The sequence below is a fragment of the Protopterus annectens genome, chromosome 9.part0, assembly GCF_019279795.1.
Source record: "Protopterus annectens isolate FY-2018-M chromosome 9.part0, PAN1.0, whole genome shotgun sequence".
Taxonomy (NCBI): domain Eukaryota; kingdom Metazoa; phylum Chordata; order Ceratodontiformes; family Protopteridae; genus Protopterus; species Protopterus annectens.
The window spans coordinates 88524414-88596502 of record NC_056743.1 but is presented as its reverse complement, the minus strand read 5'-3'; positions in this window follow the sequence as shown (position 1 = coordinate 88596502).

Genomic DNA, 72089 nt, shown 5'->3' with positions numbered 1-72089 from the left:
TCATGCTGAAGACTTGTGGCCCTAGTTTCCACTCGTGGGGATCCATGAGGTTTCTGCTTAGTTCGTCTGCCAGAGTATTTGTTTTTCCTGACAGGAACTGTGCTTGCAGGTGAACTTGGTGAATTAATGCTGTGCCCCACAGGGTCATTGCTTGTCTGCAGAGGGGGTAGGAATATGTACCTCCCTGCTGGTTTATGTACCACATGACCGTAGTATTGTCCGTCTTTATCAGTAACCGTCTTGGATGAAGTAGGTCCTTGAAAGCTGTCAGGGTATTCTGAACAGCTAGCATCTCTTTTTGATTGATATGAAGATGCATCTGGCTTGCAGGCCATGTGCCCTGAATAAATTTTCCTGCATAAGGGCCCCCCAGGCATAATCTGATGCATCTGTTGTCAGGGTCTGTCTGGCTGTGGGGAAAGTGAATGGCAGACCATTGTTGTGGTGACAGGTCTGTGCCCACTATCGAAACTCCTGTTGCAGGCAGTGAATAAGGGTAATTACTGTGTCCAGGCTGTGGCAATGCTGAGTCCAAACACTTTTTAGAATACCATTGTAGTTTCCTCATATGCAGTCTGGCATATGGAATTAGTAGAATGCAGGATGCCATGAAGACCAAGGTCTGCAGGATTTTCCTTGCAGATAACTGGGTCTTTGTTGCCAACTTTTCGAAGTAAGAAGTCAGTTGCCTTTGTTTGTGTGGCGTGAGATAAGCCATCTGGGCAGTTGCATTTAAGCTTGCACCCAGGAATATTATCTCTTGAGATACTACTAGTTTTGATTTATTTTCTTTTACTGTGTACCCTAGGCAAATTAGTAATCTTTTTACAAACGCCAGATGCTTTAGAAGAATGTCTTTGTTCTCTGCTTGAATTAGGCAGTTGTCAAAGTAGGGATATATTTGAAATCCTCTTTGTCTGCAAAACGCATTTTGTGAAGACCCTGGGCGCATTAGATACGCCAAAGGGCAGTGCAGAGAATTGGTAGTGCATTGAGCCAGCTATGAATCTGAGGCATCTTCTGCAAGATTGTCTGATTGGGACATGCAGGTATGCCTCTTTTAGGTCCTAAGTTACGAGCCAAGCCTTCTTGCCCAGCACGGGCAGTAGCTGCTGTAGGGTCAACATCTTGAATTTTGGAACCTCCAGAAACATGTTTAGTATAGACAGGTCCAGTATTGGTCTCCAGGTTTTGTCCTTTCTGGGCACCAAGAAAAGTCTCTAGTAAAATCCTTGCCCCTGCTCTTGTTGTGGTACTTGTTTTCGTGTCTCTGCCCACTGATTGTGTGGCAGGTCGGGCATACCTTTTGCCCTTGGTAGGGTGTGAAAAAGGAAACTGTAGCCCTGGGACACTATGTTCAAGACCCATTTGTCTTGGGTAATCTTTTGGCAATATTGTGAAAAAAGTGCTAGTTTTCCCCCTAAGGGGGCTGCCAAAATAAAAGAGCTTGGATCTGGCAGAGGAAAGTCATTGGGACTGTTTCCTGTAAGGTTGTGATATATTTTCTCCACTTTTGGAGGTAGGAGCACCCCATTGTTTAGGACTGTATGAGCCTTGGGGCTGAGATCTGCCTCTGGGACGTCTGTATCTGCCTCTTTGTGGCCTGTCTGACACTGGAAAGGACCAATTTTTGGAAGGCCAGTTCTTGCTAAATCTGGGTGGCTGTACCTGTAGAAAATCCTTAACTGTCTGCATGGATTTCACTTTATCCTCCAATTTCTTCAACACATCTTCTGCTATAGCATCAAACAAAGTATCATGTTGTAATGGGGCATCTAATAATTTTGCTTTAACACGATCAGGTAGATTCTGTTCCTTTAACCAAGCATGCCTTCTAACAACAGAACCTGTAACAGCGGCCCTGCAAGAGGCCTCCAGTGAATCATAACCACATTGCAAAGTATGCTTTCCCACTTGTTTAGTTGCATGCAATAAATCCTGCATTTCCTTGTTCTCTGAACATTCAGAATTTGTCAACATTTTCTGTTTAAGCAGTGACATTAAAGTATTGCTGATATTTAAGCATATGAAACTGACAATTTAAAGCCCTTACAGCCAAGGTAGCAGAAGTGTAAACCTTTTTCCCCCCATCTGTCCAGTGCCCTAGAATCCCTATCAGAGGGGACAGGGTTTTTTGCAGTGGAAGCTTTGACCCCTTTGGGGCCCTGAGATATAGTTTCTGGGTCAGCAGCAGGGTTTTTATATAGGCATTTATGAGAATCTGGGACCCTGTAGTATCTGTCAGGCTTAGCAGGTGCAGGAGGTAAAGAGTCTGGGGACAGGCCGGACTCTGAAAATACATCATCTACAATGTCTAGAACCGGTGGAATAGCAAAGGGTCTGTGCTGAGGTAATAGCAGAAAGTCTGAGTCTTTTCTTGGATTCTGAGTAGTCTTGGCTTTCCCAGTGGAAATGCTCCCTCATGGTATGCAGTGTTTCCCCAAAAGAATAATCCCCAGGAGGAGAGGCTGAAGGAATGGATTCTTCAGCATCAGAATCCTCATAAGGAGGGATGGAATAATCCTGTTCAGCAGAGGAATTACAGGAAATAGAAACCTGATCAGAAGAATCATATTCTGTCTCTTGCCTAGGCCTCTTATCAGGAGTGGGGTGGGAACCCCCAATCAAAGTAATTAGGTCTTCGGCCATTTTAAGCATCTGTTTTTTAGGCATTGTAGTCCGAGTAGGAGAATGCTGTACTTGGTTTCTTTGTCTTTAGAGCTGCTTTAGTCTTTGAAGCTGAAGATGGTTTAATATATAACTGCGTAGGTCTGAAGACACCCTCAGAAGCTGATGCCTGCTCAGCGGCTCCAGACCCATCTGAGGGAATTATTTCAGTGTCTCCAATACCTTGAGTATCCAGAGACCCAGTCGGCTCCTCATGGGAGTCGGAAGCGGACTGTGGCTCTGAGGTAGTGGGTGCCAGGGGCTGCGAAAGCACCTCACTGAGAGGCAGTGAACTGGCGACTGGCCTAGCGGAGGCCTCATCGTCTGTTTTGGACCTCGGATGCCTATCCTTTTCCTTGCGTTTTTTGTAAACTCCGGTCATCGGCTGTTCCAACGGCATTATATAATTAAACCTTCGGCCAAAATAATGAAATGCAAAATCAAACAGATGCTTAATAGTGCGTTGGTTAAATCTAGCACAAAACCAACAGCTAGCAACCTTGTGGTTGGGGCCTAGGCAAGGAATACAGTAAGTGAAAATCCTGATGAGGTATTTGCTTCCCACAAGAAATACAACTGTTAACTTTTTCTGACATCGGTCTGGAGCAAGAAAAAAGTTTCCCCAATGGGGCACTTAGCTTTAATGAAGACTTCGGTTCTGAAATTCGGATTTGAAAATCTCAGGAGTCGGCCAACAGGCACTTGCGAACTGCTTTTGCTTCGGGGACCACGCGGCAAAAAAAGACTGAAGAAAATGGCGTCGGCTGCATCTTTTATACATCTGGCGCACTGACATCAGGGAAGAGGCGACAGCAACCGACGCCGGACCAGGACTTTGGAATTCAGGCCGACTGCAGGTAGCCAGCCAGCAGGATAACCCAAGAGTAATGACTGCAACAGTGAAACACGATGAACATTAGGTGGAATAGCAAGAGGTCTTTGCTGAGGTAGCAGCAGAAAGTCTCTGAGCCTTTTCTTAGATTCTGAGTAATCTTGGCTCTCCCAGTGGAAATGCTCCCTCATGGTATGCAGGGTTTCCCCAAAAGAATAATCCTCAGGATGGGAGGCGGAAGGAATGGATTCTTCAGCATCAGAATCCTCATAGGGAGGAAAAAAATATCCCTGTTCAGAAGAGGAATCAGAAGGAATTGAAACCTGATCAGAAGAATCATATTCTGTCTCTTGCCTAGGCCTCTTATCAGGAGGGGGATGGGAACCCCTGATCAAAGTAATTAGGTCTTCCATGCCTAAAAAACAGATGCTTAAAATGGCTGAAGTCTGAGCAGGAGAATGCTGTACTTGTTTTTGTCTTTAGAGCTACTTTGGCCTTTGTCTTTGAAGCTGAAGATGCTTTAATATATAACTGTGTAGGTCTGAAGACACCCTCAGAAGCAGATGCCTGCTCAGCGGCTCCAGACCCATCTGAGGGAATGATTTCAGAGTGTCCAATACCTTCAGTATCCAGAGGCCCAGTCGGCTCCACGTGGGAGTCAGAAGCGGCCTGTGGCTCTGAGGTAGCGGGCACCAGGGGCTGCAAAAGCGCCTCAGTGAGAACCGGCGAACCGGTGACTGGCCTAGCGGAGGCCTTGTCGTCGGTTTTGGACCTCGGATGCCTATCCTTTTCCTTGTCCTTGCGTTTTTTGTAAACTCTGGTCGTCGGCTGTTCCGATGGCATTATATAGTTAAATCTTCAGCCAAAGTAATGAAATGCAAAATCGAACAGACGCTTAATAGTGGGTTGGTTAAATCTAGCACAAAACCGACAGCTAGCAATGTCGTGGTCAGATCCTAGGCAAGGAATACTGTAAGAATGAAAATCCTTATGAGGTATTTGCTTCCCACAAGAAATACAGTTGTTAACTTTTTCTGACGTCAGTCTGGAACAAGAAAAAAAGTTTCCCCAACGGGGTACTTGGCTTTAATAAAGACTTCGGTTCTGAAATTCGGATTTGAAAATCTCAGGAGCCGGCCAATCGGCACTTGCAAACTGCTTTTGCTTCAGGCACCGTGCGGCAAGAAAGACTGGAGAAAATGGTGTCGGCTGCATCTTTTATACCCTGGTGCACTGACGTCAGGGAAGAGGGAACAGCAACCGACACCGGACCAGGACTTTGGAATTCAGGCCGACTGTGGGTAGTCTGCCAGCAGGATAACCCAAGAGTAATGACTGCAACAGTGAAACACGATGAATATCTTGCTGAGTTGATGGTTGGCGTGGGAGGCAAAGAGGTCAACCTTCAGGGTGCCCCACTTCTTAGTTATTAGGGTGAAGGTTCTTTTGTCTAGCTTCCACTCGTGTGGGTCCAAAGGATTTCTGCTCAAGTGATCTGCCACAGAGTTTAGAGAAAGTACAGTTTTGTACCTACCATAAATGTAGATGTTCGATAGGTATGCATCTGCAGTCATCACATATGGGTTGTCCTGCCTCAGGCAGCCCTTCGGTCGGCCGGATTCCAAAGTCTGGGTCCGGTGTCGGCTGATGTCGCACTTTCCCCGACGTCAGAGCGCCTGGGGTATAAAAGCATCAGCCGACGCCATCTTCCTCAGTTTTTCTTGCCCCAGATGCCAGGTGCCCTCTAAGAAAGGCTAAAATTTGGAGAGATGCATTTAAAAATCCAAACATGCACAGTAATATAAAAACAAATACACCATAATAGATCCCCCCAGCTAGCTATAAGAGGGGTAAGTACCCAAGAAATACCACAGAGGGGAAGGAGGGAGGGTAAACCTGACTGCAGATGCATACCTATTGGACATCTACATTTATGGTAGGTACAAAACTGTACTATTTCCTTCAAGGATGCATCTGCAGTCATCACATATGGGTAGAATACCATTGCCAATCTGGGGGTGGAGGAACTATGTAAAGGATGGTGTAGCTAAAATGCCCTGCAGGACTGCCGTAGCAAAGCCTGCACTGGATCTGGAATATAAAGGTAAATTGTAATGCTTGGTAAATGTATGCACGGAGCTCCATGTAGCAGCTTCTAAAATGTCCTTGGCAGCCACCCCTCTTAAGAAGGCTGTGGAGGTGGCTGTGGCTCTCGTGGAATGAGGTCTGATGTTAGCTGGCACAGTTTTTCCATGAAAGGAGTAACAAAAACGAATGCAATTCCCTATCCATTTTGAAATTGTCTGTTTGGAAATTGCTTTTCCTTGTGCACCAGCAGCATATGCTACCAACAGCTGGTCAGTTTTTCTGTAACTTTTAGTTCTGTCCAAGTAGTAGTGCAACTGTCTGTGTATGTCCAGGGTGTGCAGAAGTTTCTCCCCTTTGTTTTGTGGATTTGGAAAGAAGGTAGGCAAGTGAATAGCTTGGTTTAATGAAACCCTGGATACCACCTTTGGCATAAATGTAGGATTGGTTCTCGATGAAACTCTGTCCTGATGAAAAATAAGAAATGGCTGTACTGCCATAAGGGCCTGTAACTCGGATACTCTTCTTGCTGAGGTTATGGCCAGAAGGAAGGCAGTCTTCCAAGACAGGAACTGTGGTTCTGCAGATGCTGCTGGTTCAAAGGGAGGCAGTGTTAGTTTTTCCAACACGAAGTTGAGGTCCCAAATAGGTAGGGGTGGTTTCCTTGGAGGATTGATGTTTTTGATTCCTCTTAGAAACTGTCTTAGGAGAGGATGAAAGAAGACAGGTGGGTCAGTATTGTACTCTGCTGAAATTGCTGAAGCATGAATTTTAATGGAAGAGTAAGACAGACCATTATGGAACATTTCTGCCTAGTATTCCAAGATATGTGCCATGTTCATCACTGTCGCATCTAGGCCCTTTGTGGTGTTCCAAATGTGAAATCTTTTCCATTTTGCTGAATATGCCTTTCTTGTGGAAGGTCAGCGAGCCCATAATAATATCTTTCACTCTCTGGGATAGCTTATCCTGAGGAGGAGTCAAGGTATTTTCCAGGCTGTTAGTTGCAAGGTTTTCAGGTTGGAATGCAGAGTTTTGTAATTGTGCTGTGTCAGTAGAAGTGGCCATAGAGGAAGAGGCCATGGTTTTGTGCGTGACATGCTCTTTAACAGTGGGTACCAGTGCTGTCTTGGCCAGTCCGGAGCTATCAGAATCACTTTTGGCTGCTCTGTCCTGATCTTCAGTAAAACCTTGGTCATTAATGGGAGAGGTGGAAATGCATACACTGTTAGAGTTCTCCAGCTGAAAGAGAGGGTGTCCACTTTCCATGCTTGTGGGTGGTATGTCCTTGAGCAGAATTTCTTCAGTTGATGATTGTGGGGTGAGGCAAAAAGATCTATGTCCGGCCTCCCCCATGACTGTGTTATCTGTAGAAATATGTCTGGGTGCAGCATCCATTCGTGTGCATCCATGATATTTCTGCTTAAGCTGTCCGCCAGTAAATTGTCTTTCCCTGGCACAAACTGGGATTGTAGCTGTATATTGAGTTTCAAGGAAAGTTCCCATAGATTCATTGCCAGCCTACAAAGAGGATAGGAATGGGTGCCTCCTTGCTTGTATATGTACCACATAACCGTGGTGTTGTCTGTCCTTATTAGCAGATGGCCTTGATGCAGAAAGGGTTTGAAGGCTTCGACTGCATGTATCACTGCCAGCATTTCCTTTTGGTTTATGTGCATGCGTAGCTCTTTTTGTGACGATAGACCTTGAATGCATCTGCCCTCCATGTGCGCTCCCCATCCGTGGTCTGAAGCGTCTGTTGTAATGGTTTGGCTGGCTATTGGTTTGCTGAAAGGCAGACCCCTGTTTGACTGGCTTGCTTGAGCCCACCACAGAAATTCCTTTTGAAGGCATGGAATGAGTGGTATCAAAGTTTCCAGGCTGTGACTGTGCTGAGTCCATAAACTCCTTAGGTACCATTGTAGTTTCCTCATATGTAGTCTTGCTTGCGGAATCAGAAGGATGCAAGAAGCCATGAAACCCAGGGCCTGCAGGAATTTCCTTGCAGTCAGCTGGGTTTGTCTTGACAGATTTTTGAAGTAATCTGGTAGTTGACTTTGTTTTTCTTCTGTGAGGAAGGCCATTTGGGTGGTTGTATCTAGATTTGCACCCAGAAAAGTTATTCTTTGGGATGGAACAATTCTTGATTTGTGAAAGTTGACTGTATATCCCAAGGCCTGAAGTAGATGGATGGCATAATTCAAGTGTTTTACCAAAGTTTGTTGGTTGTCCGCTTGTATAAGGCAGTCGTCCAGATATGGGTATATTTGAATCCCCTGAAGTCTGCAGTGTGCAATTACTGATGTCAAGCATTGTGTGCATACTCTGGGCGCAGTAGATAAGCCAAAGGGCAATGCTGAAAATTGATAATGCTCTGACCCTGCAAGAAATCTGAGGTGTCTTCTGCAACTTTGTCTGATAGGGACATGCAGGTATGCCTCCTTGAGGTCTAGAGTTACCAGCCAAGGCCCCTTGCCCAGCATGGGAAGGAGCTGCTGTAGAGTCAGCATTTTGAACTTTGGCACAATGAGATAAGTATTCAGTGCGGACAAGTCGAGAATAGGCCTCCATTGATTTTCTTTTCTTGGAACAAGGAATAGTCTGGAATAAAATCCTTGGGCTTGTTCTGAGAGAGGAACCTTTTCTATAGCTTTCATTTGCATTAAGCTGGAAATTTGTTTCAAAGCCTCTACCTTTTGATTTGGTGGCAGGTATGGCATGCCTTTTCTTTTTGGTAATGTGTGGAAATGGAACCTGTATCCTTTGTCTATTATTTGTAGTGTCCATTTGTCCCTTGTAATACTGTGCCAATTTTCTGAGAATAAAGAAAGCTTTCCGCCCAAAGGTGCTTCCAATTGAGCCCTGGTTGGCGGTGTCAAAGTAAAGTCATTGAGCCTGTCCTTGTGCAGCAGTTGAAGGTCCTGCATTACCTCTCTGGTTGGGAGGTTGCCATTGACGTCCTCTGTAGAAGCCTCTAGCTTGCCCTCTGCCTCTGGCACACCTGTTCTTGCCTCTCTGAAACCTCTCTGTGTCTGGAAAGGACCAATTCTTGGAAGGCCAATTCCTGCTGAATCTTGGTGGTTGTACTTGGAGAAAATCTTTGACTGTTTGTACAGATTTTGCCTTTTCTTCAAATTTCTTTAGGACCTCCTGAGCCGTGGAGCCAAATAACTTTTGCTTTTCCAGTGGAGCATCCAGAAGCTTTGCTTTAACATGGTCTGGCAGAGATTGTTCCTTCAGCCAAGCATGCCTCATTGACTAAGCCAGTCATAGCTGACCTACATGAAGCTTCCAATGCATCATAACCACATTGCAAGAAATGGTTGCTAACCTGTTGTGAGTTATGTACCAGATCCTGAAGTGATTTGCGGTCTAGGGGTTCAGGTGAAGACAGTTTTTTTATGCAATTCATCTAACAAATACTCTTGGTACTGTATCATATGAAATTGACAATTTAATGCCCTCATAGAAAGAGTAGCAGAAGTATACACTTTTTTACCCCATCTCTCTAAAGCTCTGGACTCCCTTTCAGAGGGGAGAGGATTTTTAGCAGTGGCAGCTGCAACCCCCTTAGGGCCCTGGGAAATAGTTTCTGGATCAGCAGAGTGGGCCTTGTAAAGGTAAAGATGCGAGTCCGGGACCCTGTAGTACCTATCGGGTTTGGCAGGAGCCGGAGGAAGGGAATCAGGGGTTGTGCTAGAGTCAGAGTACACATCCTCAATGACATTCAAAACAGGAGGAATAGCTAAAGGTCTATGCTGAGGCAAATGTAAAAAAGTCCTTAATCTTTTCCTGGAATCAGAAAATTCCTGGCCCTGCCATTGGAAATGCTCTCTCATAGTGTGTAGTGTCTCCCCAAAGGAAAACTCTTCAGGAGGGGAGGCCGAGGGAATAGATTCTTCTGCATCAGAATCCTCGTAGGCCGAAAAAGCCTCCTCCTGGAGGTCCAAGAGAGTAGAGCCATCAGAGGCCTCATCTGAGGAATGGGGATCAGAGGGCTCAACCCTGGGCCTTTTGTCAGCAGGAGGTTGAGAGCCCCTGTCCGGATGAGGTTGAGAGCCCCTAATTAAGGAGATAAGATCCTCTGCTAAGCTTAGAATCTGTGAACCAGTAGAGGGTCCCTGAGGGATAACCTTGGGAGGCAAAGCTTTTGAGAGTTTAGCAGCTTTAGCCCTGAAGAATGCCTTAATGGACATGGATGCAGGAGGCCTGGCTGCACCACGTGCTGGTGTAGATTTGTCTAAAGGAATGGTGTCGGAAGGTTCCAGGACACCAGTTTCTGTTGGAAATTCAATAACAGACTCAGCCGGGGCCTCCGGGGCTGAGGTAGTCGGTTGAGCGGTTTCGGTAATTGGAAGTACCAAGGACTCTGTTTCAGCCAAGACCGAGACACTCGCGGTAGGCCTGGCCGTGGTTTCAGCTGAAACCGCGGCCCGCGTGTGTCGGTCCTTGTCCTTCCATTTCTTAGTTAAATGTGAAGTCGGAGTTTCCGACGGCATCTTATACGAAAAACTAGCCCCAAAAAATTCCTCTGCAAACTCCGCCCGACGTCTAAGAGTGCGTCGGTTGAAGGAAGCACAGGCTGAACAGGCCGAGCCGTGGTCTGGGCCTAGGCAGGGGAGGCAGAAAGAGTGGAAATCCTTATGAGGTATTTGTTTCCCACAAGTTAAACAATTATTAACTTTATCTGACATCGGCTGAGGCAAGAAAGAGTCCCCAACGGGGTACTTAGCTTTTTGAAGTCTTCGGTAGCTGAATTACAGGAGCTGGCCGACCGGCACTTGCGAACTGCTTCTGCTTCGGGCACCACGCGGCAAGAAAGACTGGGGAAGATGGCGTCGGCTGATGCTTTTATACCCCAGGCGCTCTGACGTCGGGGAAAGTGCGACATCTGCCGACGCCGGACCCAGACTTTGTTATTCGGCCGACCGAAGGGCTGCCTGAGGCAGGACAACTCATATGTGATGACTGTAGATGCATCCTTGAAGGACATCCTGGCAGGAATTGTGCTAACAGGTGTAGTTGCATGGCAGAGGCTGTGTGTCAAAGGGTCATGGCCAGCCTGCATAGAGGGTAGGAGTGACCCCCCCCCCCCTGCTTGTTGGTATACCACATCACAGTGGCGTTGTCTGTTTTGATCAGGAGAGACCCTGGGGAGAGAAGGGACTTGAAAGCTGTCAATGCATGCTGGACAGCAAACATCTCTTTTTGGTTGATATGCAGATGGATTTGCTGTGGGCTCCACTGGCCCTGTATGCACCTGCCGTCCAGGTGTGCACCCCAGGCAGGGTTCCTATTACATTACTGAACTGCTGAAACTTCGAACCTGAAAACATTGAACACAAATGTTCAAAGTTTCAGCAATTCGAATTAAAAAAAAAAAAAATCAGCGCAATAACTGTCCCTTTCCACACTGTAGTGCGATCTCGGAGTTGGTATATTTAAAGAGTGGGGGGTGTGGAGGGGTGGAGGAGTGCAGGGGGGGGGGCTTGCCCCCCCTTCTTACGACAGTAACTTTTGGTCTTTTTTTTTTTTTTGTGTTCAAAATGATAAAACTTCGAACATACAAGTTCGATCTTGTGGTGTTCGAAGTTTTATACTTTCGATCATGTAACAGGAACCCCCCAGTCAGAGTTTGATGCATTTATGGTGAGGGTCTGGGTGGCGGGGAGTGGTGAGAAAGGTAGTACCTTGTTGTGGGAGGATGCTGCTGCCCACCAAAGAAAATCTTATCCCGAGGCAAGGTATCATGGGTATAAAGAGTTTCCACGTCTCGAGTGTTGACACCAAAGGCTTTTTAGGTACCACTGAAGTTTCCTCCTATGCAGTCTGGCATATGGAATGAGTAGAATGTAAGATTCCATGAACTCCAGAGCTTGCAGGATTTTCCTTGCAGATAACTGGGGGTTCTTGGTGGCTAGTTGAGTGAGATAAGTAGGCTGTCAGGTAAGTTTGCTTTTCTGGTGTAAGGAATGCCATCTGGGATGCTGTGTCCATGCTTGCTCCCAGGGTACTACTTTGGATTTCTTTTCGTTGATCGTGTACCCTAGGGAGGTCAGTAGGGACTTTACAAAAGGCGGGGCAGCTTTTCGTGTCTGCCTGAATTAGGCATTCTAAATGTGGGTAAATTTGGATATTCCTTTGACTGCAAAAGGTAATGGCCTGAGCCAGACATTTTGTGAAACTCTGGGAGCAGTAGATAAGCCAAAGGGAAGTTAGAGATCCTGCCCTGAAACGTAGGTATTTTCTGCATGATTCCCTGATAGGAATGCAGAGGTAGGCCTTTTTTAGGTCTAGGGTGGCTAGCCAAGCATCCTTGGAGAGCATGGGTAGCAGTAGCGGGGAGGGTGAGCATTTTGAATTTTGGTATCACCAGGAAGGTGTTTAGAATAGAGAGATCGAGGATGGGGCGCCAAGTGCCCTGTTTTCAGAGTACCAGAAAAAGTCTGGAGTATAAACCTTGGTCTTTCTCTTCTGCAGGAACATGCTCTATTGCCCTCATAGAGAGCCATAAAAGGACTTGCTTTTGCGCCTCTGCCCACTGGTTTGGAGGTAGATCTGGGAACCCTTCTGGGGTTGGAAGAGTGTGGAAAGAAAATTTGTATCCCTGGGACACTATGTTGAGGACCCAGCGTTCGTTGGTAATGGTAGCCCAGGTGCTTGTGTGAACGGACAGTTTTCCTCCTAGGGGTAAGTGAAGGTGGGCAGAGGGAGGGGGTGGTGGAGGAGAGTCATTGTGAGTTCTTATCATGAGGGGGTGGCTTATAACTCCCTGTTTTTGAAGTGGAGGAATTCCACTGTTTTGATCTCTGCATTCCATGTGGCTTCTGTCTGGGGGGTCTGCTTCCACGGGGTCTGGGCTGAACTGACCTGGTGGGAACAGGAAAGGATCAGTGTTTGGAGGGGCAAAGCCTACTGAACCCGGGTGGCTGGACCTGTAAGAAATCCTTAACTGTCTGCATAGATTTAGCTTTTTCTTCCATCTTTTTTAAGACCTCCTCTGCCTTGGTGCCAAATAAGCTGTCTTTGTGCAAGGGTGCATCCAACAATTTATATTTAACATGGTCTGGCAAGGGCTGTTCCTTAAGCCATGCATGCCTTCTTAGGACAGAACCGGTGACTGCTGGCCTGCAAGAAGCTACTAGGGTGTCAAAACCACAGTGTAAGGTGTGTTTAGTTACTCGACTTGCAGGATGAATTAACTCTTGTAACTCTTCAGATTCTGCACAAGCAGGAAAGGAAGACACGTTTTGTTTCAGGAGTTCCATGGTATGTTGCTGAAATTTTAGCATATGGAACTGGCAATTTAGTGTTCTGACAGCAAGAGTAGCAGATGTATATACTTTTTTACCCCATCTATCTAGTGCTCGGGAATCCCTATCTGAGGGGGTGGGATTCTTAGCAGAGGTTGCTTTAATACCTTTAGGCCCTTGAGAAATTACCTCAGGGTCAGCAGTAGGATTTTTGAAAAGAAATGTGTTTAAGTCAGGGACTCTTAATACCTGTCAGGTTTTCTGGGGGAATGGCCACGGGTCTGTGCTGTGGAAGATCTAAGAATTCCCCGAGTCTCTTTTTAGACTGAGGGTAGCCCTGACAGTCTCATTGGATATGCTCCCTTAAGGTATGAAGGGTTTCCCCAAAAGAAAAGTCCTCAGGTGGAGAGGCTGAGGGAATGGAATCCCCTGCATCAGAATCCTCATAAGCAGAAAGGGGTTGCGTGTCTTCATATTCAGATGCATCAGACTCCTGTTCAGACAAAACTAGTAGGGAAAGATTTAGTTTTCTTTTGGAAGGGGTAGCTTGGCTTTCCCTGATGAGCATAAGGTCTTCCCGCTATTTTAAGCATTTGAGACTGAGGCAGGGAAGCAGGTGCCTGAGAGTGGGTCGTCGGTTTCTTGGGTGTGGTTCGTACCCTGGACCTTAGAAACTCGGTCATTTTCAAAAGAACAGTAGACGCGAAAGAAGTCTGTCTGTGACGAGAATCAGTAGTGCGAAGTACTTCCTCAGAAGCCAGTGCCTGCTCAGTGGCTCCGGACCCATCCAAGGGAGAAACAACCGGAAGATCCTTAGTCGAAGAAGAGTTTTGCGGCATACCAGACTCCGAAAGGGTAGCGACCTTTAAATACACAGAAGCGGGCATTAGGGGCTGTGAAAGCACCTCATTGAAGACCAGAGAACTGCCGACTAACGGAAGTGTCGTTGGTAGGCTTGGACCTGTGCGGTCTGTCTCTGTCTTTATCCTTGTTTTTTCGGAAGATCTGCTGTTGCATAGCTTACAGAAGCCATATCGGAATTTGAGGACTGTATGCAAAAATATCTAGCTACAATAAGGGCCCGACAACTTATAATTCTGGCGTTGAACAAAGCACAAAAAAAAATGACAGCGGGGGACATCGTGGTCTGGGCTTAAGCAAGTGAAGCAGTAAGAATGAAAGTTATAGTGTGGTTCTTGCTTTCCACAGGTGAGACAATTCATAACTTTTTCTGACATCAGTTAGTGCAAGAAAAAAGAACTCCCAATGGGGTACTTAGCTTTAGAAGACTTTAGCTTCAATTCTGAAGACGAAACTCAGGTAGCGGCTGAACGGCACTCGTGCAAACTGCTTCTGCTTCGGTATCCGCGCAATAAAGACTGATGTAATGGCATCAGCTGCCTTACTTTATACTACTGACGACCTGACATCAGTCCTGAAGTGACAGCAACCGATGCAGAAATACTAAGCCTCTGGTATTCGGGCCGGCCGAGGGCTACACTGGCAGGGATAACCCAAATGTGATGACTGCAACAGTGAAACATGAACAACATCTGGACGTCCCCCCAAAACTGATGAAAAGACAAGACAAAAACTGGTCAGGGAGGCTGCCAAGAGACCTACAGCAACAACGTAGGAGCTGCAGGAATTTCTGGCAAGTACTGGTTGTGTACTTCATGTGACAACAACCTCCCGTATTCTCCGTATGTCTGGACTATGAGGGAGGGTTGCAAGATGGAAGCCTTTTCTTAAACAGAAAAACATCCAGGCCTGGCTAAAATTTGCAAAACAATACATCAAGTCTCCCAAAAGCATGTGGGAAAATGTGTTATGGTCTGATGAAACCAAGGTTTAACTTTTTGGCCACAATTCCCAAAGGTATGTTTGGCACAAAAACAGCACTTCGCATCACCAAAAGAAAGTACAGTTTTGTACCTACCATAAATGTAGATGTTAGAGTGTTCACACTGCTGCAGTCATTACACTTGGGTTATCCTGCCGTCAGGCGGTCCCGCAGTTGGCCAGAGTTCCAAAGTCTTGGTCCAATGTCGGTTGCTGTCACTTCTTCCCTGACGTCAGTGCGCCAGGGGTATATAAGGTGCATCCGACGCCATTTTCTTCAGTTTTTCTTGCCCCAGATGTCAGGTGCCCCCAAGTAGGTAGGCAATACATATTGCTAATAAAACATATATAAGACATAAAAACAATACCAGTAAAATCACAAAATAAAAGTAGCCCAAGCCAAAAAAACAAAATCCAGCACAACAGGACCTGGAAAGCAACAGTCAGGTAGAATGCTGTAAATCCTTTTGCGTGGCCAATACCAACACAAACGCAGCTTAATAAAAAGCTTTTATTAGATCTACTTTGCAAAACTGTATACAATGTAAAACCAAGCGCTTTCTCCCGGTCGCTACTGTGCTTTATCAAGGTAAAACAGGTTGATAACTCATTTCTTTTAATTTATACTCTAGACCAGATCACATGATTCTATTAATTAATACATATTAATGTTTTAAAGTAAAATACAATAATATAAATTTTAATTAAAAACATTCTTGTATCTAAAAATTACAAAAACACTGTTATATTAGTTCACCGTACTTCCAAAACAAGTAAACGTACACCAAATAAAACCCCAAAACTTCTTACATTTTTTTTTTTAAATCTGTCATGCTCTTAAATTTAAAAGCATGTCATTAAACTCACACTGCTGCGAAACCAAAACGAACATCATTAAGCAAAATTATTTCAACTTTTACAATCTAGCTGGTCTCATTTTTAAAACACTATTAATGTTGATGTTTTCATTCATACCGGGAAACCTACTTGCATCCAGCTTAAGTTGCCAGTATAATTCCCGGTATTCCACTTTGGTTTCCCAGCTACCACCTCTAACTTCAGGGGTAACTTGTTCCAGTACAACAAATCTTAAACGCATGTTTTCACATGTCAACAAATGTTTATAAAAAGCATTGCTTTCCTTGTCATTACTGATGTCATTCAGATGTTCATACACTCTTCTTAAAACCCGCTCGGTTTTCCCAACATAAAACCCTTTACATTCTTCACAAAACCCTAGATGGACCACACCTTTCACCCCACAATTGTAGTATTTCTGGGGTCTATAGTTAAATTTCCTAGAAGGCAAATATAAAGTCCCCCCATTTAGCATAGTGTAACATTGCCTACAGTTCCCACAAGGGAAATTTCCCAGTTTCTATTTTGTCTTGTCATATTTAATGTCTTGCTTGGCCTCAAGTAATTCCTTAAGGTTCTTATTCCTTTTTCTAATAAAATGAGGGCAAGGTGCAATGTAAGGTTTTGTGTCCTCATGTAAAGTAAGTACAGGCCAGTACCTTTGAATAACCTCTTCAAATTCATGTGAATTAGCTGCATATGTGTAAATAAAACTATTTCTAAGGTTGGAACTATCTTTTATTATTTTTGAATGAACAGTGTTCGAAGCAGTTCCTAACAAGGGGGGGTATAATCTATCCCTCTCCATACTAACTTTGTGAATCATTTTGTTTATGAGGTCATTTGGATAGCCCTTTTCAAGAAAAAAGCCTTTTAAAATTGCAATCTCTTCGCAAAAGGCCTCCAAAGTACTAGACATCCTTGATCCCCGTATTAATTAATATAACGGTGTATTTGTAATTTTTAGATACAAGAATGTATTTAATTAAAATTTATATTATTGTATTTTACTTTAAAACATTAATATGTATTAATTAATAGAATCATGTGATCTGGTCTAGAGTATAAATTAAAAGAAATGAGTTATCAACCTGTTTTACCTTGATAAAGCCCGGTAGCGACCGGGAGAAAGCGCTTGGTTTTACATTGTATACAGTTTTGCAAAGTAGATCTAATAAAAGCTTTTTATTAAGCTGCGTTTGTGTTGGTATTGGCCACGCAAAAGGATTTACAGCATTCTACCTGACTGTTGCTTTCCAGGTTCTGTTGTGCTGGACTTTGTTCTTTTTGGCTTGGGCTACTTTTATTTTGTGATTTTACTGGTCTTGTTATGGCAGAAGGAACGGAAAGTGACATTTTTGTGCAAACACCTGCTCTACTAAGAGAAGATCCTGAGAATGCTCCGGTTACTCGTGGAGAATTTAACCAAATTCTTTCGTTACTTACACAGCTTACTAACTCTTTGAATGAACGAAATTTGGTTTCATCCTCGGGCTTACCTGGGAACCAGCAACAAATGGTTGATTCCATTGGAAGACGCGTTAGTTCACCTGCACATACTACAAGCCCTAATGGTTTAAACAAAGGAACTGGTAACAGTTTTGCTATTATTTTAATGAACAACGATGGCACAGCACAAACTAATCTAAAGTTTTGCCTAATTCAGGTAGTAATGAGCAAAGACAGAACTTTGATTTTAACGCATGGACTAAGCACCAATTTTCGTTCCAACAAGGTACTGTGAACCATGACTTTATTCGAAATGCTGAAGTTGATTTTGTTGATTTTAAAGACTTTATGCTTTTAAAAATAATCAAATGGAAATTGATTATTTAAAAGAATGTATTAATGTGCAAAGGGTGCCTAAAGGCTTACGTTTTTTTAAATTTCCCAACAACGTACAGGCAGGCACTGCGTTGTACGACCAACTTTGTACTATTTTCAATAGGGCTGGCATTGAAATGCTTAAATGTATGGTGTGTGAATACGAAAGTAGAGCTGACAGACTGTTAAAGGATTTGAATGTTTTGAATGAGAGATTACTTAATGACAACAAATTTATTAGTTTTAAAAGAGATTACGATAAAACTTTTATTGAGGTTGACCAACATTGCATGAGTGTTTTGAACCGGAAAATGAGGAAATTGGAACGTGATTTCACTGAATATAAAGAAGGGAGGGCCTTTCCTCTACCTGTTACCAAAGCATGGAAAAATAATAACAATGAAGGGGTTGTTATTAATGGAGGTGAAAGGAATAGATTTGACAATTATGGGCCTGCGAGTGTTGACACACTAAGGAGAAGTGAAAGGATAGCAGAAAGAAATAGGAAACAGTCTGTGCAGGATTTTCAGCAACCCCCGAGAAGGGGGAAGGGACGGAATTACCAACAGAACAACTGGAATCACCCGCAGGATTAAACAATATTGTTTGAAGCTGTTATGAACCTTCTGTCACTATAAATGATAAACAAATTGTACATAGAAAGAACAACTTTACCATTTTTAACTTCACAGACTGTGAATAACAAATAACCATTTTGATTTATTTTCAAAAGGTTTTCACTTTGTCCCTGCGAAACCTTTTCAAGTTACAAATATTTTAATTGACCTGAAGCATTTTGTTAGGCAAATGAACTTGAATTTATTTTTTAAAGGTCAGGAACATTCAATTAATGAGTTGTCCAAGAAAAGCACGTTCAACCCCCCCACACATCCCTCTTTAAAAGTATTTGAAACCTTAGTAGAAAGGGATATTAGATGTATAGGGCAAGGAAACTACACCAGACCCGTGACGAATCTCACAAAGGACGAATTAACCCTTATAGAACTATTTAAAAAAGAAGGTATTAGAAAGTACAGTTTTGTACCTACCATAAATGTAGATGTTCGAGTGCTAATACAGCTGCAGTAATCACATATGGATTCTCTGCCGTCAGGCGGGTCCTCGGTCGGCCGAATTCCAAAGTCTAGGTCCAGCGTCGGTTGTTGTCGCTTTCTTTCCTGATGTCAGTGCGACAGGGGTATATAAGACACAGCCGATGCCATATTCTTCAGTCTTTCTTGCCCCAGATGTCAGGTGCCCCCAGAAGGAAGGCAATACATAAATCATATATATAAATATATTCAAGCAATGCAATGTAATCAAAAAACAGTAGTTGCAAGCAAATACACCATAGGAGGATAACCCAAATTAGGTTGTATTAGGAGGTGTTAGACACTAGTCCTTTACCAAGAGGGGAAGGAGGAAGGGAAACCTGTACTGTAGCTGTATTAGCACTCGAACATCTACATTTATGGTAGGTACAAAACTGTACTATGTTCATCGTGCATACAGCTGCAGTAATCACATATGGGTAGAATCCCAAAGCTACGCACAGGGTGGTAGGCACTAGGTGGAACTGGGATGAGCCAGAATGCCCTGCAACACAGCAGTGGCAAAGCCTGCTCTAGTTTTGGAATATAAAGGCAGGTGGTAGTGTTTTGTGAAGGTATGTACTGAACTCCAAGTGGCTGCCTCCAAAATATCTTTGGTAGGAACTCCTCTGAGGAAGGCTGTAGAGGTAGCAGTGGTCCTGGTGGAGTGGGGTCTGATGCCTGTAGGGACAGATTTCCCATGATAGGAGTAACAAAATCATATGCAGTGGCCTATCCATTTTGAAATTGTCTGTTTGGAAACGGGCTTCCCTTGAGCTCCTACAGCATAGGACACAAAAAGTTGTTCTGATTTCCAGAAAGGCTTTGTTCTGTCCAAATAATAACGTAGCTGCCTATGGATGTCTAAGGAATGTAGCAGCCTTTCCCCTTTGTTTTGAGGATTGGGGTAAAAGGTAGGTAAGTGTATGGCTTGAGTCAAAGCTACCCTAGATACCACTTTAGGCATAAATGACGGGTTGGTTCGAAGGGAAACTCTGTCCTGATGGAAGATGAGAAAGGGCTGCACAACCATGAGGGCTTTTAGTTCCGAAACCCTACGAGCTGAGGTAATGGCCAGAAGGAAAGCTGTTTTCCAGGACAAATATTGCAAATCTGTTGAGGCAGCTGGTTCAAAAGGAGGCAATGTTAATTTTTCTAGAATGTAATTAAGATCCCAGGCTGGCACTGGCTGTTTCCTTGGTGGTCTTATATTCTTAGCCCCTCTGAGGAACTGTGTTAAAAGTGGGTGAGAGAATAAAGGTGGATCCGTGTTGAATTCTGCAGAAATGGTTGAGGCATGGATTTTTATGGAGAAAAATGAAAGTCCACTGTTCAGCAGCTCAGCTAGATATTGTAATACCTGAGGCAAATTCAGTTTTCTAGGGTCCTGGCCTTTTTTCTCATTCCAAGAGCAAAACCGTTTCCATTTTGCGGAGTAAATCTTTCTAGTAGATGGCCTTCCGGCCTCCAGAATGACATCCTGCACCTCTTTGGGGAGTAGGGTCTGTTGTGGTGTTAAGGAATTTTCCATGAAGCGAGATTGAGTGTTTTCAGCTGACTGTGAAGAGTTTTGTAGCTGTGCTGAGTCAGCAGAAGAGGCATTAGAGGTAGAGGCCAGGAAGGAGTATGTGTTAGGCTCCTCAGGAGTGGGTACCAGTGCTGTCTTGGCCAGTCTGGAGCAATCAGTATCATCTTTGGTCTGTCTGCTCTTGCTTTCAGGAGCACCTTGGGCAGAAGAGGCAGAGGTGGGAAAGCGTACACTGTCCATGCTGTCCAACTTAATGAAAGGGCATCCACTCTCCAGGCCTTTGGATGAAAGGTCCTTGAACAAAACTTTTCCAATTGATGATTCCTGTGGGAGGCGAAGAGATCTATGTCTGGCCTCCCCCACTCTTGGATTATCTTTGTAAACACCTGAGGATGCAACTTCCATTTGTGTGGATCTGTCATATTTCTGCTTAGATTGTCTGCCAGCGTGTTTTCCAAACCTGGCAAGTACTGTGCTTGAAGTTCGATTTGCCATTCCAGAGCCAAGTTCCAAAGTGTCATGGCTAGTCTGCACAGGGGGTATGAATGTGTTCCTCCTTGTTTGTTTATGTACCACATTACTGTGGTGTTGTCTGTTCTTATCAATAATTGTCCTGGATGCAGGAGGTCCTTGAATGCTGTAATTGCATTTATCACTGCTAGCATTTCTTTTTGATTGATGTGAAGATGCTTTTCCTTTTGGGACCATTTGCCCTGAATGCACCTGCCTGTCATGTGCGCCCCCCAGGCATAATCTGAGGCGTCTGTTGTGATGATTTGATTTGCTTGAGGCTTGCAGAATGGGAGACCTGTGTTTGTTTGACATGCTTGGACCCACCATAGAAATTCCTTTTGCAAACATGGAATTATTGGTATTATTGTTTCCAAATTGTGGCTGTGTTGAGACCATAGGTTTTTTAGGTACCATTGAAGTTTTCTCATATGCAACTTTGCACATGGGATTAAAAGAATGCAAGATGCCATGAAGCCCAGAGCCTGCAGGATTTTCCTTGCAGTAAGCCTGGTACAATTTGCTAGTATTTTGAAGTACTGAGTTAGTTGCCCCTGCTTTTCTGGCGTAAGACAGGCCATCTGGGTGTTTGTGTCCAAGTTGGCACCCAGGAAATTTATTTTCTGAGATGGTGTTAGCCTGGATTTCTCTTTGTTGATTGTGTATCCCAGAGAATTCAGTAACCGTGTTGCATAAGCCAGATGTTCCAGAAGAGTGTGCTTGCTGTCCGCTTGGATCAGGCAGTCGTCCAAATAAGGGTAAATTTGTATCCCTTGAAGTCTGCAGTAGGCAATTACTGATGCCAGGCATTTCGTGAATACTCTGGGCGCAGTAGATAAGCCAAAGGGCAATGCAGAGAATTGATAGTGGATTGAACCTGCAAGAAATCTGAGGTATCTTCTGCAGCTTTGTCTGATTGGGACATGCAGGTATGCCTCCTTGAGGTCCAATGTTACCAGCCAAAATTCCTTGCCCAGCATGGGAAGAAGCTGCTGTAATGTGAACATCTTGAATTTTGGTACGAGTAGAAATGTATTTAGGATGGATAAGTCCAAAATGGGTCTCCAGTCGGTTCCTTTCCTTGGTACCAGAAATAGACTGGAATAAAAACCCTGACCTTGTTCGTGAGTAGGTACCTCTTGAATAGCTTTCATGTCCATGAGTTTTGAAATTTGTATTTGCGCCTCTGTCCTTTGATTGTGTGGCAGGTTTGGCATGCCTCTCATTTTTGGAAGAGTGTGAAAATGAAATCTGTAGCCTCTGTTTATAATGTCCAGGATCCATTTGTCTGTTGTGATAATATGCCAATTTCTTGTAAATAATGCCAGCTTTCCTCCCAAGGGAGCTGCCAGCTGGGACTTGCTTGGCATGAAAAGGAGGAAGTCATTGGGTTTGCTTTCTGTATTGTTGTGCACTGTCTTCGCCACCTCTTGGTGCTGGAGTTTGCCATTGTCTGCCTCTATATGATCCTTGAGATTGTCCTCTGCCCCTTGTGCGCCTGTATCTACCTCTTTGGGGCTTGTCCGTGGCTGTAAAGGACCAGTTTTTAGAAGGCCAATTTCTGCTAAAACGAGGTGGTTGTACCTGTAGAAAAGCCTTGACAGTTTGCATAGATTTAGCTTTTTCCTCCATTTTCCGTAGTATCTCCTCAGCATTAGTACCAAATAGTACATCCTTTTGTAAAGGAGCATCTAGTAGTTTAGCTTTAACATGGTCAGGCAAACTTTGTTCCCTAAGCCAGGCATGTCTATGGATGACTGATCCTGTAACAGGAGCTCTACTTGAGGCCTCTAAGGCATCATAGCCACATTGTAAGGTGTGTTTACCTACCTGTTCTGCACTATGCATCATATCCTGCAATTCCTTCAAATCTGGTTGTTCAGGTTGAGACATTTTATTTCTTAATTGTGATAACAGGAACTGCTGATATTTAAGCATAAGGAACTGACAATTTAAGGCCCTCATGGCTAGGGTGGCAGAGGTGTATACCTTTTTTCCCCACCTTTCTAAGGATCTAGATTGTCTTTCAGAAGGTAGTGGATTCTTGGCAGTAGAGGCCTTCATGCCCTTGGGGCCATGAGAAATGGTTTCAGGGTCAGCATTATGGCTTTTGAAAAGAAATTGATGAGAGTTAGGAACTCTGTAGTACCCATCAGGTTTGACAGGGGCAGGAGGCAGGGAATCCGGATTAATACAAGCCTCCGAGTAAACATCATCAAGTATGTCCAAGACAGGAGGTACAGCCAGAGGTCTGTGTTGAGGTAACAAAAGAAATTCCCTAAGCCTTTTCTTGGAATCAGAAAAATCTTGGCCTTCCCAATGGAAGTGTTCCCTCAAGGTGTGCAAGGTTTCCCCAAAGGAAAAATCCTCTGGGGGAGATACAGAAGGAATGGACTGCTCTGCATCGGAATCTTCATAAGGGGAGTACAAGTGTTCTTCAACATCAGAATGTTCTGAGAAAATGAAGCCCTGTTCAGAAGAGGGAGAATCTTCCTCCACTCTGGGTCTCTTGTCTGGAGGGGGTTGGGAACCCCTGATAAGAGTAATCAAATCCTCAGCCATTTTAAGCATCTGCTTTTTAGGCATGGGGCCTGGGGATGAGCCCTGTGCAACAGGCCTCTTGGGATGCATGGCTGCTTTGGACTTAGTGAAGGCCTTAATGGAAAAGGAAGATGAGGGCCTAAAGACACCCTGGGTGGAAGTGGACCTGTCCACAGAAGGAGGCTCAACACTCACCGTGGCTTCGGTTGTCTGAGTAAGGGCCGAGGTACCTGCGGTCTCAGTTACAGAAGACACCGCCAAGGAAGTGTCGTCGGTAGTCAGGGACTGCATAGGCGTCTCGCTGAGAACCGGACCACATGTAGTCGGTTTTGGCATGGTGTCGGTGGAGACCACGGGCCTCGCGTGTCGGTCCTTGTCCTTGCGTTTTTTGGACAAAACGGTAGTCGGAGTCTCCGACGACATTTTATAATCAAAAGCTTTACCAAAATAATGTTGGGCGAACTCCGCCCGACGCTTAATAGTGCGTTTATTGAAAGTAGCGCAAAAGCGACAGCCCGAGACGTCGTGGTCTGGGCCAAAACAAGGTATGCAGAGGGAATGGAAATCCTTATGCGGTATTTGCTTCCCACAAAAAATACAATTGTTAACTTTGTCTGACATCGGTCTGAGGCAAGAAAAGTTTCCCCAACGGGGTACTTAGCTTTAAAGAAGACTTCGGTTTCCAATTTTTCGTAAATTCAGGGGCTGGCCGACCGACACTTGCGAACTGCTTCTGCTTCGGGCACCGCGCGGCAAAAAAGACTGGAGAATATGGCGTCGGCTGTGTCTTATATACCCTTGTCGCACTGACGTCAGGAAAGAAAGCGACAACAACCGACGCCGGACCTAGACTTTGGAATTCGGCCGACCGAGGACCCGCCTGACGGCAGAGAAACCATATATGATTACTGCAGCTGTATGCACGATGAACATCAATGAAACCAGACAAGGGGGAGGAGCTGTAATAATATATATGGTTGATTACGAATCAAGTATGCATATTATGCTTCAGGACACACAACAATATGTACTTATTTCTAAAAATGAAATCAATATAGCTTTTGCAAAGATTAATGATCAAATTCAAGATTTTTTGTTACAAAAAGTAATCAACGAGCAACTATACAACTACTTATATGTTGCTAAGCCAAAAATAGCACAGATTTTTGGTATCCCTAATACCCACAAAACCTTGGACCCACTAAAATTTAGACCTATTGTAGTTGGGGCTGGAAGCATAACTGAACCATTAGCTAAGCTTATTGATTTTTCTTTAAAACATTTTGTTTCTAGGATTCAACACATTTGTAAAGACTCCTGGGAATTTTTAAAAGGAATTGATCAGAAAACATTTGACGAAAAAATCTTAATGGTTACAGTGGACGTGGTGGAACATTTTCCGAGTATTCCACACAAATTGGGTTTGGAATGGTTTGGTGCCACACTGACATCAGAGGCAGGTTTTACTCCTAAGGTTACTAATCTTCTATTGGAACTGATGGAAATGGTACTCGACAACAATTTCATTTATTTTAATGGGGAATTTTATCGTCAGAGGAAAGGGGTGGCCATGGGCTCACCCTGTGCCTCTTTATATGCCAATATTGTCTTGTACCATTGGGAAAAGGAACATGTGTTTGCAAGTAGTTGGTTTCAAGAGATCTTGTACTACAGAAGGTTTTTGGACGATATATGTATTTTATGGAAAGGTAGTGAGCAGGATCTTTTAGAGTTTTTGTCTTACATTAACAACTCAACAACCTTTTTGAGATTTACTCACAATATTGACGGAAATAAATTACATTATTTGGATGTTACTTTATATAAAGACAACACCAATCATTGTTTTCAATCAAAATTATTTAGAAAAAACACTTATTCAAATTCATTTCTGCATTTTCAAAGTAGCCATCCCTATAGCCAAAAGAAAGGTATAGTAAAAGGGCAGTTAATACGGGGATCAAGGATGTCTAGTACTTTGGAGGCCTTTTGCGAAGAGATTGCAATTTTAAAAGGCTTTTTTCTTGAAAAGGGCTATCCAAATGACCTCATAAACAAAATGATTCACGAAGTTAGTATGGAGAGGGATAGATTATACCCCCCTTGTTAGGAACTGCTTCGAACACTGTTCATTCAAAAATAATAAAAGATAGTTCCAACCTTAGAAATAGTTTTATTTACACATATGCAGCTAATTCACATGAATGTGAAGAGGTTATTCAAAGGTACTGGCCTGTACTTACTTTACATGAGGACACAAAACCTTACATTGCACCTTGCCCTCATTTTATTAGAAAAAGGAATAAGAACCTTAAGGAATTACTTGAGGCCAAGCAAGACATTAAATATGACAAGACAAAGAAGAAACTGGGAACTTTCCCTTGTGGGAACCGTAGGCAATGTTACACTATGATAAATGGGGGGACTTTATTTGCCTTCTAGGAAATTTAACTATAGACCCCAGAAATACTACAATTGTGGGGTGAAAGGTGTGGTCTATCCAGGGTTTTGTGAAGAATGTAAAGGGTTTTATGTTGGGAAAACCGAGCAGGTTTTAAGAAGAGTGTATGAACATCTGAATGACATCAGTAATGACAAGGAAAGCAATGCTTTTTATAAACATTTGTTGACATGTGAAAACATGCGTTTAAGATTTGTTGTACTGGAACAAGTTACCCCTGAAGTTAGAAGTGGTAGCTGGGAAACCAAAGTGGAATACCGGGAATTATTCTGGCAACTTAAGCTGGATGCAAGTAGGTTTCCCGGTATGAATGAAAACATCAACATTAATAGTGTTTTAAAAATGAGACAAGCTAGATTGTAAAAGTTGAAATCATTTTGCTTAATGATGTTCGTTTTGGTTTCGCAGCAGTGTGAGTTTAATGACATGCTTTTAAATTTAAGAGCATGACAGATTTAAAAAGAAAAATGTAAGAAGCTTTGGGGTTTTATTTGGTGTATGTTTACTTGTTTTGGAAGTACGGTGAACTAATATAACGGTGTTTTTGTAATTTTTAGATACAAGAATGTTTTTAATTAAAATTTATATTATTGTATTTTACTTTAAAACATTAATATGTATTAATTAATAGAATCATGTGATCTGGTCTAGAGTATAAATTAAAAGAAATGAGTTATCAACCTGTTTTACACCTTGATAAAGCCCGGTAGCGACTGGGAGAAAGCGCTTGGTTTTACATTGTATACAGTTTTGCAAAGTAGATCTAATAAAAGCTTTTTATTAAGCTGCGTTTGTGTTGGTATTGGCCACACAAAAGGATTTACAGCATTCTACCTGACTGTTGCTTTCCGGGTCCTGTTGTGCTGGACATAAAAACAATACCTTCAGTTACAAGCAAATACACCACCAAGGTAGTATAGGATAGAAAGGTATAGATAAGTCCAGCTAGGACAGAGGGGTTGGAGAGAGGGGTAACCTGGACTGCAACAGTGTGAACACTCTAACATCTACATTTATGGTAGATACAAACTGTACTATGTTCATCGTGTTACACTGCTGCAGTCATTACACTTGGGTAGAATCCCAAAGCTAAGGTTGGGTGGCTGGTCTATAGAGAGTTAGGATTGACTATGAGGCCCTGCAGAACTGCAGTGGCAAATCCTGCTCTGGATTTAGAGTAAAGAGGCAAGTGGTAATGCTTGGTAAAGGTGTGCAGTGAACTCCAAGTTGCAGCCTCCAAAATTTCCTTGGTTGGTACTCCTCTGAGAAAGGCTGTTGCTCTGGTAGAATGTGGTCTAATGTTATTAGGGACTGAGTTTCCATGCTGTGTCTAGCAGTAACGAATACAGTGTCCTATCCATTTGGAAACAGTCTGCATTGAGATAGCCTTGCCCTGTGATGCTGCAGCATATGCTACAAACAGTTGCTCTGTTTTCCTGAAAGCTTTTGTTTTGCCCAAGTAGAAGTGTAGCTGCCTGTGTTTGTCCAAAGAGTGCAGAAGTTTCTCCCCTTTATTCTGGGGGTTTGGATAAAAAGTTGGCAAATGGATGGTTTGGTTAAGGGCCACACTAGATACCACCTTTGGCATAAAGGTAGGGTTTGTCCTTAAAGAAACCCTGTCCTGATGAAATATTATAAAAGGTTCCACTGCCATTAATGCCTGTAGCTCTGAGACTCTTCGTGCTGAAGTTACTGCCAGGAGCAGAGCTGTTTTCCATGATAAAAATTTTAGATTGGCTGTATTGGCTGGCTCAAAAGGTGGCAAGGTCACTTTTTCCAAAACAAAGTTGAGGTCCCAAGTTGGTGTTGGTGCTCTCCGGGGCAGTCTTATGTTTTTAGCTCTTCTGAGGTACTGCTTTAGCAAGGGATGAGAGAATAAAGGAGGATCCGTGTTGTAATGTGCTGAAATGGCAGAGGTGTGGATCTTAATTGACGAGAAGGATAGGCCTTTGTCCAGCATCGCAGTTAAGTATTTTAAAATCTGAGGAATATTTGAGACAAGTGGGTCAAAGCTTTGTGCCTGGTTCCAGGCACAGAATCTCTTCCATTTTTCTGAGTAAGATTTCCTGGTGCTAGGCCTCCTGGCCTCCAAAATGACATCCATAACAGCCTTAGAGAGAGGTGTTGCCTGTTTGACTAATGAATCTGCCATGCAGCCAGGTTTAGGGTTTTGAGCTGACCGTGCAGGATCTGATTGTTTTGTTGAGTCAGAAGGTGTGGAATCAGAGGCAAAATCCATGGTGGGCCTTGAGCCAAGTTCTTTAAGATTGGGTACCAGTGCTGGCGTAGCCAGTCTGGAACAATCAGGATCATCTGTGGTTTTTCTTGTCCGGCCTTTAGGAGTACCTTTGAAAGTAGAGGCGGTGGTGGGAAGGCATAAACTTTTAGGCTTTTCCAGCTGAACGAAAGAGCATCCACTTTCCATGCTTGTGTGTTAAGTCCTTGTGCAGAATTTTTGTAGTTGGCAATTCAGTGGGGAGGCAAAAAGGTCTATATCTGGGCACCCCCATTTTTGCGTTATCATGCTGAAGATTTGTGGATTCAATTTCCATTCATGAGGGTCCATGATATTTCTGCTTAGATCGTCTGCCAGAGTATTTTTCTTTCCTGGCAGGAATTGTGCTTGCAGATGAACTTGATAAGTTGGAGCTGTGTTCCACAAGGTCATGGCTTGCCTGCATAGGGGATAAAAATGAGTGCTCCCTTGCTTGTTTATGTACCACATTACTGTGGTGTTGTCTGTCTTTAATAATAATTGTCCTGGATGCAGAAGGTCCTTGAAAGCTGTTAGGGCATTTTGAACAGCCAACATCTCTTTTTGATTGATGTGAAGTTGCATTTGGTCTGTGGTCCACTTGCCCTGAATACATTTTCCTGCCATGTGTGCTCCCCAGGCATAATCCAAAGCATCTGTTGTTAAAGTCTGCCTGGCTGTGGGTAGAGTGAAAGGCTGACCCTTGTTGAGGTGACATGCCTGTGCCCACTATCGAAACTCCTGTTGTAGGCAGGGAATTATTGGTATTACTGCTTCTAAACTGTGAGAGTGTTGAGTCCAAATACTTTTTAGGTACCACTGTAATTTCCTCATATGCAGTCTGGCATATGGAATTAGTATTATGCAGGATGCCATGAATCCCAAGGTCTGCAGAATTTTTCTTGCAGGGAGATGGGACTTTTTTGCCAGCAACTGAAAATATTGCGTCAGTTGTCCTTGTTTGTCTGGCGTGAGATAAGCCATCTGGGCTGTTGTATTTAAGCTGGCACCCAGGAATATTATCTGTTGTGAGGGCACTAGTTTTGACTTATTTTCGTTTACTGTGTACCCTACAGAAATTAGCAGCCTTTTTACAAACACCAGATGCTTTAGAAGAATGTCCTTTCTCTCTGCTTGAATGAGGCAGTCGCCAAGGGATGGATATATTTGAATTCCTTTTTGTCTGCAAAATGCAATTACTGGTGCCAGGCACTTTGTAAAGACCCTGGGTGCAGTAGATAAGACAAAGGGCAGTGCAGAGAATTGGTAGTGCATTGTACCAGCTTTGAATCTGAGGTATCTTCTGCAATCTTGTCTGATAGGGACATGCAAGTATGCCTCTTTGAGGTCCAAAGTAACAAGCCAAGCCTTCTTGCCCAGCATGGGAAGAAGCTGCTGTAGTGTTAACATTTTGAATTTCAGAACATCCAGTTAAGTATTTAGAGTTGAAAGGTCTAGTATGGGTCTCCAGGCTTTGTCCTTTCTGGGAAACGGGAAGAGTCTTGGGTAAAATCCTTGTCCTTGTTCCTGCTGTGGTACTTTTTGAATAGCTCTCATGTCCATGAGGGCTGAAATTTGTTTTTGAGCCTCTGCCCATTGATTTTGTGGCAGGTTTGGCATTCCTTTTAGCCTTGGTAAAGTGTGAAAGTGGAACCTGTAACCTTGAGACACAATATTCATAACCCATTTGTCTTGGGTGATTGCCAATTTTGAGAAAAAAGTGCTAGTTTCCCCCCTAAGGGGGCTGCCAAAAGGGAAGTGCTTGGCATGCGAAGGGGGAAGTCATTGGGACTGTTTCCTGTATAGCAGAGACTTGTCCTCACCTCCTCTTGGGGTTGAAGTACCCCATTGTTGTTGTCTGTTAGAGTCTTGGGGTTGAGATCTGCCTCTTGGCCAGCCTCTCTGTGGCCTGTCTGACACTGGAAAGGACCAATTCTTTGTAGGCCAATTTCTACTAAATCGAGGTGGCTGTACCTGTAAGAAATCTTTGACTGTTTGCATAGATTTAGCTTTATCCTCCATTTTCTTAACACCTCTTCTGCCTTAACACCAAACAAGGTATCATGCTGTAAAGGAGCATCCAATAATTTTGCCTTAACATGATTAGGTAAACTCTGTTCTTTTAACCAAGCATGTCTTCGAATCACAGAACCTGTAACAGCGGCTCTACAAGATGCCTCTAAAGAATCAAAACCACATTGCAGAATATGTTTTCCCACCTGTTCAACTGCATGCAATAAATCCTGCGTTTCTTTATAGTCAGGAGCTTCTGAGCGTGTAAACATTTTCTGTTTTAACTGAGCCATTAAATATTGTTGGTACTTAAGCATGTGAAACTGGCAATTTAAAGCCCTTACTGCTAAAGTTGCAGAAGTGTAAACTTTCTTCCCCCATCTATCCAATGCTCTAGAATCTGTCAGAGGGGACTGGATTTTTTGCAATGGAAGCCTTAACCCCTTTGGGACCCTGGAAAATGGTTTCTGGGTCAGCAGAAGGGTTTTTATAAAGAAACTTGTGAGAGTCAGGGACTCTAAAATACCTATCTGGCTTGGCTGGTGCAGGGGGTAAAGAAGCAGGAGATAAGCTGGATTCAGAGAACACATCATCCACAATATCTAACACAGGCGGAATAGCAAGGGGCCTGTGCTGAGGCAATAAAAGGAAGTCCCTGAGCCTTTTCTTGGACTCTGAATAATCTTGACTTTCCCAATGGAAATGCTCTCTCATGGTATGTAAAGTTTCCCCAAAAGAGTAATCCTCAGGAGGAGAGGCTGAAGGGATAGATTTTTCAGCAGAGTCCTCATAGGGGGGTAGAGAGTATCCCTGGTCTGAAGAGGAATCAGAGGAAATGGAAACCTGATCAGAGGAATCATAGTCTGTAACCTGCCTAGGCCTTTTCTCAGGAGGGGGATGGGAACCCCTGATTAGAATAATGAGGTCTTCGGCCATTTTGAGCATCTGTTTCTTAGGCATGGTGGACTGTACAGGAGAATGCTGTACTTGCTTCTTTGTCTTTAATGGTGCTTTTGTCTTGGCTGTTGCTTTAATGGTAAGTTGTGAAGGTATGAAAACACCCTCAGAAGACGATGCCTGCTCAGCGGCTCCAGACCCATCTGAGGGATTAGTTTCCGTAGGCCCAATACCTTGAGTTTCCAGAGGCCTAGTTGTCTCCACATGGGAGTCGGTGGCGGCCTGTGGCTCTGAGGTAGCGGGTGTCAGGGGCTGCGAAAGCGCCTCACTGAGAACAGGTGACTGGCCTAGAAGAGGCTTTGTCATCGGTTTTGGACCTCGGATGCCTGTCTTTATCCTTGTCCTTGCGTTTTTTATGAATTGCAGTCGTGGGTTGTTCTGATGGCATTGTATAACTGAACCTTCGGCCAAAGTAGTGCAAAGCAAAATCAAAACGTCGTTTTATAGTGCATTTGTTAAATCTAGCACAAAACCGACAGCTAGTGACGTCATGATCAGGGCTTAGGCATGGAATACAGTAAGAATGGAAGTCCTTATGAGGTACTTGCTTCCCACAAGAAATACAATTATTAACTTTTTCTGACATCGGTCTGAGGCAAGAAAAAAGTTTCCCCAACGGGGTACTTAGCTTTATTGAAGACTTCGGATCTGAAATTCGACTTTGAAAATCTCAAGAGTCGGCCGACCGGCACTTGCGAACTGCTTTTGCTTTGGGCACCGCGCAGCAAGAAAGACTGAAGAAAATGGTGTCGGATGCATCTTATATACCCCTGGCGCACTGACGTCAGGGGAAGAAGCAACAGCAACCGACGCCAGACCAAGACTTTGGAACTCTGGCCGACTGCGGGACCGCCTGATGGCAGGATAACCCAAGTGTAATGACTGCAGCAGTGTAACAAGATGAACATCACCATCCCCACAGTGAAACATGGTGGTGGCAGTATCATGCTTTGGGGTTGCCTTTCTTCAGCTGGAACTGGGGCTTTAATCAAGGTGGAAGGAATTATGAACAGTTCCAAATACCAGTCACTTTTGGCCCAAAACCTTCAGGCGTCTACTAGAAAGCTGAAGATGAAGAGGAATTTCACCTTTCAACATGGCAATGACCCCAAGCATACATCCAAATCAACAAAAGAATGGATTCAACAGAAGAAAATTAAAGTTTTGGAATGGCCCAACCAGAGCCCAGACATAAATCCAATAGAAAATCTGTGGTGGGACCTGAAAAGGGGTTGTGCACAAGAGATGCCCTTGCAATCTGACAGATTTGGAGCACTTTTGCAAGGACGAGTGGGCAAATATTACCAAGTCAAGGTATGCCATGCTGATGGACTCCTACCCAAGAAAACTGAATGTTATAATTAAATCAAAAGGTTCTTCAACAAATTATTAGTTTAAGTGTGTGCTCACACAACAAAGTATTAGTTTAAGGGTGTGCACACTTATGCAATGAGCGTATTGCACGTTTTTTGTTGTTTTTTACATATTTTTTCCCCTAACAGATTTGTTTATTTTTCAATTAAATTGTACTGGTTATAGGTCACATTAAAGGTGGGAAAAGTTTTGAAATTATTTATTGTGTTCTCATTTTCTATAACACAAAAACCTGGCATTTTAACAGAGATGTGTACACTTTTTATATCCACTGTATGTATCCAGACAGATATATGCCAAAGGTGGAATTATACTCAATGACTGGCCTAATGAGGGCTAAGTAAAGGGGACAATAACATCCCTGGATCCACAAACAATCCCTCCATTAAGCTGTGCAATATAGAAAAACTTTCTTACAACAATGGACACATGTTGGTCAAAAGTTGGGTCACTGTCTACATACATTCAACAAATCCTAAATTGGGTAAACTCTTAGGAGGTGTACTGCCAATGTGGTAGTTCTTTGGGGTAGAGGACTACTCACAGGATACAACACTACATTTTTTTGCATTTAGTTTCAGTCCACAACTGTGGCAAAACTTATTTGGGACAAACCTTGCAAGATGGCTAAGTTATTTAGGGATTCAACGGCTGCTCCTAGCTTGCAGTATCATACAAACTTAGTTAGCCAAACCCCTTTGATATTGGCTTCTACTTCAGAAACACTGATGCCAAACAGTAGCAGTCTCCGCAGAGAACCCTAGGGGAACTCCACTGGTGACTGGTCTCTGTGGAGGTAAAGTACAGTTTTGTACCTACCATAAATGTAGATGTTAAGAGTGTTCACACTGCTGCAGTCATCACACTTGGGTTATCCTGCCGTCAGGCGGTCCCGCAGTCGGCCAGAGTTCCAAAGTCTTGGTCCAGCGTCAGTTGCTGTCGCTTCTTCCCTGACGTCAGTGCGCCAGGGTATATAAGGTGCATCCGACACCATTTTCTTCAGTTTTTCTTGCCCCAGATGTCAGGTGCCCCCAAGTAGGTAGGCAATACATATTGCTAATAAAACATATATAAGAAATAAAAACAATACCTTCAGTTACAAATATACCACAAAGGTTGTACAGGATAGAAAGGTATAGATAAGTCCAGCTAAGACACAGGGGATGGAGGGAGGGTTACCTGGACTGCAGCAGTGTGAACACTCAAACATCTACATTTATGGTAGGTACAAAAAGTACAGTTTTGTACCTACCATAAATGTAGATGTCCGATAGGTATGCATCTGCAGTCATAACATATGGGTTGTCCTGCCTCAGGCAGCCCTTCGGTCGGCCGGATTCCAAAGTCTGGGTCCGGCGTCGGCTGATGTTGCTCTTTCCCCGACGTCAGAGCGCCTGGGGTATAAAAGCGTCAGCCGACGCCATCTTCCTCAGTTTTTCTTGCCCCAGATGCCAGGTGCCCTCTCAGGAAGGCTAAAATTTGGAGAGATGCAATAAATTCCAAACATTTTCAGAAATATATATAAATATGTATATATATATATATATATATATATATATATATATATATATATATATATATGTATATATTAGTATATAAAACAAATACACCATAATATATAACCCCAGCTAGCTATGAGAGGGATAAGAACCCAAGAAATACCACAGAGGGGAAAGGAGGGAGGGTAAATCTGACTGCAGATGCATACCTATCGGACATTTACATTTATGGTAGGTACAAAACTGTACTATGTCCTTCAAGGATGCATCTGCAGTCATAACATATGGGTAGAATACCATAGCCAATCTGGGGGTGGAGGATCTATGTAAAGGATGGTGTAGCTAAAATTCCCTGCAGGACTGCCATAGCAAAGCCTGCTCTGGATCTGGAATATAAAGGTAAATTGTAATACTTGGAAAATGTATGCATGGAGCTCCATGTAGCAGCTTCTAATCTAAAATGTCCTTGGTAGCCACCCCTCTTAAGAAGGCTGTGGAGGTGGCTGTAGCTCTGGTGGAATGAGGTCTAATGTTAGCTGGCACAGTCTTTCCATGAAAGGAGTAACAAAAACAAATGCAATTCCCTATCCATTTTGAAACTGTTTGTTTGGAAATTGCTTTTCCTTGTGCACCAGCAGCATATGCTACAAACAGCTGGTCAGTTTTTCTGTAAGTTTTAGTTCTGTCCAAGTAGTAGCGCAACTGTCTGTGTATGTCCAGGGTGTGCAGAAGCTTTTCCCCTTTGTTTTGTGGATTTGAGAAGAAGGTAGGCAGGTGAATAGCTTGGTTTAATGAGACTCTGGATACCACCTTTGGCATAAATGAAGGATTGGTTCTCAAAGAGACTCTGTCTTGATGAAAGATAAGAAATGGTTGCACTGCCATGAGGGCCTGTAACTCAGATACTCTTCTTGCTGAGGTTATGGCCAGACGGAAAGCAGTCTTCCAAGACAGGAACTGTAGTTCTGCTGATACTGCTGGTTCAAAGGGAGGCAGTGTTAATTTTTCCAACACGAAGTTAAGGTCCCAAGTAGGCACTGGTGGATTCCTTGGGGGATTAATGTTTTTAATTCCTCTTAGAAACTGTCTTAGGAGAGGATGAGAGAAGACAGGTGGATCAGTATTGTACTCTGCTGAAGCATGAATTTTAATGGAAGAGTAAGACGGGCCATTGTGGAGCATTTCTGCCAAGTACTCCAGGATATGTGCCATGTTCATAACTGTTGCATCTAGGCCCTTTGAGGTGCTCCAGGTGTGAAATCTTTTCCATTTTGCTGAGTATGCCTTTCTTGTGGAAGGCCTGCGAGCTTCCATGATGATATCCTTCACTCTCTTGGATAGCTTATCCTGGTGATGAATCAAGGTATTTTCCAGGCAGCTAGTTGCAATGTTTTCAGGTTGGAATGCAGAGGTTTGTAATTGTGCTGTGTCAGGAAAAGCGGCCATTGTGGTAGAAGCCATGGTTTCGTCCGTGACATGCTCTTTAGCAATGGGTACCAGTGCTGTCTTGGCCAGTCCGGAGCTATCAGAATCATTCTTGGCTGCTCTGCCTTGATCTTCAGTAAGATCTCGGTCATTAATGGAAGAGGTGGGAATGCATACACTGTTAGAGTTCTCCAGCTGAAAGACAGGGCGTCCACTTTCCATGATTGTGGGTGGTATGTCCTTGAGCAGAATTTCTCCAGCTGATGATTGTGTGGGGAGGCAAAGAGGTCTATGTCCGGTCTCCCCCATGAGTGTGTTATCTGATGGAAGATGTGCGGGTGCAGCATCCATTCGTGTGCATCCATGATGTTCCTGCTTAAGCTGTCCGCCAGTATATTGTCCTTTCCTGGCACAAACTGGGATTGCAGCTGTATATTGAGTGTCAAGGAAAGTTCCCATAGATTCATTGCCAGTCTGCAAAGAGGGCAGGAATGGGTGCCCCCTTGCTTATGTACCACATAACTGTGGTATTGTCTGTCCTTATTAGCAGGTGGCCTTGATGTAGAAATAACTTGAAGGCCTCGAGTGCATGTATCACTGCCAGCATTTCCTTTTGGTTTATGTGCATGCGTAGCTCTTTTTGTGACCATAGTCCTTGGATGCACCTTCCCTCCATGTGCCCTCCCCATCCGAGGTCTGAAGCATCTGTTGTAATGGTTTGGCTGGCTATAGGTTTGGTGAAGGGCAGACCCCTGTTTGACTGGCTTGCTTGAGCCCACCACAGAAACTCCCTTTGAAGGCATGGGATGAGAGGTATCAAAGTTTCCAAGCTGTGACTGTGCTGAGTCCATAAACTCCTTAGGTACCATTGTAGTTTCCTCATATGTAGCCTTGCTTGAAGAATCAGAAGAATGCAAGAAGCCATGTAACCCAGGGCCTGCAGGATTTTCCTTGCAGTCAGCTGAGTTTGTCTTGACAGGTTTTTGAAGTAATCCGGTAGCTGACTTTGTTTTTCTTCTGTGAGGAAAGCCATTTGGGTGGTTGTGTCTAGATTCGCACCCAGAAAAGTTATTCTTTGGGATGGTACAAGTCTTGACTTGTGAATGTTGACTGTATATCCCAAGGCCTGAAGAAGATGGATGGCATACTCAAGTGTTTTTCCAAAATTTGTTGGCTGTCCGCTTGTATAAGGCAGTCGTCCAGATAAGGGTATATTTGCATCCCCTGAAGTCTGCAGTGTGAAATTACTGATGCCAGGCATTTCGTGAATACTCTGGGCGCAGTAGATAAGCCAAAGGGCAATGCTGAGAATTGATAATGCTCTGAACCTGCAAGAAATCTGAGGTGACTTCTGCAGCTTTGTCTGATAGGGACATGCAGGTATGCCTCCTTGAGGTCCAGAGTTACCAGCCAAGACCCCTTGCCCAGCATGGGAAGGAGTTGCTGTAGAGTCAGCATTTTGAATTTTGGCACAATGAGATAAGTATTTAGTGTGGACAAGTCGAGAATAGGCCTCCATTGCTTTTCTTTTCTTGGAACAAGGAAGAGTCTGGAATAAAATCCTTGGCCTTGTTCTGAGAGAGGAACCTTTTCTATTGCTTTAATTTGCATTAAGTTTGAAATTTCTTTCAAAGCCTCTGCCCTTTGATTTGGTGGCAGGTCTGGCATGCCTTTTCTTTTCGGTAATGTGTGAAAATGGAACCTGTACCCTTTGTCTATTATTTGTAGTGTCCATTTGTCCTTTGTAATAATGTGCCAATTTTCTGAAAATAAGGAAAGCTTTCCGCCCAAAGGTGCTTCCAATTGAGCCCTGGTTGGCGTTGTCAAAGTAAAGTCATTGAGTCTGTCCTTGTGCAGCAGTTGTAGGCCCTGCACTACCTCTCTGGTTGGGAGGCTGCCATTGACGTCCTCTGTAGGAGCCTCTAGCTTGCCCTCTACCTCTGGCACGCCTGTTCTTGCCTCTCTGAAATCTCTCTGTGTCTGGAAAGGACCAGTTCTTGGAAGGCCAATTTCTGCTGAATCTTGGTGGTTGGACTTGCATAAAATCTTTGACTGTTTGTACAGATTTTGCCTTTTCTTCAAATTTCTTTAAGACCTCCTGAGAAGTGGAGCCAAATAACTTTTGCTTTTCAAGTGGAGCATCCAGAAGCTTTGCTTTAACATGGTCTGGCAGAGATTGTTCCTTCAGCCAAGCATGCCTACGTATGACTGCACCTGTCATAGCTGACCTACATGAAGCTTCCAATGCATTATAACCACACTGCAAGAAATGGCTGCTAACCTGTTGAGAGTTATGTACCAGATCCTGAAGTGATTTACGATCTAGGGGTTCAGGTGAAGACAGTTTTTTATGCAATTCATCTAACAAATACTCTTGGTACTGTATCATATGAAATTGACAGTTTAAAGCCCTCATAGAGAGGGTAGCAGAAGTATAAACTTTTTTACCCCATCGCTCTAAAGCCCTGGCCTCCCTTTCAGAGGGGAGTGGATTTTTTGAAGTGACAGCTGTAACCCCTTTAGGGCCCTGGGAAATAGTTTCTGGATCAGCAGAGTGGGCCTTGTAAAGGAAAAGATGTGATTCGGGACCCTGTAATACCTGTCGGGTTTGGCAGGGGCGGAGGAAAGTCAGGGGTTGTGCTAGACTCAGAGTACACATCATCAATGACATTCAAAACAGGGGGAATAGCCAAAGGTCTATGCTGAGGCAAATGCAAGAAGGTCCTTAATCTTTTCCTGGAATCAGAGAATTCCTGGCCCTGCCATTGGAAATGCTCCCTCATAGTGTGCAGAGTTTCCCCAAAAGACAGCTCTTCAGGAGGGGAGGCCGAAGGGATAGATTCCTCTGCATCAGAATCCTCGTAGGCCGAAAAAGCCTCCTGCTGGTAGTCCGAGAGAGCAGAGCCATCAGAGTCCTCATCTGAGGAATGTGGATCACAGGGCTCAACCCTGGGCCTTTTTTTCTATAGGAGGTTGAGAGCCCCTGTCCGGATGAGGCTGAGAGCCCCTAATTAGTGAAATAAGGTCCTCTACTAGACTAAGAATCTGAGAACCTGAAGTGGGTCCCTGAGGGATAACCCTGGGAGGCATAGATTTTGAGTGTTTAGCAGCTTTAGCCCTAGAGAATGCCTTAATAGACATGGATGCAGGAGGCCTGGCTGCACCACGTGCTGAAGTAGATTTGTCTAAGGGAATGGTGTCGGAAAGTTCCTGGACACCGGATTCCAAAGGAGATTCAATAACAGATACAGAAGCGGCCTCCGCGGCCGAGGTTGTCGGTTGTACTGTTTCAGTGGACGGAAGTACCAAGGACTCGGTGTCAGCTGAGACCGAGACACTCGCGGTAGGCCTGGCCGTGGTTTCGGAACCACGGACCGCGTGTGTCAGTCCTTGTCCTTCTGTTTCTTTATTAAATGTGAAGCCGGAGTCTCCAATGGCATATTATAAGCAAAACTAGCCCCCAAAAATTCCTCTGCAAACTCCGCCCGACGTCTAAGGGTGCGTCGGTTGAAGGAAGCACAGGCAGCACAGGCTGAGACGTCGTGGTCTGGGCCTAGGCAAGGTAGGCAGTAAGAGTGGAAATCCTTATGAGGTATTTGTTTCCCACAAGTTAAGCAATTATTAATTTTATCTGACATCGGCTGAGGCAAGAAAGAGTCCCCAACGGGGTACTTAGCTTTTGAAGTCTTCGGTTTAGCAGAATTACAGGAGCTGGCCGACCGGCACTTGCGAACTGCTTCTGCTTCGGGCACCACGCGGCAAGAAAGACTGAGGAAGATAGTGTCGGCTGACGCTTTTATACCCCAGGCGCTCTGACGTCGGGGAAAGGGCGACATCAGCCGACGCCGGACCCAGACTTTGGAATCCAGCCAACCGAAGGGCTGCCTGAGGCAGGACAACCCATATGTTATGACTGCAGATGCATCCTTGAAGGACATCTGTACTATGTTCATCATGTTACACTGCTGTAGTCATCACACTTGGGTTTAATCTCAAAGCTAAGGCTGGGCGGCTGGTACTAAACAGGGTTTGGAGAAGCTAGTAGGCCCTACAGAACTGCAGTGGCAAAGCCAGCTCTGGTTTTTGAGTATAGAGGTAAGTGATAATGTTTGGTGAAGGTGTGCACTGAACTCCAAGTTGTAGCCTCCAAAATATCCTTGGTTGGTACCCCTCTGAGGAAGGCTGCTGATGTTGCTATAGCCCTGGTGGAATGGGGCCTAATGTTACTAGGTACAGATTTCCCATGGTGTGTGTAGCAGAAACAGATACAATGTCGAACGTTTCTTTAGATATTTTCACTACATTATTAATGTTATATAAAAGTCTTGAATAATGATGATAGGATATGAACATATGCATCAACATTGTTGTATGGCTTCCATTTACAAATGGATTTTGTATTCGGATATATGAAATCTATTGTTGGCAATGCTTTTTAATATCAATTTCCTGAATTTGGGGTATTGATAACATACATATTATTTTATATTACATATAATGAAATCTTTACAGGTATTTGTTTAACATGACCTATATTAGAGGAATATATATATGTTCTATTTTATATTATTTTGTTTATAAGAATGCATATACATTTTTAACAGTAAGCCCTATGCTTTGATATATTGCACTTGAACCATGTATTTAATGCTGCTAACCTAAATAACCTTGCCATTAGAGCTTTAATGTTGATTTAGTTTAATATTTAACTTTTATAAGTTTCACAGTTTCATAGATGTCTAACAGCTCTTATATATTATCACAAAAATATATTGTTAGACCTGGAAGGTTGTTTTGTGCTGCATCTTATATAGTTTTCATACTATTCTATTGTTCAGAGTTGGCTTTATTCAGTTAGTTTTAAAGCAAAAATTTTTTAAGTTACACCCAAGGGGTTAACTAATTAACTAACTAATAATTGAATTTAATTGGTTAATTGCATCTAATTAACCACTGTTTTGTATATATATATATATATATATATATATATATATATATATATATATATATATATATATATAATGAGTGATTTTTATTATGTTTATTGAATCTGAAGAAGCGTGCCTTTGTGGATGCACGCGAAAGCGCTTATTCTCTTGCTTCAATAAAGAATTGATTTTACGTGGTGGTTGACTTCCAGTTTTTTCTACATTATTCGTTTTTGCTCTGGAATCACCTTCGAGGGTCAGGTTTGCTGCATTTTACGATTTCTTGGTGCCTTCTGCTTTTACCTGCCCCTACACGATGGAAAGCTCAGCATTGGAATTGGATTATAACCCTGAGAGGAACCTTTCCAAATGGAATAACTTGTTTGAGAAAAAAGCCAATCCTTTACTCACCATGGAACTGGCAATGGATGTGAATTCAACTGAATCAGGTACTGTTAATCTATTTTCTGAGTTTAACCCTCTCTATAAAGAACTTGAAAACAACCTGTATAGACAATTTCGGTTAGTGTGGCAGCGACGACACCTAGAAGCATGTTTGCATTTCAAAGTAGTCCCGAGAGGGATGAGAGTTCTCTGCATGCCTTCTTATGGCAATAGCCATCCGGAACTACTCAGAAGTTGGCAAAAGCTGAATTTAGACCTCAGCTTTAACTACATTAAACTACTCAGACTACTTTCTCCCTATAGAAAATGCTTTAACGGAAAAAAATGATACTCTATACAGAGACATGGTAAAAAGATTTAAAGGGGAAACATTTACCAACAGGCTTGACAACTTGATTAGTCAAGTAGATGCCTATGGAGAAAGACTGCAAGTAATTAAATTACGGAAATTGCAAAGAGACCACAGAGACTTCATGAATGGTCAAGTTTTTGTATGGTCGAGGCATAACCAAGATAATATATCGCAAAGAACCGAAATGGTAGTTACGGATACATCTAGGGATATCTCCAACAGCAATACTAACATTTCCCCTTTAATTACTGCAGCTATAAGGAATGACATCATGGCAGCATCGACCGGAAGTCTTAGACATGCCTCTCCTGAGTTAAACGACACTCCACCACCTAATCAAATGGCTATGCAGCAACATTTGGAGTTGGGAGCAAAACCGAAAATGCAACAAACAAATATCGAATCTTTTTTACCTTTACCGGTTCGTCCAAGAAGGGATTCAAGAGGAAGATCGGAGAGTCAAGTAAGAGGCAAAAGGAAGCTATCGGGGGAACCGCAGAACAAAAGAGGTCGACAAAGGGGCTGAATAGTTTGGTTTTTAACTTGTCTGACTTATTGCTGACCGATACGGATTATCACTTATTGAACAAAGGTTTAAGCTACATACTGGCACAAGTCAGTAACATTTCTGATATACTAACTGATTTAAGAGCTTTTGCTCGTAAAATAGCCTTGAAATTGTTTTTTTAAAAAGGGCTCAACAAATAACATGAATTCGAATGTTCAGTCTGAATTCGAATGTTTTAAAAGGAAAAGTGCCTATACACCTGCACTCCATCCATGCATAGATTCTTTTATTAAAATATGTAAAAACGATTTATATAAACATTATATGCTATATAGCAAGGGTTTACTTTCTTTATTTCATAATTTGACAAAAGATGAATGGACATCATTGAATGCCTTATCAAGTAATCCGAAAATTACAATTAGACCAGCGGATAAGGGTGGGGGGCTGGTCCTGTTAAACACCAGGGATTACTTTAAATATATGGAGTTTCTTCTAATGGATCATAATACATATAAATTGATAGATGAGAAAACTGTTCAAAGGTTGATTTTTCAGGTACATCAAGATCTTTATGAACTTTTGTTATGTAGACAAATCAGTTATGATTTTTATCTATTCCTATTGATTGAACATCCGACTATACCCTATTTGAAAGGTCTCCCCAAAATGCATAAGGGAGTAACACCACCTCCCCTTCGTCCCATTGTTGTGGGACATAATTGGGTCACAGAAAATGCCTCCATTTTTATAGAAAAAAAGTTAAAACCATTGGTTTCTGTTATTCCCACCATCCCAAGAGACTCATACCAACTAATAGATAATGTCAGAAGTTTGAATTTTATTGTATCAGAGTCGCATCTTTTAGTTACACTAGATGTAAAGAGTCTGTTTACTGCAATTCCTAATTCTTATGGAATGGATGCTGTTAGGTCTTTACTGAGTAAGAGTCGAAAGTATACCAGTAATGAACAATCTTTATTTAATACTTTATTAGCAATAGTATTAACAAACAATGTTATGACATTTAATGAGCTCTTTTATGTACAACAGTGGGGGGTGGCCATGGGCACCCCCTGCGCTAACACATATGCCAACTTTGTTGTATATAGCTGGGAAACCACATGTTTATTTCCACATCCCAATTACAAAAAGGTACTTCTATATTATAGATTCGTAGATGATATACTTTTGTTATGGGATGGAACTTTACATGAACTACAAAGTTTTATATCTGACCTAGAGAAAACAGACTTTTTAAGGTTTTCAATTGAACATTCAACCTCTGACATTAATTTTCTTGATCTCAAAATCCAAAAGGATGGACAAGGGGGACTCAAAACATCGTTATATAGGAAAAAATGCTGGAAAAATATGCTACTGCAATATGACAGCATGCATCCAAGATTCATCTTCAAAAACATAGTTAAGGGACAATATACTAGGATAGATAGACTATGTCAAGGAATAGATGAAAGAAATATCGAATTTAATAAATTAGAACAACTTTTCTTAGATAGAGGCTATAATTCGGATATGGTAGCTAAGATAAAAGACTCATTTATGCAAGATATTACTTCTCATAGAAATTATAGTTTCTCTAATTCTTTTGGTTTCTCTAAGTTTTCTAATTTTTCTAATTTCTCAAATGGGTGCAATAGTAACCCCTCACAAATGGATTCACGTTATGTCAGATGTATAATTAACTATACCAGTGACAATAAATATTTAACTGACATTATCACAAAAAATTGGTCTATTTTAGCTACTAACGATGAAATCAAACAACTGATAGTTGGAAGACCTACTTTTACATACAAAAATTCAAAGAATTTAAAAAGGATATTATGTAATGAAAAAAGATCCACTAACTTGACAGTTAGAAATTTAAGTAACAACATTAATATTGGTACTCATCCCTGTGGAAAGTGTAGCTCTTGCCAATGGATTTCGAAAGAGAAAAGTTTTCTTCACCCTGAACTATTGTTTAATTTTGAATTCAGATGTTCAGCAAACTGTGAAGACAGCAATGTCATCTATCTGGCAACTTGTGAGTCATGTCCTGCATTTTATGTAGGCATGACTACAAGACGATTCAAAGATAGAATACAAGAACATATATATGCCATCAAGAAAGTTGACCACAGGAATGCCTTATCTAAGCACATTGCAGAATTTTCTGAACATAAGTTTTTATTTAGGGTCTTACAAAAGAGAGAACCAAACATTAGGAAGGGTGATAACTTTAATGACCTTGAAAACTTAGAATTAGATTGGATATTCAGATTTAGGGCACAAAATTACCCAGGACTGAATACCTATGTGAGCATTAGATCAATTCTAAAGAAACGTAAATATTAATATATCTTTTATCTTTGGACCTTACACATAGATATGGTTTTCATTGTCATTTACATTTTATGATATATATTTTTTCATATTTACATTCTACTCTTATACATTTACACAATGGCTAGTATATTTTTAAAAAATTTCAGAAGCATATATTTCATCATGTCATACTAAATAGTTGTCTATGTATAAATATCGAATATGTCAAACGTTTGTTTAGATATTTTCACTACATTATTAATGTTATATAAAAGTCTTGAATAATGATGATAGGATATGAACATATGCATCAACATTGTTGTATGGCTTCCATTTACAAATGGATTTTGTATTCGGATATATGAAATCTATTGTTGGCAATGCTTTTTAATATCAATTTCCTGAATTTGGGGTATTGATAACATACATATTATTTTATATTATATATAATGAAATCTTTACAGGTATTTGTTTAACATGACCTATATTAGAGGAATATATATATGTTCTATTTTATATTATTTTGTTTATAAGAATGCATATACATTTTTAACAGTAAGCCCTATGCTTTGATATATTGCACTTGAACCATGTATTTAATGCTGCTAACCTAAATAACCTTGCCATTAGAGCTTTAATGTTGATTTAGTTTAATATTTAACTTTTATAAGTTTCACAGTTTCATAGATGTCTAACAGCTCTTATATATTATCACAAAAATATATTGTTAGACCTGGAAGGTTGTTTTGTGCTGCATCTTATATAGTTTTCATACTATTCTATTGTTCAGAGTTGGCTTTATTCAGTTAGTTTTAAAGCAAAAATTTTTAAGTTACACCCAAGGGGTTAACTAATTAACTAATAATTGAATTTAATTGGTTAATTGCATCTAATTAACCACTGTTTTTTATATATATAATGAGTGATTTTTATTATGTTTATTGAATCTGAAGAAGCGTGCCTTTGTGGATGCACGTGAAAGCGCTTATTCTCTTGCTTCAATAAAGAATTGATTTTACGTGGTGGTTGACTTCCAGTTTTTACTACATATTATAAGCAAAACTAGCCCCAAAAAATTCCTCTGCAAACTCCGCCCGACGTCTAAGGGTGCGTCGGTTGAAGGAAGCACAGGCGGCACAGGCTGAGACGTCGTGGTCTGGGCCTAGGCAAGGTAGGCAGTAAGAGTGGAAATCCTTATGAGGTATTTGTTTCCCACAAGTTAAGCAATTATTAATTTTATCTGACATCGGCTGAGGCAAGAAAGAGTCCCCAACGGGTACTTAGCTTTGAAGTCTTGGTTTAGCTGAATTACAGGAGCTGGCCGACCGGCACTTGCGAACTGCTTCTGCTTCGGGCACCACGGCAAGAAAGACTGAGGAAGATGGTGTCGGCTGACGCTTTATACCCCAGGCTCTGGCGTGGAAAGGCGACATCAGCGCCGGACCCAGACTTTGGAATCCGGCCGACCGAAGGGCTGCCTGAGGCAGGACAACCCATATGTTATGACTGCAGATGCATCCTTGAAGGACATCTGTACTATGTTCATCATGTTACACTGCTGTAGTCATCACACTTGGGTTTAATCTCAAAGCTAAGGCTGGGCGGTTGGTACTAAACAGGGTTTGGAGAAGCTAGTAGGCCCTACAGAACTGCAGTGGCAAAGCCAGCTCTGGTTTTTGAGTATAGAGGTAAGTGATAATGTTTGGTGAAGGTGTGCACTGAACTCCAAGTTGTAGCCTCCAAAATATCCTTGGTTGGTACCACTCTGAGGAAGGCTGCTGATGTTGCTATAGCCCTGGTGGAATGGGGCCTAATGTTACTAGGTACAGATTTCCCATGGTGTGTGTAGCAGAAACGGATACAATGTCCTATCCAATTTGAAATGGTCTGTTTTGAGATAGCCTTTCCTTGCGTTCCTGCAGCATAGGATACAAAAAGCTGGTCAAAGCCTTAGTTTTATCCAAGTAGAAACGTAATTGCCTGTGAATGTCCAAAGAGTGTAGGAGCCTTTCCCCTTTATTCTGGGAGTTTGGATAAAAGGTGGGCAAATGAATGGTTTGGTTTAGAGCCACACTGGATACCACCTTTGGCATAAAGGAAGGGTTAGTTCATAAAGAAACTCTGTCTTGATGAAAAATGATGAAAGGCTCCACTGCCATTAGGGCCTGTAGCTCTGAGACTCTTCATGCTGAAGTTACTGCTAGCAGCAGGGCAGTTTTCCATGATAGAAATTGTAAATCAGCTGTAAAAGCTGGTTCAAAGGGCGGTAGTGTACGTTTTTCCAAAACAAAATTGAGATCCCAAGTTGGTGTTGGTGCTCTCTGGGGGGGTCTTATGTTCTTAGCCCCTCTGAGGTACTGTCTTAGTAATGGATGTGAAAATATAGGAGGATCCGTGTTGTAATGAGCTGAAAAAGCTGAAGCATGGATCTTAACTCATTACATCAGAGTGACGTCTCCAGGTGCATCTGCAGTTACCACCTACTGCGCCTCTAGGCGTCAGATTTGCTTGTTCATATTTGCATTAATAATTCCAAAACCATGCTACATACAAGGTATCACAATATTTTATCTTGAAGCATACATGACGGCAAACACAATTGTATTGATATTTGACCTATGTCAGTGAGTATTTGTTAGAACTGTTGGTTGAGAACTTCACTTTTTAAAGGCTCAAGCCACGCCCAATGGGAGTTAAAAGTACACACTCAAAAGAGCTGTACTGGCGTGGATCTTAATAGATGAAAAGGAAAGGCCTTTGTGCAACATCTCAGTTAAATATTGCAGAATATGAGGAATATTTGGGACAAGAGGATTTTGGCCTTTAGCCTGGTTCCAGGCGCAGAATCTTTTCCATTTGTCTGAGTAGGTTTTCCTGGTGCTGGGCCTCCTGGCATCCAGAATGGCATCCATAACAGCTTTAGAGAGAAGTGTTGACTGGTTGTTCTGATAATCTGCCATGCAGCCAGATTTAAAGTCTTGAGCTGGCTGTGTAGAATCTGATTGTTTTGCTGAGTCAGCAGGTGAGGAATTTGAGGTAAAATCCATGGTGGGCCTTGAGCCATGTTCCTTAGTATTGGATACCAGTGCTGGCGTGGCCAGTCTGGAGCAATGACTATCATTTGTGGCCTCTCTAATCTGGCTTTCAGCAGCACCTTTGCCAGAAGAGGCAGTGGAGGAAAGGCATACACTGTTAATCTTTTCCAACTGAATGAGAGGACGTCCACTTTCCAAGCTAGTGTGTGGTATGTCTTTGTGCAAAATTTCCGTAGTTGGTAGTTTTGGGGGGAGGCAAACAGATCTATGTCTGGGCTCCCCCATTTTTGAGTTATCATTGTGAATACTTGTGGATCTAGTTTCCACTCGTGAGGATCCATGATATTTCTGCTTAGTTCGTCTGCCAATGTGTTTTTCTTTCCTGGCAGGAATTGTGCTTGTAGTTGAACTTGGTAGGTCAGTGCTGTGTTCCACAAGGTCATTGCTTGCCTGCAGAGGGGGTAGGAATTTGTGCCCCCCTTGCTTATGTACCACATCAGTGTGGTGCTGTCTGTCTTTATTAGGAGTTGTCCTGGATGTAGGAGGTCCTTGAAAGCTGTTAGGGCATTTTGAACAGCTAGCATCTCTTTTTGATTGATGTGGAAATGCATCTGATCTGCAGACCATTTGCCCTGAATACACTGTCCTGCCATGTGTGCCAGGCGTAATCCGATGCATCTGTTGTTATTGTTTGCCTAGCTGTGGGTAAGGTAAAAGGCTGACCCTTGTTGAGATGACATGCCTGAGCCCACCATAGAAACTCCTGTTGAAGGCAGGGAATGAGTGGTATTATTGTTTCCAAGCTGCGGCTGTGTTGAGTCCATACGCTTTTCAGGTGCCATTGTAATTTCCTCATATGCAGTTTGGCATATTAGTAGTATGCAAGATGCCATGAATCCCAAGGCCTGCAGAATATTTCTTGCAGGGAGTTGGGTCTTTGTTGCCATCATTTTGAAAAATTGAGTCAGTTGTCTTTGCTTGTCTGACGTGAGATAAGCCATCTAGGCCGTTGTATTTAAGCTGGCACCCAGGAATATTATGTCTTGTGAGGACACTAGTTTTGACTTATTTTCATTTACTGTGTACCCTAGGCAACTTAGTAGTTTTTTTTACAAATGCCAGATGTTTTAAAAGAATGTCCTTGCTTTCTGCTTGAATAAGGCAGTCGTCCAGGTATGAATATACTTGAATTCCTCTTTGTCTGCAGTATGCAATTACTGGTGCCAGGCATTTTGTGAAGACCCTGGGCACAGTTGATAAGCCAAAGGGCAGTGCAGAGAATTGGTAATGAGTTGAACCTGCTATAAACCGGAGGTATCTTCTGCAATTTTGTCTGATTGGGACATGCAGGTACAATTCTTTTAGGTCCAAAGTTACGAGCCAAGCCTTCTTGCCCAGCATGGGCAGTAGCTGCTGTAGAGTCAACATCTTGAATTCTGGAACCTCCAGAAATGTGTTTAGTATAGACAGGTCCAGTATTGGTCTCCAGGTTTTGTCCTTTCTGGGCACCAAGAAAAGTCTTCGAGTAAAATCCTTGCCCCTGCACTTGTTATGGTACTTTGTTGAATGATCCTCGTGTCCATGAGGGCTGTAATCTGCTTTTGTGCCTCTGCCCATTGATTGTGTGGCAGGTCTGGCATACCTTTTGCCCTTGGTAGGGTGTGAAAATGGAACCTGTAGCCCTGGGACACTATGTTCAACACCCATTTGTCTTGGGTAATAATTTGCCAATTTGGTGAAAAAAGTGCTAGTTTTCCCCCTAAGGGGGCTGCCAAAAGAAAAGTGCTTGGATCTGGCAGAGGAAAGTCATTGGGACGGTTTCCTGTAAGGTTGTGATTTGTCTTCTCTGCTTTTGGAAGTAGGAGCACCCCATTGCTTGGGCTTGTATGAGCCTTGGGAATGAGATCTGCCTCTGGGACGTCTGTATCTGCCTCTTTGTGGTCTGTCTGACACTGGAAAGGACCAAGTTTTAGAAGGCCAGTTCCTGCTAAATCTGGGTGGCTGTACCTGTAAGAAATCCTTAACTGTCTGCATGGATTTCGCCTTATCCTCCATTTTCTTCAACACCTCTTCTGCTTTAGCCTCAAACAAAGTATCATGCTGTAAAGGAGCATCTAATAATTTTGCTTTAACATGATCAGGCAGATTCTGTTCCTTTAACCAAGCATGCCTTCTAATAACAGAACCAGTAACAGTGGCCCTGCAAGAGGCCTCCAGTGAATCATAACTACATTGCAATGTATGCTTTCCCACTTGTTCAGCTGCATGCAATAAATCCTGCATTTCCTTGTTCTCTGAACATTCAGAAATAGTCAACATTTTCTGTTTAAGCAGTGACATTAAGTATTGCTGATATTTAAGCATATGAAACTGACAATTTAAAGCCCTTACAGCCAAGGTAGCAGAAGTGTAAACCTTTTTCCCCCATCTGTCCAGTGCCTTAGAATCCCTATCAGAGGGAGACAGGGTTTTTTTGCAGTGGAAGTTTTGACCCCTTTGGGACCCTGAGATATAGTTTCTGGGTCAGCAGCAGGGTTTTTGCATAGGAATTTATGAGAGTCTGGGACCCTGTAGTATCTGTCTGGCTTAACAGGTGCAAGGGGTAAAGAGTCAGGGGATAGGCCGAACTCTGAAAATACATCTACAATGTCTAAAACAGGTGGAATAGCAAGAGGTCTGTGCTGAGGTAGTAGCAGAAAGTCCCTGAGCCTTTTCTTAGATTCAGAGTAATCTTGGCTCTCCCAGTGGAAATGCTCCCTCAAGGTATGCAGGGTTTCCCCAAAAGAATAATCCTCAGGAGGAGAAGCTGAAGGAATGGATTGTTCAGCATCAGAATCCTCACAGGGAGGAAAAGACTATCTCTGTTCAGAAGAGGAATCAGAGGAAATTGAAACCTGATCAGAAGAATCATATTCTGTCTCTTGCCTAGTCCTCTTATCAGGAGGGGGATGGGAACCCCTGACCAAAGTAATTAGGTCTTCGGCCATTTTAAGCATCTGTTTTTTAGGCATGGAAGTAGTAGGAGAACAGTAGGAGAATGCTGTACTTGTTTCTTTGTCTTTAAAGCTGCTTTAGTCTTTGTCTTTGAAGATGAAGATGGTTTAACATATAACTGTGTAGGTCTGAAGACAACTTCAGAAGCCGATGCCTGCTCAGCGGCTCCGGACCCATCAGAGGGAATGATTTCCGAGTGTCCAATACCTCGAGTATCCAGAGGCCCAGTCGGCTCCAAGTGGGAGTCTGAAGCGGCCTGTGGCTCTGAGGTAGCAGGAGCCAGGGGCTGCAAAGCACCTCACTGAGAACCGGCAAATCGGCGACTGGCCTAACGGAGGCCTCGTCGTCAGTTTTGGACCTCGGATGCCTATCCTTTTCCTTGTCCTTGTGTTTTTTGTAAACTCCGGTCGTCGGCTGTTCCAACGGCATTATATAGTTAAATCTTCGGCCAAAGTAATGAAATGCAAAATCGAACCGACGCTTAATAGTGCGTTGGTTAAATCTAGCACAAAACCGACAGCTAGTAACATTGTGATCAGGGCTTAGGCAAGGAATACAGTAAGAATGAAAATCCTTATGAGGTATTTGCTTCCCACAAGAAATACAATTGTTAACTTTTTCTGACATCAGTCTGGAGCAAGAAAAAAGTTTCCCCAATGGGGTACTTAGCTTTAATGAAGACTTCGGTTCTGAAATTCGGATTTGAAAATCTCAGGAGTCGGCCGACCGGCACTTGCGAACTGCTTTTGCTTCGGGCACCACGCGGCAATAAAGACTGAAGAAAATGGCGTCGGCTACATCTTTTATACCCCTGGCACACTGAAGTCAAGGAAGAGGCGTCAGCAACCGACGCCGGACCAGGACTTTGGAATTCAGGCTGACTGCGGGTAGCCTGCCAGCAGGATAACCCAAGAGTAATGACTGCAACAGTGAAACACGATGAACATCAGGGACGCAAGTCCAATTTACTTATTTAGATAACAAATGTATAAACTACAACGTAGAATCTGCTTTTGAAAGCCAAACTAATTTGACAGTTCAGATTCAATAGACACCCAGGTCTAAATGACAGTATTAGCCTGACAAGTTTTTTTTTTGTTATTTTTTTTAATTAAAACCTCTGCAGTATTACATTTGCATTTTAAAAAGTACTGCTGCCTGTTTGAATTTTTAGAATGGGGGGTTTTCTTTGGGTGATCACATAACTGTTTTGTATCTATAAAAAAATTAATAAAAGTATAGTCTGAAAAAATTAATGTTATATATTTATAAATACCAAACCACCTGTCAGACCGAACAGTGAAGGAAACCAGCAGCAATAGCGAAAAACACAGTTTAATACCGTTTTCGTCTCAAAAGACTTCTTCACAATGAAATAAAATGCACACAGCAGCATCCCCTTATATATCAAATCAAAATAAAGTGCACTAACAAAAGGAATACAGGTAGCTTACATCCTTCTAGATTGGGAACTGGTGAGTGAGGGCTCAGTGTCTATTATTCTAAAAGTATATTAATTCTGGTTTAAGCACTTGGGCTTTCAGGCCAGTTATTTTACATTAAGAGGGTTCGTGGTCTGCACTCTTGTGGGAGGAGAGGCTGGACTCTGCCCTTCTGAGCTGGGAATTTCTGGTTAAAGGCTTATAGTGCATGCATATCTGACCTGCTTCTTACTGAAGTTGGTGCGCCTTGTTTGCTGTGGCATAGACTGGATTCGGGCCTGCTGGATCAAGCTTTGTTTGTGTAACTTGAGCACTAATCCATCCAGGCATTCTCTATTCAATTGTATTTATTAATGCTTGGTAGTAACTTGATTAAAGTGTAGCTATCATTCTAAGTCTTTTGGATTAAGCACTTGGGCTTCAGACCAGTTGTTTTACATTAGGAAGGTTTGTGGCATGCACTGTGGTGGCAGGACAGGTAGCTTTCATCCTTCTAAGTTGGGAACTGCTGATTGAGAGCCCAGTGTCTGTTATTCTTAAACTGTATTAGTTCTGGTTTAAGCACTTGGGCTTCAGGCCAGTTATTTTACATTAAGAAGGTTCGTGGTCTGCACTCTTGTGGGAGAACAGGCTGGACTCTGCCCTTCTGAGCTGGGAATTTCTGGTTAAAGGTTTATAGTGCTTGAATATTTGAACTGTATCTTACTGAAATTGGTACACCTTGTTTTCTGTAGCATAGACTAGATCCAGGCCTGCTGAATCTAGCTTTGTTTATATGCTTGTTGTTTGTTTGTTTGCTTGCTTGTTATTTCCCTGGAACGCTAATTCCACCTAATACGTGGCTTCTCAGCGCTTCTGTGGATCACTAGTGATATCTGCATTGCTTACTGTACTTATTTCCTTGTTTCACTTGAAAGAAAGTTACTGTTTGTCGTTTTTGCATTTAAGTTACCTGTAACACATTGCACTTAAGTTACCCGGCATTTGCTCACTAAAGCAATTATGTAAGTCAGCACTAAAAATTAAAAGCACTACACCCTCACTTCCCACTGGCCCTTGTTTTCAATTATTAAGGAATTCCCAATATTATTCTAGCATGTCCAAAGGTCAGTTGTCAATCTCCTCTCCGGTCCAGCTGGTGAATCTGGGAATCTTGGGGCAATGTTACAACTGCCTCATGTACACAGACAACCCTCTCCTCCTCCCAACAAATTCCAACACATGTGAGAGATGCAACCATATAGCCAAACTGGAGGCTAAGCTCTCTCAACTCAGTACTGACATAACCAGTCAGGAGGAGAAGGAAACCACACTCACTACAATTCCAGTCTCACATAGACCTACCACGACAGCAAACCAAACACATAATCACACAAAAACATACTGAGGCTCTAAATAAAGATCTGCCTAAGCAGCAGAGACCTCAAAGCAGACACCCAAGCAACCGCTACCCCAAAACAAAACACGTGCAACACATATCTCACAAAGCCAGTGTGCCGAACAGTCACAGCCCTTAAGACTAAACAACACACCTGATACACTTGTAATAGGTGACTCTATCGTCAGGCACACTGACATCCCGCTCACCAGGCTGAACAAGGAGAGGGTCACGGTGAGCAGCCTGTCGGGCGCTAGGATCCGCCACAACACAAGCACTCAGGTCACTCCAAGGCAAGTACAAATATGACTCAGTCATTGTCCATGCTGGTGTGAATGACCTGAGACGTACCTCCCTGGACTACATGAAAAGAGACATAAAGGAGCTCTCTGAGCATGTAGCCCAGGCCGGTATGACCCTGACCTTGAGTAGCATCTTACCCTCACCAAGAATGATGCCACAATATGAAGACAAGATGATCAATTTCAACAATTGGCTTAAGTACTGGTGTCATTCAAAAGGGATCCAATGCCTGTCAGCTTGGGATGATATGCTCGACAAGCCACGATGCTTCACTAGGGACGGCTTGCACCTGTCACCCCTGGGCTTTGGATATTGGCAAAGGCTCTTGCTACCCCATAGTGCCTTTTTTAGGCAAGGCTCAAAAGACAAACCCACCTCCATAGGTATCACAAGGGATAAGAAACTAAGAGTAATGCTACTCAACGCCAGAAGTCTAAACCTCAAGATGCACACACTCAAAACTCTCCTTAGCATGGAGAACACTGATATCTGTGCAGTAACAGAAACCTGGTTCAGGGCTCCCGAGAGCACCCCAGCACTACCAGGTTATACCTCATACCATGCTTTTCGGCCCCAAAACTTGGACCGAACCACAAAAGGAGGGGGAGTATCGATATTCATCAAGGATACCCACACCTCCAGGTTGGTGGCAAAGCACGAAGCATCAGAGACTATCCATGTGCAACTAACAGTGGGTAAAACTGCCTTCCAGTTTATAGCCTGCTACAGACCACCCTCCCAAACCCAGGAACCCCACTCGGCCTTCCTGGGAACACTGGAAAATATGAAGGTCTCTCCAAACACCATTATATTGGGTGACTTCAACTACCCAAACATGGACTGGGAGCATTACTCTACCTCCAACACCCTAGCCCAAAGGTTCCTAGAATTTATAAACTCAAATGCTATGGAACAACTTGTTACCACTCCCACAAGAGGAGAAAACATACTGGACCTGATCATCACCAACATGGGGACTCTATGCTCCAGACCAGAAGTGTATCCCTCACTGGTAAGATCAGACCATAAACTAATCTCACTGGATATTCACATCCACCCCCCTGCCCAGAAAACCACAGTGAAAAACTTCTCTAAAGCAAATTTCACACTCCTCAAAACCGAGGTGGAATCCTTCAAAGCCCCCGGGCCTGTGGAAAATACGGCCCAGACCGCAGAATCCTTTATAAACGCATTCTATGAACACCTTCAGGAATGCATGGATCATGCGATCCCAAATAAAACCAAGACCCAATCCTCCAAAGGCAGATGTCCTGTCTGGTGGACCCCAGCCATAATCAAACTATACAACAGAAGGAGGAAGCTACTAAATGACAGAGCAAAATCCCAAAAAGGGAAGGCATCACTGATCAGTATTAGCAAAAAACTACGGGCACTCATAAAATTGTCTAAGGCCAGCTTTGAGAGAAAAATTGCACAGGACACTAAAGATAATCACAAGGCTTTCTTTAGTTATGTTAGGAACCTGGGTGGTAATTCCCAGATATGCTCAGAATTAGTCCAAAATTACAAAAAATACACTGAACCCACAGACATTGCCAACATCCTAGCTGACAGGTTCAGCGCAAATTCTCCCCCTCCCAAAAGGGCAAATATCTATCCCAGCAGAGTTCTGCCTCCCCTGACATCTCAGATGCTCAGGTAACAGCCGCCTCCAAAGCAAAAACACAGCATCAATGGGACCAGGCGGTGTCCCGGCTGCGTCCTACATGAACCCAAGAAGAGCTAAACCCAAACATAAAACTACTGTTCAATCTCAGCCTTACTACAGGATATGTGCCCAAAGAGTGGCGTACAGCAACAGTGGTCCCTCTCCATAAAGGTGGTGCCTCAACGGATCCTGGAAACTATCCCATAAGCCTGCCTAGCTTGGTCTGCAAAGCTATGGAAAGGATCATCATGGACCTCATAAATAAAGATATTGGGGACCTACAGACACTGGATCCTACCCAGTTCGGCTTTGTTAAGGGCAGATCCTGCCTCTTAAACCTGGTTGATTTCTTTGAAACAGTCACCAAGGCCATTGACGAGGGGAAGGTGGTCTACACAGCCTACCTGGACCTCGCAAAAGCCTTCGATACAATACCCCACTTGGGCATTATAGATAAGCTCACCAGCTTAAATATAAACCCCTATGTCACTAGATGGATTGCAAACTGGCTCAAGGACAGAACCCACATGGTTAGAATTGCTGGAGCCATGTCAGACTCCAAACCAGTTACAATTGGTGTCCCACAAGGCTCAGTCCTGGGACCTCTCTTGTTCAGTATATATTTCTCGGAGGTACAGGCCAACACAGAAGGACTGTGGCTGACCAAGTTCGCAGAGGACTGCAAACTGGGCGCCATAAATGACTCTCCAGCCGACACAAGCATCCTCCAAAAGGGCCTTATAGAAACAGACAACTGGTGCCAGAGCCATGGCCTCAAGCTAAATGCCAAAAAGTGCATAGTCATCCCCTTTGGCAAAAACAAAGTGCCCATAAATTACCACATAGGTGGTAATCCATTAAGTACAGAAGTATTAATTAGGGACCTGGGGACCCAAGTTGATAGCAATCTCTCATTTGACAACCACGTAGCCAAAGTGGTTAGAAAAACATTTTATATAGCCCACCTAATCATGAAGGGATTCACATCTAGATCAGGGGAGGTCATCGTGCCTCTTTACTCATCCCTCATCAGGCCCATGATTGAGTACAATGCCCCTTTTGGGATGTACCTTACCAGACACCTGCAGCAACTAGAAAGACCCCAAAAGTACCTCACCAAGAGGATCAAAGGGCTCAAACAGATGCCATATGCTGCCCGGTTAAAGAAACTCCAGCTCTACTCAGTGGCATACCGCCTGTTCAGAGGCGATCTGTGCCTGACGTATAAAGCCATGTCCAACCCGGAATTAATGGACATGCTGCACCTCAGGAAATCCAAATCCCATCAAGCTACGGCCGAGAGACTTGAACCTCAGCACTGAAATAAATAGGACATGCTGGAGGGACAGATTCATAACCCAGAGGCTCCCTTCACTTTGGAATAAAATCCCAGTCCAGGTTAGGCAGAGTCCCTCATTGACTCTCTTCAAGAGGAATCTTGATGAGTGGATGGGAGATTGTAGGTTTACCCCGGGTATCACTTCTGTGTCACTGTTAGACAGAGGCACAGTATACTAACCTCGAAAAAGGGCATAGCAAAATAAATTTAAAATGGGTGGCGAAAGCCAAACACATTCTGGCTAGGCTTATAAATGCCCTAGGGCAGATAGCCTAGTATGAACCTATGAACCTATTTAAAGGCACACTTCTAATAACATAACACAGATAGTTCATTTTAAAATCTTCAGTCTTTTCTAGTCTTCAGAAAACATTAAACGTTAAAAGAATATTAAATCTGTTTCACAAGTGGAATACATAGGAAGGAGACTATTGTTAACAGTTATTTGCATTATTTGAGCAACCATCCTGTTTTTATGAAGGGTCAGTTTATTTGTGATTTCTAAATAAGCTGATTTTGAATCAGAAGTCAGCTTTATACAGAATATTTTTGGTTAGAGGTTACCCCTCAGACTTACTTGGCAAACTTGCTAATGAAATTAGAACAAGAAGGGCTACTGATTTTCCACCAATTTTGAAAAATGGTTTTACTACTATTACAAATAAGCCACATGGAGTCACAGGTGTTAACAATTCAAGTTCTCACAACACAACACTAACACAAATACTTTTGGTACGTCTTGTATTTTGGATATGTCTGTTGATGCATTTAACATCAGGTCTATTATTAAAGAAACTGGAACATCTTATGCGGAAATAGCAAATTAATACAAGTTGTAGGTGACAGACCCAATTTTGTATATAAAAAACTGACTGTTTAAAAAAATGTTTACAATTTGTCTCCATATATAAAAGTACCCCTGACAGCAGCAGACGCTGAAAGGGGATGTATAAATGTGTTTTTTGTTCTTCATGTCATTTTATTTTAGAGGGACCCTATATTGATTTACCCTGTTTGAATAGGACACTTTCCATTGACGGTGTATACAGTTGCAATACTAGTGGCATAGTCTATCTTGCTGTTTGTTCTGTAATGTCCACACGACAGAAAAAAAATAAAAATAATTAAAAAATTAAAAGAATTAAAGAGCATTATTACCGTATCAGAACTAAGATCATCAACAATACTCTATTTAAACATTCCATTACATGTAGTGGTTTTAAAAAGTTTCTGTTTGCTGTTTTGGATCATGTAGTTAGAACTATAAAGGGGGGGGGGGGTCCTATAAGGACCAACTGGAACAAAGAGAAACCATGTGGCAGCTCAGGTTAGGGGCTGACAAAACAACTGGTATTAATGACTCGGTGAATATTAAATGTGTTCTTAAGAATAAAAGACTGAAGATTTTAAAATGAACTAAGTTATATTATTAGAAGTGTGCCTTTAAATGACTGTACTCCTTCTGCTAGTGCACTTTGTTTTATTAGGCAATTATTTTGATTTGATATACAAGGGGATGCTACTGTGTGCATTTTATTTCATTCTGAAGGTCTTTTGAGACGAAAGCGATATTAAACTGTGTTTTTTGCTATTACTGGTGGTTTCCTTCATTGTTCCGTCAGACTGGTGGTTTGGTTTTTATTAGTTTTTGCTGCTGCTTCATCCTTAGGACTGTTGTTTTTCCTAGCTTATGTAGCTTTCCTGTGGATGGCTGGCCTGAACTCCACTTTTGGAGATGGCCGTTCATCCTACACCTGGTACGCCTGATTTTCAAGATTCCAACCTGCTTTCCATGTTGGTGTGCACTATGAAAGACATGCAAAAGACTCTTGAAACTTTGATGGCAAGTAATTATAAAATGGCTGGTTTAAGTAAACTGTCTTCACTTAGTTCAGAAGATGAAAGTGTGGAGACTAATTGATGAGACTACTTCAGTATTTCATTCTGAGAATAACAATATTGCATTTAGTGACATTACTGTAATCTTAAACTGTGATTCAGACCCATTTGATGCCTACAATTTAGCTTTAACCTCTACTATGTTTAATGGCAGGGATGTAGAGGTGGAAAAAAGAGGCTAAAAGACTTATCTTTATTGGAAAAACTTCTAAAAAAAGTACAGAGTTTTGGTTGTTGAGACTAACTACTTTGATAAATGCATACAAGTGGGAGTAGTACCCAAGGGTCTGCATTTTTTTAAATGACCTAATGGTGTACTAAAGTACAGTTGCGTACACCTACCATAAATGTAGATGTTCGAGTGTCTTCACTGTTGCAGTCATAACTGTAGGGTACTCCTGCCGGCAGGCAGCCCGAGGTCGGCCAGAATCCCAAAGTCTGGGTCCGGCGTCGGCTGTACAAGCTAGTACCCTGACGTCAGGACGTTCTGGTACATAGCCCTCAGCCGACACCATCTTCTCCAGCCTTTCTTGCCCTAGATGTCAGAAGTCCCAATAAATCAGAAATGAATCCAACAAGGAAACACAAATACACCACAAATAAGAGAAAAAGAGGGGATAGGAGGGAGGGAAACACCGACTGCAACAGTGAAGACACTCGAACATCTACATTTATGGTAGGTGTACACAACTGTACTATGTTCTTCATGTTTCACTGTTGCAGTCATAACTGTAGGGTGGAATCCCAAAGCAGTGAAAAAGGAGAGGAGGCTTAGACAGAAGAAGGGGCAGCAAGAAGACCCTGCAAAACAGCAGAGGCAAAGCCTGCCCTTTTCTTAGAATACAGAGGGAGATTGTAGTGCTTGGAAAAAGTATGCACAGAACTCCAAGTGGCAGCTTCCAAGATATCCTTGGTAGGAACTCTGAGAAAAGCTGTAGAAGTGGCAGCTGCTCTAGTAGAATGACTTCTCACAGTACCTGGAAACTGTTTCCCATGATGAGTGTAACAAAATCTGATTCCATAAGCAATCCATTTGGAAATAGTTTGTTTTGAAATAGGTTTTCCAAGAGAACTGGAGGCAAAAGAAACAAACAATTGATTAGATTTTCTGAACTCTTTAGTCTTGTCCAGGTAAAATCGTAACTGTCTGTGCACATCAAATGAATGCAAAATCCTTTCCCCTTTATTTTGAGGATTAGGAAAGAAAGTAGGAAGGTGAATTGTCTGATTTAAAGCCACTTTGAAATCACCTTAGGCATGAAAGTAGGATTGGTCCTCAAGGATACTCTGTCCTGGTGGAAAATAAGGTATGGTTCCACAGCCATGAGAGCTTGCAACTCTGAGACCCTTCTGGCAGAAGTCAATGCTAACAAAAGAACTGTCTTCCAAGATAAAAACTTAATATCTGAAGATGCAGCAGGCTCAAAAGGAGGCAAAGTAAGTTTTTCTAAAACATAATTAAGATCCCAAGCAGGAACAGGAGGGGTCCTGCGAGGCATAAATTCTTAGCCCCTCTCAAGAATTGTCTCACCAAAGGATGAGAAAAACAGGAGGATCAGAATTGAAATGAGCAGAAATAGCGAAGCATGAATCTTAATGGAAGAAAAGGAAAGTCCTTTAGACAAAAGATCCGAAGGTAAAGCAAAATAGAAGAGATCAGGCACCAGAGGGTCCGAGCCTCGGTCCTGCATCCAAATACAAAACCTCTTCCATTTAGAGGCATAGGATTTCCTAGTGCTAGGCCGTCTAGCTTCCAGAAGAACATCCAAAACTTGTTTGGGAAGACTAGAAGAAATCAAATTCCTTTGAAGAGCCAAGCTGCCAGGCAAAGGGTCTTGAGATTGGAATGTAGTAATTGACCCTGATGCTGGGACAGAAGAGAAGGGTTCAGAGGAAGAATCCAAGGAGGCTCCAAGAACAGGTGCTTTAAAGTTGGATACCAAAACTGTCGAGGCCAATTTGGAGCAATCAAGATAAGGAACTTGGGCTTGTCCTGTTTTATCTTCAGTAATACCCGAGGTAGTAGAGGAAGAGGAGGGAAGGCATATCCCGAAAGGCTTCTCCAGCTGAAGGACAGGGCATCCACTTTCCAAGCTGTTTTGTGGAAGGACCTGGTGCAAAAGCGAGGCAGCTGATGATTGAGATGGTATGCCAACAGATCTATCTGGGGACATCCCCAAACTGCAGTAATCCTGTTGAATAAGTTGGTGTCTAGCATCCATTCGTGAGGATCTGAAATGTTTCTGCTCAGGCTGTCTGCTAAGAGATTCTGTTCTCCTGGAATGAATTGAGCCTGGAGATGTAGATTCAGATTTAGAGCTGTGTCCCATAAAGCCATAGCTAGTCTGCAAAGGGGGTACGAATGAGAATCCCCCTGCTTGTTTATGTACCACATGACTGTGGTGTTGTCTGTGCGAATTAGCAGAGGCCCTGGTTGCAAAAAGTTCTTGATAGCTAGAAGAGCATTTTGAACTGCCAACATTTCCTTCAGATTGATGTGCCAGTGAAGATGGTCCTTTGTCCAGGTTCCCTGCTGGCAATTGTCTAGAAAGTGTGCTCCCCAAGCATAATCCGAGGCGTCCGTGGTTATGATTTGAGAAGGCTGAGGTAGACGAAAAGGCTTTCCTTCGTTTAAAGCACACATCCTGGACCACCAGAGGAACTCCTTCTGGAGGCAGGGGATCAGAGGAATCAGAATGTCCAGATCGTGGTAATGCTGTGACCATACACTTTTCAGATACCATTGAAGTTTTCTCATATGAAGCCTTGCATTTGGAATCAACAGAATGCAGGAAGCCATGTAGCCCAGTGCCTGCAGGAATTTCCTTGCAGTGAGCTGAGATAGAGTTGCCAAGGTGTTGAAAATTGAAGCCAGCTGTGTTTGTTTTTCTGGAGTGAGGAAGGTCCTTTTTGTAAGGTTGTATTTAAGAGGGCTCCCAAGAATACCATTTGTTGAGAAGGGATCAAATGTGACTTTTTTGTGTTCACTGAGAATCCCAGTAGGAGAAGACGTTGAACAAATTCCAGATGTTGAAGTAGAAGATCCTTGCTGTCTGCCTGAATAAGGCAGTCGTCCAAATAGGGGTAAATCTGAATCCCTTGAAGTCTGCAATAAGCCACTACTGGTGCCAGGCACTTGGTAAAGACTCTGGGCGTAGTAGATAAACCAAAGGGCAGTACAGAAAATTGAAAGTGTCTCGAACCTGCCTTGAATCTGAGGAATTTCCTGCGTTCCTGCCTGATGGGAATGTGTAAATAGGCTTCCTTTAAGTCCAATGTCACCACCCAGGCGTCCTGAGAGAGCATTGGAATTAGTTGCTGCAGAGTAAGCATCTTGAATTTTGGAATTTCCAAAAAGATGTTTAACACAGAAAGGTCCAGAATAGGTCTCCATGAGCTTTGTTTTCTTGGAACCAGAAACAGTCTTGAATAAAAACCTTTTCCCATCTCTGAGAGTGGAACAGGCTCTATGGCTCTCACGGACAGAAGGGCATCCACTTGATTTAAGGCCTCTGACCATTGAAGTTTTGGCAGATCTGGCCAACCGTAAGCTTTGGCAGAGTATGAAAGTGGAATTTGTAGCCTTTTAAAATCATGTCCAATACCCATCTGTCCTGGGTAATATGAGTCCAATTTCTGTAAAAAAGAGACAGTTTTCCTCCGAGAGGGGCATCCAGGTGAAGGGGTCCTGTAGCCCAACCGAGAGAGTCATTGAGTTTGCTTTCTTTGAGATTGGGATCTGTCTTCTCCCCTTCTAGGTGAAGAAGCAGTCCATTGTCTAGATCTGTAAGAGGCCTGAGCTTGACCACGACCTCTGGAGCGTCTATATCTTCCCCTTTGAGGCCTGTCAGAAGTGGGAAAGGACCAATTTTTGGAGGGCCAATTCCTGGAAAATCTAGGAGGCTGAACTTGCAAAAAATCTTTTACAGTTTGCATAGATTTTGCCTTTTCTTCCATCTTTTTAATAACCTCCTCAGCCTTAGATCCAAAAAGAACATCATGTTGAACAGGGGCATCTAATAACTTAGCCTTAACCTGTTCAGGTAAACTTTGTTCACGAAGCCAGGCATGTCTCCTGATAACAGTACCAGAGGCTGCCGCTCTGCAAGAAGCATCCAAAGCATCAAAACCACAATGCAAACTATGTTTGTTCACTTGTTCAGTTGCATGCAATACATCCTGAAGTTCCTTATCCTCTGCACATGCAGGAAGGGAAGCAAGCTTTTGCTTTAAAACAGACAAAAGAAATTGCTGATACTTAAACATATGAAACTGGCAATTTAAAGCCCTTACAGACAGGGTAGCAGAAGTATATACCTTTTTTCCCCACCTGTCTAAAGCACGAGAATCCTTCTCAGAGGGAATAGGATTTTTAGAAGTAGCAACCTTAGCAGCCTTAGAGCCCTGAGAAATAGTTTCAGGATCCATGAAGGGTTCTTAAATAAGAATAAATGAGAGTCAGGAACCCTGTAAAATCTATCAGGCTTAGAAGGAGCAGGAGGCATGGAATCAGGATTCAAATTAGCCTCAGAAAAAGCATCATCCACAATGTCAAGAACAGGAGGGATAGCTAAAGGCCTATGCTGAGGAAGAAGAAGGAATTCTCTAAGCCTCTCCTTGGAAGCAGAATACTCCTGACCTTCCCAATGAAAATATTCCCTCATCTCATGCAAGGTTTCCCCAAAAGAGAAATCTTCAGGCGGAGAGGCAGAGGGCAAGGAGTCCTCAGCATCCGAATCCTCATAAGGAGGAAAAGAATATTCCTGATCAGAGGAAGAGACAGAAGATACAGAAGCCTGGTCAGAGGAATCCAGAGGAACATCCTGTCGAGGCCTTTTCTCAGGTGGGGGGTGAGAACCCCTAATCATTGTAAGTAAATCTTGAGCCATCTTTAATAATTGCTTCTGTGTCCTGGGAGTAGATTCAGTAGTAGCTTGAGCAGGAACTTTAGACTTAACAGGAGTCTTTGTCTTTGAAATAGTGATGTGAGTAGGCCTGAAAACCCCCTCAGAAGCCGGTACCTGCACAGCGGTTCTGGACCCATCTGAGGGAGCGACGTCCGAAGGTCCTGCAGCAGTTAAAATAGTAGGCCTTGATGGCTCCCCATGGGAGTCCATATCGGCCATCGGTTCAGAAGTGGCGGACGACAGGGGCTGCAAAAGCGCCTCACTGACAGCCGAACCGGACACTGACTCCAGCTGCAACGAGTCCTGTTTGGACCTCGGAGGCCTGTCTTTGTCCTTGCGCTTCTTTTGAATTCCGGTAGTGTCCGACGACATTCTATAATTGAAGCGTCTGCCAAAATAATTTAGAGCCCAGTCGTACCTGCGCTTGATAGTACGAGAATTGAACCTGGCACAGAACCGACAACAAGAAACGTCGTGGTCAGGGCCTAAGCAAGGTAGACAGTAAGAGTGGAAATCTTTATGAGGTATTTGTTTCCCACACGTTATACAATTAACTTTTTCTGACATCGCAGGAACAAGAAAAAGATTCCCCAACGGGGTACTTAGCTTTGAGAAGAGAAGTAAGAACTTCTGACCGACAACAACAAAATACGCTGTTCGAAAATCGCCAACCAACGACTTGCGAGCTGCTTTCCACCGCACGGCAGGAAAGACTGGAGAAGATGGCGTCGGCTGAGGGCTATGTACCAGAACGTCCTGACGTCAGGGTACTAGCTTGTACAGCCGACGCCGGACCCAGACTTTGGGATTCTGGCCGACCTCGGGCTGCCTGCCGGCAGGAGCACCCTACAGTTATGACTGCAACAGTGAAACACGAAGAACATCTGAGTTCTTCTTTTCTGAATTGGTGCCATTTACTTCTAAAACAGTGCTTGACTTCTTAAAATTGCTGGTTGGTCGCAATAAGAAATGAACTGAGAGGTACGCAATAATATTATTAAGACAGAAGCTTCTTTACAGAAGCTTATAAGAAACGTTCCCTGTTTAAACAAAGATTACTCCTCTTTTTTCTATGGAAGAATTTAAGCAGGTTTTAATACAGAGAATTTATTTATTTTATTTATTTATTTATTTGCAGTTGGTTTACCAGGATAGTCCATTGGGCCAAAAAGAGCCCGTTTTCAATGGAGTCCTGGGGAGCAAAGCTCCAAGAAACAAACAAACTAGGTACAAACAATAGACTGCTAATAAAAATAATACAATTGTAAAAGATACAAACATTTGAGTTCAAAATTCAGGAAGCTTTCAAACAATACAATCTAGTGAATGATAATGTGAAGTATTTATGCTGTGAAAAGTGATATTACTTTACACATACAGAGTAGTTATTTTGTAAGGAACATAAGCTTTATAAGGTACAGTCAGGTAACATGAGTGCGGAAGAAGATGTAAATACCATATTTTTATGAGGGGTGGGAGCAAGAGCGTTCCCATTGGGACCTTAGATACATATGAAGAGATTTTTTGAACATGTAATGATTGGAAGTGGTGCGAATGGATGGTGGGAGTGAGTTCCAGAGACGAGCTAGGTTAAAGGATAGTAAGTTTTTGCCTGGGGGACGAGTTGGTTTATGTACTTCTAGTAGGTTTTGATTGTTTGACCTTAAAACTCTATCGGGTAGGTGCATCTTGAAGGCAGAAGACAGGGAGGGACAGAGAGATGGGTTGAGAATGAGCTTGTGGGCTAAAGTTAGCTGAGTATAGTTGAGTTGATTTGGTAGTTCAAGCCAATTTAGTTTTTGGAGAGAGGAACAGTGGTGGGTGGAGGACCTGTGGCCGTTGGCGAACTTCGCGATTTTGTTGTAGCAAGAGGAAAGTTGTTTTTTTTAGAGAGGACTGAAGATTAGTTAGCAGTGGTGCTCCGTAGAGAAGGGAGGGGATAAGAAAGGAAGAAGAGAGAGTGATTTTAGAGGAGCTTGTGAGGTACTGATTCTGACGATAGAGCATGCCTAGTTTTTGATGAGTTTTTTTAATATTTAGTTGAATATGAGAGTTGAAATTAAGCTGGTTGTCAATTTGGACACCAAGTAACTTGGTTTCAGACACCAGTTCCAGGGATGAATTATTTTGACTACTAATCAAGAATGTGTTCATATCGAAATGAGTAGTTTTTGAGGGGGTAAATACCATTAGTTTAGTTTTGGAGGCATTGAGTGCTAGGTGGTTTATTTTCATCCAATGTTCAGTAGTTGAAAAAGCTTCTTGTGTAAGCTTTTGGAGCATAGAGGAAGATGTCGCAGAGCAGATAATGGTAGAATCATCTGCATATTGGATGATGTTAGAGAATGGAATGGATTTGCGGAAATCATTTACAAATATATTGAAAAGAAGGGGACCCAGAATGGAGCCTTGGGGACCTCCGGTGGGGGTACTAAGGAAAGAGGAAGTGGCCTTTTTCCATTTTACAGCTTGGAATCTGTCTGATAAATAGCTGGAGAACCAGTTCACGGAGGAGGGAGAAAGGTTAAGTTTTGAAAGTTTAGTTAAGAGCAGGCTGTGTGAGATAGTATCGAAGGCCTTAGAGAGGTCAAGTAGTAGGGTAGAGACAATTTGGCCAGAGTCACGTGCTTTATTAACCGTCTCAAGATAGGAGAGGAGGGCTGTCATAGTGCTATGATTTGGCCTAAAACCGTGTTGAGTAGGGGTTAGAAGGTTGTTATCTAAGAGATGTGGTAAGAGTTGAAGTTGGACACACTTTTCTAGAAGTTTAGAAATGGGGGACAGGATAGCAATGGGTCGGAAGTTGTTGACGTTACAGTTATTGCCACCTTTATGCAGAGGAATGATAAAGGCTTGTTTCCAGAGTTGGGGCACTGTACATTCATGGATGGAGCGGTTGATTAGAATGCTTATAGGATAGGCAATTGCTTCAGCAGCTATACTTAGGAATTAAGAGGGAATGTTATCAGATGCGTTAGTACATGGCTTCAATTTCTGAAAGAGTTTCTTTATAGTAGAAGTGGGTATAGGTTTTAGTGAGAATAGAGCTGAGTGGGGAGAGAGAGAATTAGAGGATGGTAAGGATGATATGGAAGTTGGAGTAGGAGAAGAGGTGGAGGATAGACAGTGAGTAGATGGGAATGAGGAAGGAGTGGTAGTGAAGGGTGGAATGTTAGCAGTAGAGGGTGGGGGTGTATTAGTGAGGTGGGGCTAAGGAATGAGGAAGTTAGTTTGCTAATAGATTCAATGAAAAAGGAGTTGAATTGAGTAGCTAAGTCTAAATCTGGGGCATTAGGGTCTGGGGGTAGGGGTGTGTGGTTTACTGGGATTAAGGAGGGTAGAGATTCCTTTCCAAAATTTTTGAGGATTTGTTTTATTATTGTTTTGGAGTGTAAAGAAGTATTTTTGTCTATCAGAGATAATAAGCTTTTTTACTTTATTTCGAAGGGTTTTGTACTCAATATGGTGTTCAGGGGTCTTGTTTTTCTGATATAGTCCCCAGGCTTTATCTCTAAGGCGCATGGTTGATAGTGTGCTTTTGGTTATCCAGGGGGCAGAATTAGTTTTTATTCTCTTTGTTCTCAGAGGGGCTTGGGAATCTAGTATTTCTAAGAATGTTGAGTTGAATTGAGCAACTGCATCTTCTAAGAAGAGTGTCCTTAGATTGTTCCAGTTAATTGCTTTTAGGGAATTTAAAAAGGTTGTTGGGTTGAAGTTTTTGTGGGTGCGGTATAAGATACAGGGGAGTTGGTGAGTGAAGATGGGCATATGATCACTTAGAGGGTCGGGAAGCGTACCACTGTCTGAAAAATTGTGGGGATGTGACACTAGAATCCAATCTAGAATACTGCCACAAGAGAGTTTTTTTGATGGACGTGTAACAGTGTTGATTAGCTGGGAAAAGTTATATAGGTTGATGTTAAGGGGGTTAGTTGGTGACTGGATGGAGGCCCAGTTAATATTTACATCTCCTAAGATTATGGTTTCATTGCTGATGTTGTTAGAGAGCCAGGAGAGGATATCTTCAAGTGTGGAAATATTTTCCCCTGGGGGGATGTAGAGGGATGCTAGATATATGTGTTTGTGCTTATTAACTTGTAGGAGAGTTAGGAGTAATTCAGCATTGTTAAATTGTGGAATAGGTTTGTTGTAGGGAGTAATTAGTAAGGAAGATAAATATAGGAGAGCTACTCCCCCACCTTTTTTGTGGGACCTGTCTTTTCTAATGATAGCATAGTTAGGTGGAACTACTTCAGAGTCTTTTATAGAGGGTTTTAGCCATGTTTCTGAGATAGATAAGAGGTCAGGTTTGTTATGCATGAGCCAGGCATGGAGGGTTGCGACTTTGTTGACTATGCTTTGGGAGTTTAAAGAAGTAATATAGGCTTGTGTGTGGAGGTGGAGGTGGAGGGGCCTGGGTTGGGATGGATATCACCTGATAAAAGACTGGTAATCAGATGACAGATTAGATTAGAGAGGTAATTTAGCAGTTTAATAAAAGGATTGGGTTTTATTGTGATTGTGAAGGGGTTCCTGGTTGCTATGGGGATGGAGTTTTTCGGAAAGGTGAACAGTTTGTATGAGAAGGATAGGAGGTGCTTTATTGGGTATAGATGGGGAGAAATAGATGAGTGTGAATGTGAGAGAGGGGAACTAAGATGGTTAGTTATGTGATAGAATTGTGTATGGTAGGAGGTACAGGGTTGGGTGAGGTAGTGAAGATATGAAAGTTTAAGAAGTAGTAGTAGTAAAATAGAGATGAATGAAGGTTTTAAGAGCATGTTGATTAAGGTTGCTAAAGCTAAAGAAGTTACAACGGGACATTGAGGCATATTCCAACAATACAGCTTTTCCCACTTCTCTGATGTTAAAAAGCCTATTGGCCCCTTTAAGACACAGAACCAACTTAGGGGTCGCTATAGAAACCTAGGAGCTTCTGGTCTTCTTCCTGCTTCCTTCAGTGAAGTTATTAAGACAGGCGGTGATGTCACTTCCGGTTTGACTGAATTCTGACTGTTCCACAAGTGAATCGGCTGGTGTTCCTGCTGAGAATGTATTAGATATGAACAATAGGTCCGATACTTCTGGTGATGAGCAGGATGAAATGAATGGTTCTGGTCAGATTCCAGTTAATGCAGGGCGAGTCCCTTTAGAGAAGAGACCTGTTTTATGTCAGAACGAGACGGGAGATGTGTCAACAAGTAAGACTTCCAAAAGGAACAAGAAAAAGTAACTGCTTTTACTGAACATTCTAATACTGACTTCTTGTATTAAAAAAATGTATAATTTGTCTTGTTATTAGTTTACTTCTGATCAGTTATTTGGGTACTTAGTATTATCGCAACCACAATTCCAGCCTGGGGTAATTCTCACTGTTTTCACGAAACAATTACTGTTAAACCTCAGCAGGGGTGTGTAAACTCCAAACTAGTTTTCAGAGACATCGCTTGTAAGCCCGGAAGAGGGAGAATGGAAAAATGCCTCTCCCTGGGGTAGCATCCTTTACCAATGATTTTTAACTGTCATCGAAGGTAATACTTGGTCAGAGCAGGCCCTTTTAGTAAAGAAAACCTTGTTTCTAGACCTACCGTTTTACTAATTTCTCCAAATCAGGCACCAGTATGGTAAAGTACCGATTTTTTTTTCTGTTACTTTAAAAAGTGAAAAAAATAATTGTTCTCTGTCTCGCTAATGAAACAAGGGCAATATTTTACTTAAAAACAAAATATAATGACGGACAATAATTGTCTTTAAGTAAAACATTGTCCCTCTGTCATAAGCGAGACAGCTGAAAAAACACTGAGATAGTGGCCATTGTCATAGTCCTAGTATTACTGTATTCTTTAAACAATACAAAATATGGAAAGTCTTGGGGGGGGGGGGGGAGTTTGCTGCGACTCCTAGCAAGTTAATGACAATATGGGAGGAACATAAAGTTGGTCCTCATTTAATCGCCCTATTTGCAACCTGAAGAACAAGAAACATATCACACTAACATATTTCATCCCATGGTAACATCCACAGTTGGACTACTGGAATGTAAACCCTTCCTTCCCTACATTCATTTGACCTCAAAATGCCAGTCCCAAAAAGTCCCGTCTTTGCAACGGAAGTCCAATGTTATGTACTAATAATGGTAATGTGCTTGCGTGATCTGTGATTAGATGCAAATGCCTAATTAAGCTAGATGTGCTCTAATGTTAATGTGTAATACCTGGGACCTTGCTCTCTGAGATGAACGAATGTAAAGCTATGCCAGTAAAGAAGCATCAAGAAGCAATCCAATCTTTTTTTCTATTTTTATTCAAATATCTTATTCAACATAAAAGAATTGCAACAAATGTCACTCAACCTCGGATGCAAAAAGAACATTTAAGCGACACCAACTGACCACCCCAACAGACAAACACTTTTACTCTCACACCAGAAGACGAATGAACATAATTACAAACATCTATACTGTCGTGATTACTTCTCCAACGATTACGAATTGACATCCTTTACCGATGATTTTCAACTGTCACGGAAGGTAATACTCGAGTTGAAAATCATCGGTAAAGGATGTGGTTGCGATAATACGCAAGTACCGTTATTTGTTTTAGGGCTTGGTTTTAACTTTGTGCCTAGCAAAGGGATGAATTTAGAACACACTGTTGGATTTAAAAATGTTTTGTCGTAAACTAAATTTAAATTATGTTTTTTCTAGTACAGAGTTTAATAAATGTCTGTTTGCCAAAGCAAGTACCATTACTCCCCCCCTTAACCAATACCATAGGTTTTTGAAAAATGTTGCACTGAAGACATCATACTAAGGTAGATAAGTTTTATAATCTTACTAGAGCTCAAAGAACAGCCAAAAAAGAAATGAGGTCTTTAAGCCACCTTCGGTTTATGATAGCTGTTAAGGGTGGGGGGGCTGGTAATTCTTGAACAAGATAAATATGTCAACTCTATGGAAAATATGCTAAGTATTGAGACTGAATATTCATTAGTTAGTCAACAGCTGTTTTTTAAGGCATATCACAGTATACGTTCTATTTTATATGATCTGTGGGTCAATGGGTATATTATTAATGACATGTATGATTTTATGTTGGTTGAACATCCATTTTTGGGTACCATGTTTGATATCCCCAAAATTCACAAAAATCTTGAAAATCCCCCATTTAGACCCATAGTATCTTCACCTAATTCAGTCACAGAAGGTATTTCTTTAGTAGGTGACTATATGTTAAATCCACTAGTCCAAAAATTAGGTTCATTTATTAAGGACTCATGGCATTTTTTGGATTTGATTAGGGCTTTAGTTCAGTACATTCCTTTGATTCTAAGAACATTTTGTTTACAGTGGATGTCCAATCATTGTTTACTAGTATCCCCATGACCAAAGGGTTGATTTTGTTGGACAGTTCTTGGGAAATGTAGCCCATCTTCATTTTGACAGCATATTTGTTTTATGCACCTTAATAGAATTTGTGCTTAATAACAATTATATAGAAGTTATGTTCTTACCATAACGTTCCATGTTAGTTGTCTTCTTCTCGCCTTCTTCTTGCTGGATGGGTTCGGAGCCGACCTCGGCCCGACTCGCCACTCTAAAAAGCTCGAGAGTTGGTTCCACCGGCTCGAGGCTCCCCTTATATCCCACAATGCTAGGCGTGAGTTACCTCAGATCTCGTTTGTAAGCTAGGCCCAGCCTATAATAGTAGTAGAATAACTAGTAACAAAGTCCACCTCTATAAACAAGGGAGAAGAGAAGGGTGACCTACATCCTGATCCAGGAAATATGCACAGAGCATATACCTAAAGTAAAGAGGTGGTAGAAAGAGAGGTCACAATCAAAACTCCTCTAGGTCTGTCCAGGCCAGGGGAAGGAGGTGGGACGAAGAAGAAGGCGAGAAGAAGACAACTAACATGGAACGTTATGGTAAGAACATAACTTCTATATGTTAAGTTGTCTATCTCGCCTTCATTCTTGCTGGATGGGACCGCGTCCCTAGCACCTTGTCCCGGGTGGCCTAACGGAACAGACTCTTGAGTACAGTGGAACCAAAATTAGCTCTATGCCTAGAAGCTAAATCCAACTTATAATGTGAAATGAATGTGTGAGGAGTAGCCCAAGTAGCTGCTGCACAAATGGTGTCTATAGGCAGTCTGTCTTGGAAGGCTATAGAAGTAGCCAAAGCTCTGGTGGAATGGGCTTTAGGTTTGTTACGTAGCTTTTGGTGTCTTATTTCATAGATAATGGAAATTAGAGATGTTAACCATCTAGATAGTGATACCTTAGAAACAGAAAGTCCCTTTCTGCCTTCTGCATAAGAGACAAACAGCTGGTCAGATTTTCTGAATTGTTTGGTTCTATCCAAATAGTACCTTAATTGACGATGAACATCTAGCCAATGCAATTTTTGTACAGACCTATTAGCATATTCTGGAAAAAAAACAGGAAGGTCAATGCTTTGATTTAGGTTAGACGCCGAAGCTATTTTAGGTAAAAAGGACGGGTTGGTTCGTAAGGATACCCTGTCCTTATGGAACAACAGATAAGGAGGTCGACAGCTGAGTGCCTGAAGTTCTGAAACTCTTCTAGCTGAAGTAATAGCTACTAGAAAGAGAGTCTTCCATGATAGCAATTTTAAAGAACAGGAAGCTGCAGGTTCGAAAGGGGGGAGAATCAAGGAACTGAGTACTAAATTTAAGTCCCAAGGAGGGGGAGGATTTCTTATAGGAGGTCTGAGTAGAAAAACTCCCTTCAAAAGCTTTGCAAAGCTTGTGGGACATTATGGCAGACTCTGAGATGCCCACATGAAAGTTAGAAATAGCTGCCAATTGAACTTTAAGAGTAGAAGGAGATGAACCTGCATGGAAGAGTTCAGCTAGAAAGTCAAGGACTATTTGGATGGAAGCCGTGAAAGGATCCAAGTCCCTTCTTTGAGCCCAAAGGCAAACGCTTCCACTTGCTTAGATAAATCTTTCGAGTGGAAGATTTATGGAAGCTATCAAAATATCTTGAACAGCCGTGAGATATATGAGGAAGCCTGGCTAAGGTTGGAATTGGAGGAACCAAGCAGTGAGGTTCAGAGAGGGGAGGGAGCGATGAAGCTGACCCGACTGATGGATCAAAAGGTCTGGAACTAGGTCCAGATGCCAAGGTTGCCCCCACAGAAATTGATGTAGAAAGGGGAACCAAACCTGTCGAGGCCAGTAAGGAGCAATGAGGATCAAGGAGGCCTTCTGAGCGATAGCTTTCTGTATCACTTGAGAGATTAGTGGGAAGGAGGAACGATACAGAAGTCCCGGGGCCAAACTTGGACTAGAGCCGCCTCTGCTGGGCTGGCCTGGTAGCGGAATAGGGTGAAATAATCTTTGCACTTGCTGTTTTGGGGAGTAGCAAAAAGGTCGCAGCAAGGCTGACCCCACTTGAGAAAAATTTTTCTCACAATAGAATCTTTCAGAGACCACTCGTGAGGCATGAGGATAGCTCTGCTCAACTTGTCCGCGATTTGATTGGACTTCCCGGGGATGTGCGTTGCTATCAGAAAACGCTGAGAAGAAATCGCCCATTGCCACAGTCTGAGTGCTTCT